The sequence below is a fragment of the Hyla sarda genome, chromosome 6 (assembly GCF_029499605.1).
Source record: "Hyla sarda isolate aHylSar1 chromosome 6, aHylSar1.hap1, whole genome shotgun sequence".
In the NCBI taxonomy this organism is placed as follows: Eukaryota; Metazoa; Chordata; class Amphibia; order Anura; family Hylidae; genus Hyla; species Hyla sarda.
In genome coordinates this window covers 53,199,301-53,271,389 of record NC_079194.1, presented here as the reverse complement: position 1 = coordinate 53,271,389, position 72,089 = coordinate 53,199,301, and the positions used below count along the sequence as shown (strand labels likewise).

General features: G+C 44.7%; 1 protein-coding gene across 5 annotated transcripts; it reads left to right on the top strand.

Moving 5' to 3' along the window:
- The first annotated feature begins 28,697 nt into the window (after window positions 1-28,697).
- On the top strand, window positions 28,698-68,854 carry GPRC5D (G protein-coupled receptor class C group 5 member D). 5 transcript variants are annotated; one of them, XM_056528073.1, is made up of 4 exons: window positions 28,698-28,718; window positions 29,368-30,310; window positions 64,729-64,793; window positions 67,631-68,854. In XM_056528073.1, exons 2-4 carry the CDS (start codon window positions 29,401-29,403, stop codon window positions 67,724-67,726), a joined length of 1,071 nt encoding a protein of 356 aa, XP_056384048.1. In that variant the 5' UTR covers window positions 28,698-28,718; window positions 29,368-29,400; the 3' UTR covers window positions 67,727-68,854. The 5 variants fall into 5 exon arrangements, 4 of the variants coding, with proteins under 4 accessions (XP_056384048.1, XP_056384047.1, XP_056384046.1 ...); XM_056528072.1 differs by lacking the exon at window positions 28,698-28,718 and adding an exon at window positions 28,741-28,940; XM_056528071.1 differs by lacking the exon at window positions 28,698-28,718 and adding an exon at window positions 28,741-29,051.
- The last annotated feature ends 3,235 nt before the right edge of the window (window positions 68,855-72,089 follow it).

Sequence of the window (72,089 nt, the reverse complement as noted above, 5' to 3'; positions counted from 1 at the left end):
TCGTATCCACTAGCAACGGCTCAACCTCTCTGACTGCTGAAGATAGGCGCGGTACAAGGGAGTAGACAAAAGCAAGGTCGGACGTAGCAGAAGGTCGGGGCAGGCAGCAAGGATCGTAGTCAGGGGCAACGGCAGGAGGTCTGGAACACAGGCTAGGAACACACAAGGGAACGCTTTCACTAGGCACAAGGGCAACAAGATCCGGCGAGGGAGTGCAGGGGAAGTGAGGTATACATAGGGAGTGCACAGGTGAAGACACTAATTGGAACCACTGCGCCAATCAGTGGCGCAGTGGCCCTTTAAATCGCAGAGACCCGGCGCGCGCGCCCTAGGGAGCGGGGCCGCGCGCGCCGGGACAGGACCGAGGGAGAGCGAGTCAGGTACGGAAGCCGGGATGCGTATCGCGAGCGCGCGCCACCCGCATCGCGAATCGCATCCCGGCTGGAGGCGGTATCGCAGCGCACCCGGTCAGTGGATCTGACCGGGGCGCTGCCGTAGCGAGGATGTTGCGAGCGCTCCGGGGAGGAGCGGGGACCCGGAGCGCTCGGCGTAACAGTACCCCCCCCCCTTGGGTCTCCCCCTCTTCTTAGAGCCTGAGAACCTGAGGACCAGACTTTTATCTAGGATATTGTCCTCAGGTTCCCAGGATCTCTCTTCAGGACCACAGCCCTCCCAGTCCACTAAAAAAAAAGTTTTTCCTCTGACCTTTTTGGAGGCCAGTATCTCCTTTATGGTGAAGATGTCTGAAGAACCGGAGACAGGAGTAGGAGAAATAAGTTTGGGAGAGAAACGGTTGATGATGAGTGGTTTAAGAAGAGAGACATGAAAGGCATTAGGGATACGAAGAGAAGGAGGAAGAAGAAGTTTGTAAGAGACAGGATTAATTTGGCACAAGATTTTGAAAGGACCAAGATAGCGTGGTCCCAATTTGTAGCTGGGAACACGGAAGCGGACATATTTAGCGGAGAGCCATACCTTGTCTCCGGGAGAAAAAATGGGGGGAGCTCTTCTTTTCTTATCAGCAAACTTCTTCATGCGTGATGAAGCCTGTAAGAGACAATTTTGGGTCTCTTTCCATATGGTGGAAAGATCACGAGTTATTTCATCCACAGCAGGCAAACCAGAGGGCAAGGGAGTAGGGAGGGGGGGAAGAGGGTGACGGCCGTACACCACGAAAAATGGGGATTTGGAAGAAGATTCAGAGACTCTGAAGTTGTACGAGAATTCGGCCCATGGAAGAAGATCTGCCCAGTCATCCTGGCGGGAGGAAACAAAATGCCGTAAATAATCACCCAGGACTTGGTTAATTCTTTCTACTTGCCCATTGGATTGAGGATGATAAGCAGAAGAAAAGTTTAATTTAATCTTGAGTTGTTTACAGAGAGCCCTCCAGAATTTTGACATGAATTGGACGCCTCTATCCGAGACGATCTGCGTGGGCAACCCGTGAAGACGAAAAATGTGTACAAAAAATTGTTTTGCCAACTGAGGCGCTGAAGGAAGACCAGGAAGAGGAATAAAATGTGCCATCTTGGAAAATCGATCAACGACCACCCAAACAACAGTGTTGCCACGGGATGGGGGTAAGTCTGTAATAAAGTCCATACCAATCAGAGACCAAGGCTGTTCGGGGACAGGCAGAGGATGAAGAAGACCAGCAGGCTTCTGGCGAGGAGTCTTATCCCGGGCACAGACAGTGCAGGCCCGCACAAAATCAACAACATCCGTTTCCAGAGTCGGCCACCAATAGAAACGAGAGATAAGTTGCAAGGATTTCTTGATGCCCGCATGACCTGCGAGATGGGAGGAGTGACCCCATTTGAGGATTCCGAGGCGTTGGCGTGGAGAGACGAAGGTCTTCCCTGGAGGAGTTTGCCTGATGGAGGCTGGAGAAGTGGAGATCAGGCAGTCAGGAGGAATGATGTGTTGCGGAGAGAGCTCTACTTCCGAGGCATCCGAGGAACGAGAGAGAGCATCGGCCCTAATGTTCTTATCGGCAGGGCGAAAGTGAATTTCAAAATTAAACCGGGCAAAGAACAGAGACCACCTGGCCTGGCGAGGGTTCAGCCGTTGGGCAGACTGGAGATAGGAGAGATTCTTGTGATCGGTGTAAATAATAACTGGAAATTTTGATCCCTCCAGCAGATGCCTCCATTCCTCAAGTGCTAATTTAATGGCCAGTAGCTCTCGATCCCCGATGGAGTAGTTCCTCTCCGCCGGAGAGAAGGTCCTAGAAAAAAAACCCACAAGTAACAGCATGCCCAGAAGAATTTTTTTGTAGAAGAACCGCTCCAGCTCCTACTGAGGAGGCATCAACCTCCAATAGGAAGGGTTTAGATGGGTCAGGTCTGGAGAGCACGGGAGCAGAAGAAAAGGCAGACTTGAGCCGTTTAAAGGCGTCTTCCGCTTGAGGAGGCCATGACTTAGGATTGGCATTCTTCTTGGTTAAAGCCACGATAGGAGCCACAATGGTGGAAAAATGTGGAATAAATTGTCTGTAATAATTGGCGAACCCCAAAAAACGTTGGATAGCACGGAGTCCGGAGGGGCGTGGCCAATCTAAGATGGCAGAGAGTTTGTCTGGGTCCATTTGTAGTCCCTGGCCAGAGACCAAGTATCCTAGGAAAGGAAGAGATTGATATTCAAACAGACATTTCTCCATTTTGGCATAAAGTTGATTGTCTCGAAGTCTCTGAAGAACCATGCGGACATGCTGGCGGTGTTCTTCTAGGTTGGCAGAAAAAATCAGAATATCGTCCAGATACACAACAACACAGGAATATAAGAGATCACGAAAAATTTCATTAACAAAGTCTTGGAAGACGGCAGGGGCGTTGCACAGGCCAAAGGGCATGACCAGATACTCAAAGTGTCCATCTCTAGTGTTAAATGCCGTTTTCCATTCGTCCCCCTCCCTGATGCGGATGAGATTATAAACACCTCTTAAGTCCAGTTTGGTAAAGATGTGGGCACCTTGGAGGCGATCAAAGAGTTCAGAGATAAGAGGTAGAGGGTAGCGGTTCTTTACCGTGATTTTATTAAGTCCGCGGTAGTCAATGCAAGGACGTAGGGAGCCATCTTTTTTGGACACAAAGAAAAATCCAGCTCCGGCAGGAGAGGAGGATTTGCGGATAAACCCCTTTTTTAAATTTTCCTGGATGTACTCGGACATAGCAAGAGTCTCTGGGGCGGACAGAGGATAAATTCTGCCCCGGGGTGGAGTAGTGCCCGGGAGGAGGTCAATAGGACAGTCATAAGGCCTGTGAGGAGGTAGAGTCTCAGCTTGTTTCTTGCAAAATACGTCAGCATAGTCCATATAGGCCTTAGGGAGACCGGTTACAGGGGGAACCACAGGGTCACGGCAGGGAGTACTGGGAACCGGTTTAAGGCAGTCCTTGAAACAAGAGGTACCCCAGCTCTTGATCTCCCCTGTGGACCAATCCAGGGTTGGGGAATGACGTTGAAGCCACGGTAGTCCAAGGAGAATTTCGGAAGTGCAAATGGGGAGGACCAAAAACTCAATTTTTTCATGATGAGGTCCGATGCACATTAGGAGGGGCTCCGTGCGGTAACGTATGGTACAGTCCAATCTTTCATTGTTAACAGAATTGATGTAGAGGGGTCTGGCGAGACTGGTCACTGGGATGTTGAACCTGTTGATGAGAGAGGCCAAAATAAAGTTTCCTGCAGATCCGGAATCCAAGAAGGCCATAGTAGAGAAGGAGAAGGTAGATGCAGATATCCGCACAGGCACAGTAAGACGTGGAGAAGCAGAGTTGACATCAAGGACTGTCTCACCTTTGTGCGGAGTCAGCGTGCGTCTCTCCAGGCGGGGAGGACGGATAGGACAATCCTTCAGGAAGTGTTCGGTACCGGCACAGTACAGGCAGAGATTCTCCATGCGGCGTCGTGTCCTCTCTTGAGGTGTCAGGCGAGACCGGTCAACTTGCATAGCCTCCACGGCGGGAGGCACAGGAACGGATTGCAGAGGACCAGAGGAGAGAGGAGCCGGGGAGAAAAAACGCCTCGTGCGGACAAAGTCCATATCCTGGCGGAGCTACTGACGCCTTTCGGAAAAACGCATGTCAATGCGAGTGGCAAGGTGAATGAGTTCATGTAGATTAGCAGGAATTTCTCGTGCGGCCAGAACATCTTTAATGTTGCTGGTTAGGCCTTTTTTAAAGGTTGCGCAGAGGGCCTCATTATTCCAGGATAGTTCAGAAGCAAGAGTACGGAATTGTATGGCGTACTCGCCAACGGAAGAATTACCCTGGACCAGGTTCAGCAGGGCAGTCTCAGCAGAAGAGGCTCGGGCAGGTTCCTCAAAGACACTACGAATTTCCGAGAAGAAGGAGTGTACAGAGGCAGTGACGGGGTCATTGCGGTCCCAGAGCGGTGTGGCCCATGACAGAGCTTTTCCAGACAGAAGGCTGACTACGAAAGCCACCTTAGACCTTTCAGTAGGAAACTGGTCCGACATCATCTCCAAGTGCAGGGAACATTGTGAAAGAAAGCCACGGCAAAACTTAGAGTCCCCATCAAATTTATCCGGCAAGGATAGTCGTAGGCCTGAAGTGGCCACTCGCTGCGGAGGAGGTGCAGGAGCTGGCGGAGGAGATGATTGCTGAAGCTGTGGTAGTAGCTGCTGTAGCATCACGGTCAGTTGAGACAGCTGGTGGCCTTGTTGCGCTATCTGTTGTGACTGCTGGGCGACCACCATGGTGAGGTCGGCGACAACTGGCAGAGGTACTTCAGCGGGATCCATGGCCGGATCTACTGTCACGATGCCGGCTGGCAGGAGGTGGATCCTCTGTGCCAGAGAGGGATTGGCGTGGACCGTGCTAGTGGACCGGTTCTAAGTTACTACTGGTGTTCACCAGAGCCCGCCGCAAAGCGGGATGGTCTTGCTGCGGCGGTAGTAACCAGGTCGTATCCACTAGCAACGGCTCAACCTCTCTGACTGCTGAAGATAGGCGCGGTACAAGGGAGTAGACAAAAGCAAGGTCGGACGTAGCAGAAGGTCGGGGCAGGCAGCAAGGATCGTAGTCAGGGGCAACGGCAGGAGGTCTGGAACACAGGCTAGGAACACACAAGGGAACGCTTTCACTAGGCACAAGGGCAACAAGATCCGGCGAGGGAGTGCAGGGGAAGTGAGGTATACATAGGGAGTGCACAGGTGAAGACACTAATTGGAACCACTGCGCCAATCAGTGGCGCAGTGGCCCTTTAAATCGCAGAGACCCGGCGCGCGCGCGCCCTAGGGAGCGGGGCCGCGCGCGCCGGGACAGGACCGAGGGAGAGCGAGTCAGGTACGGAAGCCGGGATGCGTATCGCGAGCGGGCGCCACCCGCATCGCGAATCGCATCCCGGCTGGAGGCGGTATCGCAGCGCACCCAGTCAGTGGATCTGACCGGGGCGCTGCCGTAGCGAGGATGTTGCGAGCGCTCCGGGGAGGAGCGGGGACCCGGAGCGCTCGGCGTAACAGTGACAAAACTAATTTACCGTATATACTTGAATATAAGCTGACCCAAATATAAGCCGAGGCCCCTAATTTCACCCCAAAAACCCAGGAAAAGTTATTGACTCGACTATAAGCCTAGGGTTTGAAATACATTATCCTCCCATGTAATCATCCCCCCTGTTATCATCCAGACCCCCGTCATCAACACCCCCGTCATCATCACCGCCTGTCATCATCACCCTGTCATTATCACCCCCGTCATCATCACCCTGTCATTATCACCCCCTTCATTATCAACCCTGTCATCATCACCCCCCGTCATCATCACCCCCCATCATCATCACCCTGTCATCATCACCCCTGTCATCATCACCCTGTCATCATCACCCCCCGTCATCATCACCCTGTCATCATCACCCCCCCTTCATCATCACCACCTGTCAATCCCTTCTTCAGTGGTCTTCAATAGTGTTGGGCGCGAATATTCGCATTTCAAATTTTTATCGCAAGTTCGCGATTATTGCGAATATATTCGCTATATATTTGAAATTGCGAATATTCACTTTTCCCTGCATATGCGCATATTCGCATATGTGAATATTCACATGTGCGCATATTCGCATATGTGAATATTCACATATTCCTTCACTTGTGGGCCAATTAGAATGATGCACATACACTTGTCAGAGGTTATCAACAACATCCCTAGCAACCAATAGTAATGTTGCCCTCCCCCTCACCGTTTTCTTCCTCCAATACACGAAAATGCGAATATTCACATATGCGCATAAGCGAATATTACGAATACGCGAAATTCACGAATATTCGTCTATATATTGGCAAAATATTGCGAATTCGAATATGGACAATGCCACTCATCACTAGTCTTCAACCTGCGGACCTCCAGATGTAGCAAAACTACAACTCCCAGCATGCCCGGACAGCCGATGGCTGTCCGGGCATGCTGGGAGTTGTAGTTTTGCAACATCTAGAGGTCCGCAGGTTGAAGACCACTGAGAAGGGATTGACAGGCGGAGAGTTCACTTGAGTATAAGCCGAGAGGGGGGCGCTTTCAGCACGAAAAAATCGGTGCTGAAAAACTCGGCTTATACTCGAGTATATACGGTATTTACCCATTTGAAGCCGGAGTCAACAATCGCATCTATCGACTTGTACGGAACGTTTTACTTGAGTTCCACCAAACTTTGGTGCTGTCAGAATTTCTCAAGAAAACGTAAAGTTCTTTACCACGTGACTCTTTAAAGTGACATTTACATCTATAATCAATTAATGACATTGTTGTTTTGTTTATTGTTCATGTCATGACATAAAAGAAATTCCATGATATTAGTCGGGAGCCTATGTTGAACCCTCGGCGCACATTTCTTTCCCAATGTTGTAAGGAGCTGCCAGACAGGTCCAGGTGTGTCTCTTCCTTGCTTTTCTTTCCAATTTCTAACACACCCTCTTTTGTGACAGAAACTACTTGAGGGTTTATAGATTGCTAGAAGACACGGACTACGCAGAACACAGGATCACTAACAAGGTATGTGATAGCATCATTGGATCAGATAAGCACCGGAACAAAGTAAGATACGGCACTACATCTGTTAGGTGATTGCTAGCATGCAAGAAATGACTTAAGCCATGTACTGTTATACTGTGTATTATTTATTTATTTTATTTTTTTTACATTTTGCACCCTAGGACAGGTAGGGTACTAAGTTTTATTGAAAAGATCCAGGGGTGAAGAAGACTAGTTTTGAGGCTTTGCTCAGTGGTAATAAAATATATAAATAAATCTCTCTCTTATATTGTAGAGGAGACTCTGATTTGGCTGGAATGAGATCGTTTTCTTATTTTTGGAGGCGAGCGAACTTGCATCCTTTGCCCAAAAATTCCAAAATTAGCTGCCATCAGTTTTATGAGTCTTAGAGAAAAAGGGGATAAGATTTGATATGCTATTCAATTGGTAACTATTTTAGTCACCTGTAATTGCCTTTATTTGTGGCTTTCGTTGATCACATCCAATATCCCAAATACCAACAATTTATTTATTTTTGTAACTTTTTTAATAAAAAAAATTTTTAAATTTAATTTTGATTTAGGTGTTTTCTCCACTTCTTTCATTTTGGATTGTCTGATAATGTTTTATAAAGCAGTGAAATAAGGAGAAAACCTGGTACAAAATACTTAATGGACTGTAAATTGCTATGTTGGTTGATCTATTTTACGAAACATGAGTGAAAAAATGTAACACACGCTATGCAAATAATATATATATATATATATATATATATATATATATAAATAAATATATATATATATATATATATATATGTATATATTTGCTTTTTGAACTGTTTCTGTGTGTTCTAAATGGCAGCTGCTGTGTATGGAAATATCTATTACTACTGTAAATATCTGTTTTTCAAAATTTCTTGCAGTTCTATATTTATTTGGCTATGTATAGTGTAACTATAGGAAGGTTACATGCTACTTGTGGCACGTATCAGTAGTTCTAGGGATTAATAGGTTGACACAAATTGTTTCGGAGGATTTGCAGTCAATAAAGCAGTGTTTACCAGCCAGGGTACCTCCAGCTGTGGCAAAACTACAACTTCAAGCATGCCCGGACAGCCTTTGACACTGCAATAAAGAATTGGCTAAAATTCTACATATCTGCTACTTGATCCTTGCTCACTGCGCCACCTGTTGGTCAGTAGGCACAGTAGATGAGGGTCTGGTGTCAGGTGATCTATAAGGTATTATTGTTTTGGATTCTGTTTTAATAAAAATCCCTTTATTATATCAAAAGCACACAAGAGCCAATACTTAATTAACTTTTTTTTTTTTACCTGTAATTGTGCACTTGGTACTTTTGCTATCCTGGAATAAAGGTGGATATAGCTCCATTCTCTCAGTTATTTTTACCTTTCAATTTTGGTGGGTTTGCTGCTAAAATACAGATATTACCTAGTAGGAGCCTATAGTACTAGGAGGGGGAAAGGAATAACAGTGGAGTTGCATACAACATTTTTTGTTGTAAAATGACACTGTACTTTTTTCCAGTTTTTTGAGAAGAATAAGACTCACACGTAGGTTTGCTTCAGGTTAGGTCAGGTTCACATGTAGTATTTTCACCAATGTTTTTAACCAAAAGCAGAAGTGGGTCCAAAATGCAAGTGCAACATTTTTCATTATAGTTTTTCCAGTTACATTTATAGTTTGTCTGTTCCAGTTCTGGCTTTGACTAAAAATAATGACTAAAATAATACATGTAAAGCCAGTCTAATCCTTCCATGAGGCTGTGTTCCCACCCGTTGCAGTACCGCAGCAATTTTACCTTTTTTTTCCTAGTTTTTCTGAAATCGCTGTAAAAATGGCACAGTTTTAATTTGCAAATTGAGGAAAAATTTACAAAATTTTTTATAACATTTTCAGAAAAAAAGCTGTAACATTTACACAGTACTCATCTCATAAACACCATGGGGGACATGTATCAAAGATTTTACCCCTGTTTTGTGTGTATTTTTTTGCACACAATTTTGCGCAAGCCCTTTTTTTGCGCATTTTTGGTAGAGCATGTCCTCCAGATGTGGCCGAATCGGGGTACCTTGGAGTGACACCTATAGCACGCATGTATTTATTAACTACGTACTTTTTCTTTACACCAAAAATTTTGCCGCAAGAGCTGTTTTTTTTTTGCGCAAATATAAGCCATCTTGGACTTATCGTAGCAAGATTCTCGAAATCATCGATTCTATTTTCCAAAGAGTGGATTGAGGAGATTACTATATTTACCCGCAATTTATGAAGCTCATTGCACTTGATTGATAAATTTAGCGCTTCTGTGCATAATTTAGAATTCGGGAAAAGGGGTAAACTGCTTCTACCATACACAAATAATGATACATGTCCCCCCATGACTGTGGACATTCCCTATTTATTTTCAATAAATAATCAGATTTGGCTTAAATACCTGCATCAAAAGATGCAGTGGTGTTTTTCCACCCTTGGGGGGGTGTAAGTTTCACAAACAACATTTTTGGAAAAAACATATTTGGTTTTTGTGGCTGTTTTCATTCAGTTTTTATTTAGCCAAAGAAAGGAATGGGTTCAAAAGTTATGGAAAATATAAAGGAAAGTCTTAAGTTTCCCCTTTCCAGTTGGTTGACTTTGACTCAAAAACTACATAAAAACTGCTAAAATGATAACGATGATAAAGGAGCATCATCTATGTCTAGAGAAAAGAAAGTTTCACCATCCTCACATACAGAGATTCTTTACTGTAAGAGCAGTGAGACTATGGAACTCTCTGCCACATGATGTTGTAATGTCGGACTCAATAAACAAGTTCAAGGGAGGCCTGGATGTTTTCTAGAAAATTCTAATATTACAGGTTAGAGAGACTAGATTCATGTGGCTGAAAAATTGATCCAGGGATTTATTCAGATGCCATATTGGAGTCAGGAAGGAAGTTTTCCTCTGTTATGGTGCTATTAACACCAGCCATGTGTTTGTTTTTTGTTTTTTTTGGATCATCACAGTGGGGTTTTAGGTTGAACTTGAGGAACTCTTGTCTTTTTTTTCAACCTTATAAATTAAAATATGTATCTTTCAAAATACATCAAGTGTAAAACCACAATCAAGCTGCAATCCTACATGGAGCTTTTGATTAGTTTTTCGAAACCGAACACAGGTGAAGGCATCAAAAACGTGATTCCCTTTTACGATGGATAAATACGCTGTCAGTACCGAAACAGTGAATTGAGCAGACTCAGGAGCTCAGCCCACTCTATACACGGCAGGTATTTGCAGCAAAACTGTCGGGTGTCTGATTGGCACCACAACATGATTGTGGGGTGCCTATTGGTTAATACGGCAGCCAGAAGCTTTTACTAAGCCTCAGTGCCTGCCATAGTAAATCTACCAATAGAATCTGCCTCAGGCAGACCCTATTAGTAGAGCACATATTGAACTGATCTGTACAATGCCATACCATTGAAGGAATCAGTATAAGCAATCTAATCATTATTTAGAAAAGTTACCTAGGGGGACTTAAAAAATTGTACAATAAATATAAATTTTTTTTTTGAAAATGTATGGGGGGGGGGGGGGGGGTACGATTGTCATTGTTCTGACCACAGTACATAAATAATATGTCAGTTTTACCTTAACTTGTACCTTTTTATGGTATTATGAAAGATGTCATTAGAAAGTACAATTGGACCAAAAAAAAAGCCTTTATATGACTCTATAGAAAGAGTTATCTCGAAAGGGTTAACATTGATCACTAATTAAAGCAGTTCTATGGAAATTCCAGCCCTCATTTTTGTATTATATGCAGTTTTCGGTTCTGTAGTGTCTATTGAAAAATGTAAAATTTTGCTGCGTGCCCTGAAAAATCTGATTTATGACATTATCAGGATCAGATGAAAATTTCCACTTGTAATATATCTTCCTCTTCAGCAAATAATGGCAACAGCCCAAATTCTTTCTAAACACAGTGTAAACCCATCTATAATAATGATCACAATGATACGTTGTGGGATCTGTTTATGTAGGTCACATTGATGATAGATGAACGATTACATACATATCATTTACCTCAATATAGCATCAGTAGGAAAGGTTCTCAAAAATAGTAATAAGAACTGACAGATCATGTCTATTGGGTAGTTAAAACATTGTAATATTCATCAAGGGAAACCCATACAGAATTATGACATCTTGGTTTTTATTATAAGAATAAAACTACAAATGATCTGATATTATCTGCTCAGAATAAGCATATACCGTATTTTTCGCCGTATAAGACGCACTTTTTCTTCCCCAAAACTGGGGGGGAAAAGTCGGTGCGTCTTATACGGCGAATACACCCCTATCGCGGCGGTCCCTGCTGCCATCAACGGCCGGGACCCGCGGCTAATACAGGACATCACCAATCGCGGTGATGCCCTGTATTAACCCTTCAGACGTGGCGATCAAAGCTGACCGCCGCATCTGAAGGGAAAGTGACACTAACCCGGCTGTTCAGTCGGGCTGTTCGGGACCGCCGCGATTTCAATGCGGCGGTCCCGAACAGCCCGACTGAATGGCCGGGTTAGTGCTTACAGGACACCGGGAGGGACCTTACCTGCCTCCTTGGTGTCTTCTCCGTTCAGGGATCCCCTGTATTGCCGGCGCTCTCCTTCCTCGTCATCACATCGTCGCGTACGTGCGTCGGCGTGCGTAACGACGTGATGGCGGCGACGGAGAGCGAGGATACCCGGCCGGCAGCAGAGACGTTCCGGAGCGACGGGGACACGGCGACAGCGATGGAGCGACATCCAGGGCAGCGGTGACGGGTCCGGAGCGGCGGGGACACGTGAGTATTACCTCCTATGCAGTGGTCTTCAATCTGCGGACCTCCAGATGTTGCAAAACTACAACTCCCAGCATGCCCGGACAGCCAACGGCTGTCCGGGCATGCTGGGAGTTGTAGTTTTGCAACATCTGGAGGTCCGCAGATTGAAGACCACTATTGGGTTCAAAATCTTTATTTTTTTAGATTTTGCACCTATAAATTGGGTGCGTCTTATACGCCGGTGCGTCCTATAGGGCGAAAAATAAGGTATCTGCCTAACACTAAATAAAGGGGACATTTTCAGTAACAAAATAAATACAGCCTTCATAAACACAAAACAAATCCTGCCTGTCCAGTGCTGACTATACATAAAACTCCCGTCTATATACAGGTGGCTTACTACCAGCCACCCTACACAACAGTGAACAAATGTGTTACTCTCTTAGGTTATGATGTCCCCTTTTTGGGCTTCAACCCTCCAGATATAAATTATCATCAGTGATGCAGACTCCTCACAGCCTCACCTGCAGAGTGTCTTCAGCGAGCTGTCTTCGGCAACTGATCTAAGTTAGTCAGAAAACATGGAGTGGCCCAGAAAGGGGATGAAAGACCCCAGTAACAAACCTTCTTTTCATCCATTTAAAATCCGGGCCCAATAACAGGTCTTTCCAAAGCTTTTTTTCATACCAGGGATTGACCTATTTCTGGATTTTCCATTTCTTACCCAGAATTCCCTGGATGACATATGCGCTTCCTGAATCCTGGTAAACACATATAACAGGTACCTGGTAGAAATATAGCGATCCCTGAAGACCGTTCAAGTCACTGTCTCACAATGCATATTCACGGGAGCAAAATTCTAAACTGGCCATACAAATTATATTGCTGATTTAAATTAAAATGCTGATTTTAGTGAGACCGGTCAACCATCTATTTTAAAGGGGGGGGCCTCTTGACTCCCTCCCCCCCTCCCCCAGTGGCAGTTGTCAGGGAGAGAAGGATCAGGAATTTGGATTACGAAATGCCAACACTTTTGCTCTTAAAGGGGTTGTTCATCTTTTCAAACCGTATCCTCTATCCATAGCGGTTGGGGTGCCCCTGCCATCTAAAGAACGACACCAAACTTATTGTGCTGAGCGCTCTGGCCCCCCACCTTCCAGACGAAGAGGTCTGCGTAGTGACGGCCTGCTCAGCCAATTACTGCCTGAGATGGGACCCCACTGCAGCCACTGAGCATCTCTTCACTGTCAAGACCAGTACAGACTGCTGAGAGAGTGTTTAGCCCACTGCGATCAGACACTTATTCAAAGAGGATAAGCCACCAACAGAGGTGTCTGGCAGTGACTGTCTCCACTATCCTGATTAGGAACATTCGTACCCTTGGCTGTGTAAGGGGGAGAATTGGCAGATCCCTGTTCTGTCAACATTTTTAGTTATCTAATGTGTCCGAATTTAGGTGGGGCTTGCCAATCATCTAGTGTGTATTGCAACCTACCAACTATCCTTCCCCAACAGCAGATGTCAGGGGAGATAAGGATTGGGAAATTATTATTTTGTTCTCGGTAACAACATACCTCACCTGTTGGCCAACTACCAGCTATCAAATATGTATTGTATAATAAGTATCAATGCTCACCTGAATGAAAAAAATCCCTTGACTTGTCCTGTTAGATATACACAGAGTGCGCAGACAATTGGCGCCCTCCCAAGATAATCAGTGAAAAACAAGGTGAAGCCTGGCACTCTGTACAATGTTCTTCATTGTGTTAATCCAAAATCACTAAGAGCTTGGCGCTTGTATTGTACAGACAAACCTCAGATGTATTGCAAGCATCGCTGAGTCACTGATGAAGAGCTGCATGCTCGACAGAAATCCTAATTTTTTTTAGCAACAAGAAGAACGAAAGTGGCACTCACCAGCTGAAAGCAAAATTCATCTTTAAAGGAGTACTCCAGTGCAGAAACACTCCTGCACCACAGTGCTCATTTAATCTTCATAAAAAGTGCAAATGACAAGACACAGCCCCTGCCATCTGTACCATTCCATGTCATGTCTTGTCATTTGCACCTTTTATGGAGATTAAAGATTAATTTTGTTGTCAGCTGGTGAGTGCCACTTTTATTCTTCTTGTTGCTAAGTGATCCGCTACCATTTCAAGTTTAGCACCACCTGATCGGCTTATTGGTGCCGATTGAGTGTAGTGTCTTACTACCGGACTCAGTGTGATCACTGTAATCGACCACGCAGTGCCAGACCTTGGTTGATATCTGAATTTTTTGTTTGCACCAAGTTTTCACTTATGTTGGCTTAATACAATGAGGTAGACTACTTTTTTAGAGTGCTGGTATTACACCTTGCTTATCTAAAGTAGATGTCCAGATTTAGAATGAGTACTACCTATTTTACCACTACCCTCTAACTTAGAGTCTACCCTGGTCTTCCCTGTTTGAAGGGGTTTTCCACCATAAGGTGACTTTTGTACTTACCTGCCAGACAGTAATGGACATGATTAGGATGGATTCGTGTTTGGCTGTGTTGTGAGTCCACCATAACGCTGCAGCTTTCTTTTTGTTGGAGTTTCCTCCCTCCAATTACAAGCCCCAGGATCCCTTGTTTGTAAGTGTGAGGACACTTTTCTCTCTCCCACACATCATCCACCACATCCATTGCAGCACAGCTGAGAACCCATGCTGTGTTTGAAACTAAAAGTCCCTGCAGGCCAGGGGAGAATGATCTCTTTCCTACCCAACACCTGACAATTGATGTAATGTCTCGGGCCGCACTGCAACCTGGGAAAAGCCTGAGACAACAGTCATTTTGTATACTACAAAAAATTTACATCCAGAGCAAAGATCACATAAGAATACGAGAACGGCCATCAAACACAAGTACAGACACTATATTATGAACTACACAAATTTAGCATAGTCAAATACAAAAAAAATCCCCGAAATACCCCTTTAAGGCTGAATGGAGCATGCATGTGTATATAGGTATCAGGAGGGATAGCTGAATGAGCGTATGACCAACAGCCATCTAATGTATACATCCAGCCTTAGTGTGGTGGCATACAAAGCATTTATAGCATTGTAATAGCTAAATAAATCTCTGTACTGCCAAACAGAAGTTTCTATATTACATAATGTCTTACAAGGTTTATAGCTTGCTGTACCTGTAATAAAAACTCATTGTCCATTTGTATAACATGATATGCTAAATTGGAAGGAAACTAATCCTTCAACTAATTGAAGCTGCCTGAGATCCCTATATTAATGCCTGTTATGTATCAGGACAACCCTTGTAAAGTCAATGTCATGTTGGTATTTGGCCACCATATAATCTACAGGCTGACGCATTTTATTGTCTTGCGTGAGGTTGAGGTATAGTTACTATTATATGAGGTGTTCAGAAGCTTAGTTTTGTCTGTGACTGTCCGGTATCTTGAAATGTTACCGTTATTTAAAAAAAATAACAGACATATTAAAAACTTTGATCGGTCAGGGTCTCAGAGCTGAGACTCCCACCGATCAGGAGGACAAGTGTGGATAAGGGCGTAATGGGTATAAATGGGGTCACAGAACGGAGATCACAGTGCGCTCCCCGCTCGTTCTCCTGTTTGGTGGGAGTCTTAACACTGAGACCCGGAATAATTGAAATGTTTTACTTGCCTCTGTAACATGTCAGAAGTTTTGTTTTTTAATCACAGGGACACATTAAAGGGAACCAAAAATCTGATTTTACAATATGCAATGCAGGGCAACACATTATATATGGTAAAATCTTAATTCTCACCATCCCTGAGGGACGTCTGCCTGCAGGGATGTGAGGATATGAAGTTGGAAAGTCTTCCCTGCCAGCCCACGTAAGTAGTCCCCTGGGCGGAGAGATATACTCACCTAGTCCCGCTGCAATAACGCCCCCTCCGCATGATTGACAGCCCTAGTCACCACGCTGCTACCTAAGCAGACAGAGCAGAGATGTAATGCTGTCTGTGGGGGGCGTGATTACAGCCGGACAAGATAGGACTAGATAAGTAAAACTCCCGTCCAGGGAACTACTTATGGGGCCGGCGGGGGAGACATCCTAACTTTATATCCTCACCATCCCAGCGGGCAGAAATGTCTCCCGGGGATAGTGAGGCTAAAGACTTTACCATACATAACCCAGTATGATTGGTTCCCTTTGTGGTGTCCCGGTACCGTATCCTATCCGGTACCTGCGTATGTGGGTCCCCTTAGCCAGAGTCCCTAGGACGTCGGGGTTCCCATTGTCTAGTTCACCCCTGGTCACCTTTCATCTAGATAGTTATTGAGCTAATGGTTTATTTAGGATGCAGGTAAATATGATTGTATAAATGTGTATAAATAGTTAATTACCTGTATACAGCGTAGCAGGACCTGTGGGTCACGTGATCAGCAAAACTCTATGGTTTTTTTTTTTGCTTTAGGACCTTTGGAGGTCCCTGTGACTTATTCTAATCATCACTCCTTGTAACGGTGAGTGACAGTTACTGGGACCAATCCAAAACGGCCCTGCCCCTGCCCATATAAGGGAGCGGCGGCCATTGCTCTCTCTCTTTGCTCCTGCGCTCCTGATGAGGAAGGACCTGTACAGCTATCTCCCGCAGTGAGTTAGGCCCGAGCCTAAAGGCTGATCGATTCTAAATTGAGTGTGTATCAATCCCTAAGCACTCTGCATGATCACCGGACCTTATCTATCCCCTAAAGCTGGACGGATCTGCAAATATTACCCTAAATTCAGAGACTGTATCTAAAAGTCAAGGTCCGCAACAACTGTCAGTCATTGCACTATATAGAGACTGTATTCCTGAGACTGTTATTGTGCATTGGATGTACCACAAGCCTTTCAGTAAAGTTTGTTCAAGTTCAAGTACCTTGTGGACCTTCAGTCATTTTGTATATGCACCTATCATTACTGGGAAGGGCGGCGATAGGCCGGAGAATTACCTCAGCATACTAGCCCTCAGCCTGGCGTCACGAACTATAGGGTTAACATTCATCAACCCCTCATTTACTGAAACAACACCCCAACTACCATACACCCCCCAAGGGCTACCACACCTTTAAAGGTTACCCTTTGTATAAATAAAAGCTGTACGCATTCCCCATATGTTTTCTGTATAAATCCGCGTGGTATATAAGTTTTCTGCCCGCAGTCACTCATTAGGAATCTTAAGTTAATTTCAGTGGATAATATTCTGTTCTGGTCCTATGATGGACACACAGGTCCTCGGCATCGTGTAAAACACAACTCTCTGTGATAAAATTGTACTTCACATGACCAGGAAAGATGATGGTTCCTATTAACTGACTACAAGCAGGGCCCTTAATAGGAAACGGACACCATAAAAATGCAGTCCAATATGCCAGTGTAGTGACCGGCACTATGTTATAGAGCAGGAGGAGCTGAGCATATTCATATATATATATATATATATATATATATATATTGTTTTGTTGGAGAATATTCAGTGTCGTAACTTGTGAAATCCCTACTCTTTATTGGCTTTGGAGTCCACTGGGTGGTCTCATGTAATGATTGACAGCCTATCCTGTATTGCGCAGGTATAAACTGTTAACTGTCAGTAACTCATTAGGACCGCCCACTTGACTCTGAATAAACAGATACTGAAATGAATAGAAGTTCTTCTGAATCTTTTCTCACAATAAATATAATTCTACTCATCTCCTTTTCTGCTGTATAACATGATGCTAGCATATCAGGCTGCTTGTTCAACGTGACAGGTTCCCTTTAAAATACAATGAAGCATTGATTAAAAAATACATAACTTATTGTTATACAATGAATATTTACATTAAGACATTTGCTTTTACATTCTAAGGGTGCGTTCCCACAGGGCGTATACGCAGCGTATTTGACGCTGCGCAAAATGTATGGCAGCAGCGGGAAATGCGCTGCGTATTCCTTGCTCACTATACAAACAGGGCTTTCCGGCGGCAGCCCTATGTGTGTAGTGAGTTTTGGAGGCGGGGCCGTGTGCCGGCGTGTATTTTTTAAAAAACTTTTTTAACTTTTATTTTTACACTTTAATAGTCCCCATAGGGGACTATTTATAGCAATCACTCAATTGCTAATCCTGTTCAGTGCTATGTATAGGACACAGCACTGATCAGGGTTATCGGTCATCTTCTGCTCTGGTCTGCGGGAAGGCAGATCAGAGCAGAAGACGCCGGGAAGGCAGCGGAGTCAGGTGAGGAGACCTCCGTCTGCCATGCTGGATGATCGGATCACAGTGCTGCGGGCGATCCCATCATCCATTTTAGTGACCGCGATGCTGCAGATGCTGTGATCTGTATTGATCACGGCATCTGAGGGGTTAATGGCGGACATCAGCGGGTATCCACCATTACGGGTGGGTGCCTGGCTGCGATCAGCAGCCGGGACCTGCTGCGCATGATCCGGGCATCACTCCGATGCCCGCGGTTATGCTTAGGACGTAAATGTACATCCTGGTGCGTTAAGTACCACCTCAACAGGATGTACATTTACGGTGCTCGTCGTTAAGGGGTTAACTTCCTGTTTGTGGCACATTAGTATATGTGAGGGGGGAAACTTTTCAAGATGGGTGGTGACCATGGTGGCCATTTTGAAGTCGGTCATTTTGAATCCAACTTTTGTTTTTTCAATAGGAAGAGGGTCATGTGACACATCAAACTTATTGGAAATTTCAAAAAAAAACAATTATGTGCTTGGTTTTAACGTAACTTTATTCTTTCATGAGTTATTTACAAGTTTCTGACCACTTATAAAATGTGTTCAATGTGCTGCCCATTGTGTTGGATTGTCAATGCAACCCTCTTCTCCCACTCTTCACACACTGATAGCAACACCGCAGGAGAAATGCTAGCACAGGCTTCCAGTATCCGTATACACTGCTATATACTACTACATACACCGCAGGAGAAATGCTAGCACAGGCTTCTAGTATCCGTATACACTGCTATATACTACTATATACACCGCAGGAGAAATGCTAGCACAGGCTTCCAGTATCTGTATACACTGCTATATACTACTATATACACCGCAGGAGAAATGCTAGCACAGGCTTCCAGTATCTGTATACACTGCTATATACTACTATATACACTGCAGGAGAAATGCTAGCACAGGCTTCCAGTATCCGTATACACTGCTATATAGTACTATATACACCGCAGGAGAAATGCTAGCACAGGCTTCCAGTATCCGTATACACTGCTATATACTACTATATACACCGCAGGAGAAATGCTAGCACAGGCTTCCAGTATCCGTATACACTGCTATATACTACTATATACACCGCAGGAGAAATCCTAGCACAGGCTTCCAGTATCCATATACACTGCTATATACTACTATATACACCGCAGGAGAAATGCTAGCACAGGCTTCCAGTATCTGTACACACTGCTATATACTACTATATACACCGCAGGAGAAATGCTAGCACAGGCTTCCAGTATCCGTAGTTTCAGGTGCTGCACATCTCGTATCTTCACAGCATAGACAATTGCCTTCAGATGACCCCAAAGATAAAAGTCGAAGGGGGTCAGATCGGGAGACCTTGGGGGCCATTCAACTGGCCCACGGCGACCAATCCACTTTCCAGGAAACTGTTCATCTAGGAATGCTCGGACCTGACACCCAAATTGATGGTATGGTGTGGTATATGGGGTACAAAGATAGTGGGGCCATTCTTCATCAATGGAAACCTCAAGGCCACTGGATATGCAAAATTGCTACATGATGATGTGTTTCCCTCTTTATGCACTGAAGCTGGCACGCTCCCTGAGTTTTTCCAGCAAGATGGTGACCACCACATTATGGGTGTCAGGTCCGAGCATTCCTAGATGAACAGTTTCATGGGAAGTGGATTGGTCGTCGTGGGCCAGTTGAATGGCCCCCAAGGTCTCCCGATCTTACCCCCTTAGACGTTTATCTTTGGGGTCATCTGAAGGCAATTGTCTATGCTGTGACGATACGAGATGTGCAGCACCTGAAACTACGGATACTGGAAGCCTGTGCTAGCATTTCTCCTGCGGTGTATATAGTAGTATATAGCAGTGTATACGGATACTGGAAGCCTGTGCCAGCATTTCTCCTGCGGTGTATATAGTAGTATATAGCAGTGTATACGGATACTGGAAGCCTGTGCTAGCATTTATCCTGTGGTGTATATAGTAGTATATAGCAGTGTATACGGATACTGGAAGCCTGTGCTAGCATTTCTCCTGCGGTGTTGCTATCAGTGTGTGAAAAGTGGGAGAAGAGGGTTGCATTGACAATCCAACACAATGGGCAGCACATTGAATACATTTTATAAGTGGTCAGAAACTTGTAACTAGCAGCATTAACCCCTTAACGACCACGGACGTAAATGTACGTCCTGGTGCAGCGGTACTTAGCGCACCAGGACATACATTTACGTCCTGTGTATGACTGCGAGAATCGGAGTGGTGCTCGCGTCATACTCTGCAGGTCCCGGCTACTATCGGCTGCTAATGGCCTACATCCGCGATCACGCGGATGTCCGCCATTAACTCCTCAGATGCCCATGATCAATACAGGTGGCGATTTTTATATTACTGATTTTGTACAAAAAGTTTTATATTTTTGTACCACTTAAAAAAAATCTCAAAGTATCTAGCCATGGGTATCATCTTAATTGTATTGACCCACAAAATAAAGAACACATGTCATTTTTACCGTAAAGTGTACAGTGTGAAAATGAAACCCTATGGATTTCATTTCAATTTCCTCCTTAAAAAAATTATTCTTTGGGTTCGCCATAAAAAACAAGCCCTTATATGGGTCTGTAGATGGCAATATAAAAGAGTTATGGATTTTAGGAGGCGAGGAGGAAAAAACGAAAACGCTAAAATAAAATTGGCCTGGTCCTTAAGGTCAAAATGGGCTTGGTCCTTAAGGGATTAATAACCTCCAGCTGTGCATATGGCAAACAAAACATTAGGATTGGATGTTTCAAGGTCAAACCTGTCAAATTCTTACCATTAAAATCATATAATCCTAAGGGTGTAAAAAAGATAAAAACACTATACTTACCTACCTCCGATCCTCTGCAGGTCCTCCTGCTCTTCCACTCCTCTGCTGCTCCTGTCTCCTTCCTGATTCTGACACAAGAGCTCAGAGCAGGACCTGCCCACTCAGCAAATCACCGACCGAGATGACATTATTGAGAGGGACTGGTAAAGGCTAAGCAGTCATGGTGCACATTGGCATCAATAACATAGTTAGATGTAGGTGGAAGGTTCTTAAAAATTATTTCAGGGACTTGGATGAGTAAACCTATGGCAATGATGAACTTACAGGTGATTTTTTTTAAGGAAATTGTACATATACCACATGCCACACAAGAGAGGCAGTGGTCCATTACAGTGGTAAACAAGTGACTCACAAACTGGTGTAAGAAGGAGAGGATTAGGTTCTTGGACAATTAGGCTGTCGTCCCTGTTGGCCATAAATTTGTCAGTAGGGATGGGCACCTGAAATGGGTGCCACTATGTTGGCAGAGAGAAGAGGTAGGAGTTGGAGGATTGTTTAATCCCTTCCTGAAATACATGTATGGTCTATATCAGAAGGGAAGTATTGAGTGGGCTCAGGAGCTGAGCCTGGTCCATACCTGGCGGGTGCCAGCTATTATCTTTAGTTGACCCCCATTGCCAGTGACTGGCATTGAAGATTACTCCGATGCTGGTTGTATAACATCCTAGATGTTACAATCAATAGTGACTATATATATATGTGTGGAGTATGTAGCAAGCAAAAAGAGATCTCCGCACTCACCGCAAAATTAGTGACTCGATGCTCCTATCTGGAGATGCCAGTGGATCTCGGCGGGGAACTATGCATATCGTTCAGAGGCTATTACCGGCAATTTCGCGCACTTAGCGCTTCTTCCGGCCTCAACTCACGTCATCACGCTGTACTATTTTTCTGCAGGCGAACTGTGATCATGTGAACACGTGATTCTACCACGTGAGCGTCAGGAATAATAGAAAAATACAAAAAATGATGTTAAAACTATTAACTATACAAATAGTAGAGGCGTAGAAACTAAATGAATACTATAAAAAGCATAAACTCGCAGAATCCACATAGCTTCAGAGCGGAGCAGTCGGGTTTCACGATCGGGACTGGAGGGAAGGTGTTTGATCACTTCTAAACCTCTGAACTTTACATTCTCGGCACTGCTCTGGTGCACTTCTCGCATGTGTTGTATAAAGCGGGGAGCTCCTGATCCTGTTTTTATTGAATGGAGATGTTCTCTTATTCTGATTCAAAGGGGCCTGATCGTTTTTCCAATATAAAAACGTGAACAACTGCACATCAAAAAATACACCACATGTGACGTGCGACATGTTATCAAGTCAAAAATAGAGCAAAAGGTATGTCCTAGTTTTATTCTGTCTGAATTGATGTTGTATCTACACTGTGGGCAGTTGTCACATTTTTGGCTTCCTTTTGGACTAAATTGTGATAACCAATCACAATTGGTTATCACAATTGTGGAAATACTGGTGTAACATGATGTGTATGCTGAATAGGCTAGGACAGTGTTTCCCAACCAGTGAGCCTCCAGTTGTTGCAAAACTACAACTCCCAGCATGCCCAAGGTCTGTCCAGGCATGCTGGGGAGTTGTAGTTTTGCAACAGCTGGAGGCACACTGGTTTGTAAACACTAGCATACACACACACACACACACACATAACAGGGACTACAACTCCCAGCATGTGTCATTCAGGAGTCCCCCCTCCTTCACACATAGAAATCATCCCCAGTCCAAGTTTTATTCCCCTGCAGTCTATACATCCCCAGCCCGTGCACTTTGTTATCCTTCCCTTCAGATAACACTTATCTTCTCTGTCTTCTTTCAGTGCAGACCTACGTCCTCAGAAGACAGAGCAGGGGGAGGGGAGATGAGGAGCTGTGTATGTCCTCTCTCTCTCTAATATTGCTGTGGCTTAAGGCACATATAACACAGTGTAAGGGCACGTTCACACATACGCAGATTTAATGCCCAGGATTTGATGCACAGGATTTGCTGCTGCAGATTTCAATATAAACTAAATGACTGAGCGCAGCTTCTAATCTGCAGTTACAAATCCTGCGCATCAACTCTGCGCAGGATCCTGTACGTGTGAACGGACCCTAAAAATATAAATAAAAATATATGGTTAGGCGGTTAACTTCTGATCTTTGTCTTGATGTATGCTGTTCAGTCGCAATACATATTTTTTCTTGTACTGCACATTTTTTTTGTATTTTTGCTCTTTATTTAATTTTGAAAATCCAATTAAAAGTATGTTAAAGAAAAAAAAAAAAGAAAAAACGACAGGTAATGGGAAGCCCCTTTAATCCTTTTCATTATATTGATTTGGATTTTTTCCATAGCTTTTTTGATGGCTTTTTTTTTTTTTTTGCAGTTGTAATTTTTATTGGCATTTTCATTTTACCATATTGAGAAACCAGAAAAAAATTATTTGTAGACAAAATTGAAATTGATTTTGTGGGACAATCATTATTTCACTATGTTGTTTACTCTATGATTAAGAATGATTTTAACTTTATTCTATGGGTCATTTTAATTCCAACAATAGCGCATTTCTGTAGGTTTTATTTTGTTGTATATATATATAAAAAAGAATAATAAAATAAAAAAATGCTCTGTATGATCAAACCACCCCTTTAGTTTGTCAGTACAATTATATTGCAGATAATACTGCATGAAGGAGGGCACAGCACCATTGGGGACAACATGTAAATGAATGGACTTCTGACACAGGGACTGTTCCATGAGCCCTTTAATATTTGTAGATGGTTATTACCTTGTAGTGGGTTTATAGAGTAACATTTTTTAATTTGTCAGTAATTCAGATACAATTGTGTATTAAATAGCAAAAATAATTGTGAAATTATAAAAAAGGTTTTGAGATATTGTGGATAGTAAAACTTTAGTCACCCGTGCCAGGGATGAAAAAGGCATATATATTTTATTGTACAAATCACTAGTCAGATCACACATGAGATATTGGGTACAACTTTGGACACCTGTATGATAAAGAAATTATAAAACTTGGTAAAAAAAAAAAAAAAACCTATAGGTGATCTGATTACAATGTAGAAATATATGATTCTTTCTAGTGATCTTTTTACACCCAGATCTTTAGCTATGACAAAGAGGCATTGTCAATCTTTAGCGCATCAAAAAATTAACTATTATAATAGACGGAATTCTTTACTGTTAGAGCAGTGAGACCAGGGAACTCTCTGGCGCATGATGGTCTCATAGTTAATAAAACAAGTTCAGGGGGGGAGGGGGGGGGGGCAGGATGCCTTTCTTAAAAATAGTAATATTATTACTTGTCATGTACTATTTTCCTGGAGATGAGATGTTGATTTGGGGCGGTGACCCGATTACCTTGATCTGGAGTTGGGACCTTTTCCTCCTAGTACTGTATTGGCTCTTGTAGGGCTTGGCCTGTGTTAAAGGGGTTATCCAGGAAAAAACTTTTTTTTATATATATATATCAACTGGCTCCAGAAAGTTAAACAGATTTGTAAATTACTTCTATTAAAAAATCTTAATCCTTTCAGTACTTATGAGCTTCTAAAGTTTACGTTGTTCTTTTCTGTCTAAGTAATCTCTGATGACACGTGTCTCGGGAACCACCCAGTTTAGAAGAGGTTTGCTATGGGAATTTTCTTCTAAACTGGGCGGTTCCCGAGACACGTGTCATCAGAGATTAATTAGACAGAAAAGAACAACCTTAACTTCAGAAGCTACAGAAAGTATTAAGACTTTTTAAAAGAAGTAATTTACAAATCTGTTTAACTTTCTGGAACCAGTTGATATATAAAAAAAAGTTTTTTCCTGGAATACCCCTTTAACTATATAACTATGTAACGGACATTGGGAGAAAATTCCCTTTTCCGCATGATGGTGCAAAGGAGAATGCCTAGGAATGGTTGTTCCTGACAGTCAGCCTGGGTAAAAGGGGCAGTGATCAGCCGACAAATGAACAAACGTTGGTTCCCTCTTGGCATTTTTCCTTTTGGCATTTTTTTTAGCTCATCATGGGCATTTTTGTGTGGTTTTGGGCTCAGTGGCAGTTTTCTAAAATCTCAGCATGTTAACCCCTTCAGGACCACAGATTTTTGCACTTTCATTTTTTCCTCCTCACCTTCTAAAAAATCATAGCACTTTCAATTTTCCACCTACAGACCCATATGACGGCTGTTTATTTGCACCACCAATTTTACTTTGTAATACCATTAATCATTTCAACACAAAATCTACGGCGAAACCAGAAAAAAAAATATTTGTGGGGCAAAATTTAAAAAAAGAAATGCCATTTCGTAACTTTTGGGGGCTTACGATTCTATGCAGTGCCCTTTTTGGTATAAATGACACCTTATCTTTATTCTGTAGGTCCATATGGTCACAAGGATACCTAATTTATATAGGTTTTATTTTATTTTACTACTTTAAAAAAAATTATAACTACATGCACCAAAATTAGTATTTTTAAAATTGACATCTTCCAACCACTATAACTTTTAATTTTTCCGCATACGGGGATGTATGAAGGCTCATTTTTTGCACCATGATCTAAAGTTTTTATCAGTGCCATTTTTGTTTTGATGGGACTTTTTGATCGCTTTTTCTAAAAATTTTTAGGGTATATAAAGTGACCACAATTTTATTTAAAGTGATCAAAAAGTCCCATCAAAACAAAAATGGTACCGATAGAAACTACCGATCATGGCGCAAAAAATTGTCTCTCATACATCCCTGCATGCAGAAAAATAAAAAAGTGTTATCGGGGTCAGAAGAGGACAATTATAAGAATACTAGTTTTTATACAAAAAGTTATAATTTTGCAGAACATCATTGCATGGAAGGTCCTGCACCACTCCGGATGATGGCGCAAACAATAAAGAGATCTCAATGAATGACTGTAGGGAAGGTGAGTGGGATTTTTTTTTAATGGTCTGCAGGTATCGGGGGGAATTTGCACTAGTACAAGTACTTGCGCAAATGTTCAGTATCAGTGTAGATACCAGTATCGAGACATCCCTAGCAAAAACTGATATTTTAGAATTTTTTTACGCCATTGACCTTGCAGTTTAATTAACAATATGCCTCGATCGGTATTAGCCGTTGGTCCCGGCTGCTTATACCCGTGAGGACCACCCCGCTATGACGCAGGGTCAGACTGTGACCCCGTCTCATAGAAGGGGAGCAGGACAAGGGTGTACAGGTACGCCCTTGGTCCATAAGTGGTTAAGACTATTGCTTTTTTGCCTCCCATAGACTTCTATGATAGAAAAAATGGCAAGATTTATAAACAAAAAAAGTGACAGTCTCGACATGCTGTGAATTTAGAAACGACCACTGATCAAAAAAGATGTCTAAAAAGGCAGCGTGAGTTAAACATTGGCATTTTTCTATCATTTTTTTCCCTTCCTCATTTCTTCTATAGAAATCCTTGAGTCACATGATGAAATGATCCCATGACTTTTCATGATAAAAACTCAGAGGGAAGCCCATATTAAATGTCCTGAAGGGACAGACTAACGCTCACTATAAACATGAGATTGTAACTAGATTACGAAATATAATCTCATAGACCCAAATTTATCAAACTGTATGAGAGAGAAAATTTAGTGATTTTCCCACAGCAACCAATCACAGCTCAGCTAGCGAGCTCTGGTAAAGTGAAAGCTGAGCTGAGATTGGTTGCTGTGGGAAAATCACTACATTTTTTTCTCTCACACCATTTGATAAATCTGGGCCTCTATAGAGATTTATTATTTTAAATTGAGTCAACATGAAACTAGACAAGAGATTTTCTTAATGCTTTTTCTTTAGTATTCAAATATTCATGGTGCAAAAATCGATCCGCAGACCACCAATTTCATATTCATAGAAATAGATACAAAAAGTTTTATCACCCAGAGTGCTCACTAGATACGCCCGACAATTCAGCTGACCGGATAAGTTTCAGATGTGTCCGGCAACTACTCACCTGTCTACCCCTTTGTGAGAGGAAGAAAGGAAGATCAGCCCCCGGGATGCCCGAGAAAGGGTGAAACGTATCCGGTCAGCTGAACAAGGATTGTCGGGCGTATCTAGTGAGCACTCTGGGTGATAAAACTTTTTGCATCTATTGATGAATATGAAATTGGTGGTCTGCGGATCGATTTTTGTACCATGAATATTTGAATACTAAAGAAAAAGCATTAACCCCTTAAGGACTCAGGGTGTACCTGTACGCCCTGAGCCCGGTCCCTGTGTGAAAAACGGGGTCACGCCGTGTCCCCGCATCACACCGGGTCGGTCCCGGCTGCTAACGATAGCCAGGACCCTGGGCTAACTGCGTGCGGCACCGATCGTTGTGCCGTGCGCTGTTAACCCTTCAGACGCGCCGATCAAAGTTGACCGCCGCGTCTGAAAACGAAAGTAAACGCTTCCTGGCAGCTCAGTCGGGCTGATCGGGACATCGCGATGAAATCGCGATGTTCCAATCAGCTGGGACGCAGGCGGAGGTCTCCTTACCTGTGTCCGTGGCGTCCGATTGGGGTTTGATTGCTCCAAGCCTGAGCTACAGGCTTGAGCAATCGAGCCCCTGTCTGACTGATCCGTGCAGAGCTATGGCTCTGCACGGATCAGCATAGGAGATCAGTGTGTGCAGTGCTATAGCTCCCTATGGGATAATAATGATCAGTATAAGATATCAGTGTGTGCAGTGTTATAGATCCCTATGGGAGCTTCAGCACTGCAAAAAAAAAGTGAAAAAAAAAAAGTTAACAAAGGTCATTTAACCCCTTCCCTAATAAAAGTTTGAATCACCCCCCTTTTCCCATTAAAAAAACTGTGTAAATAAATATAAAAATTAACATATGTGGTATCGCCGCGTGCGTAAATGTCCGAACTATAAAATTATATCATTAATTAAACCGCACGGTCAATGGCGTACGCGCAAAAAATTTCCAAAGTCCAAAATAGCGTATTTTTGGTCACTTTTTATATCATAAAAAAATTAATAAAAAGCGATCAAAAAGTTTGATCAATACAAGAATGGTACCGATAAAAACTTCAGAACACGACGCAAAAAATTAGCCCTCATACCAGCCCGTACGTGGAAAAATAAAAAAGTTACAGGGGTCAGAATATGACAATTTTAAATGTATAAATTTTCCTGCATGTAGTTATGATTTTTTTCAGAAGTGCGACAAAATCAAACCTATATAAGTAGGGTATCATTTTAACCGTATGGCTCTACAGAATAAAGATAAAGGGTAATTTTGACCCAAAAATCTATTTTGTCGCACATTGATTTTTTTCCCTGTTTCGCCGTGGATTTTTTTGTAAAATGACTAATGTCACTGCAAAGTAGAATTGGTGGCGCAAAAAATAAGCCATCATATGGATTTTTAGGTGCAAAATTGAAAGAGTTATGATTTTTAGAAGGTGATGAGGAAAAAATGAAAATGCAAAAACGGAAAAGTGAGTCCTTAAGGGGTTAAGAAAATCGATTCAATTGTCAAGTGTGATTTATACTAATAACTTTTTTGAGCCTGTACCTCCTAATAATTTGCTATAAAGTAAAGCTTGTCCCTTGTGTTTGCTGTACCAAAGTTCAACTATACAAATAAAATGGTGAGATCATCTTGTACGCTGGATTTAAGCTCAATAGGGGAGATTTATAAAAGCTTTTATAGAGGAAAACTTAAACAGTTGCCCATAGTAACCAATCAGATCGCTGCTTTCATTTTTCAGAGGCCTTTTTAAAAAAATGAAAGAAGCAATCAGATATGTTGCTATGGGCAACTGGTCAACTTTTCCTCTGCACAGGTTTTGATAAATCTCCCCACAGAGTCCACATTGTTTTTTGCACTGTCTGGCAGGAAGTATACATAGGGGGAACCACCACCCCCTAAAAACATTCCTCTGATGTAATGGCCTGAATATAGTCAGCTAGTGACTACATTTGGGTCATTCCCTGAATTTATACTTGGAAACCCAGTGAAACTACACAAATGGAGACCAAAATTACACTCTTTTGGCCTTCGTTGGGTAATGGGGGGGTCTATGAATCTGTTTGTAATGTGCATCTAAATTTTCCCAACATATCACAGCAGACATACACAACCGTCGCAGCATAATAAAAATAATTTGTTTTATTTGGTAAATCTATGACTTCTGCATATCTACAGGATAAATAGATTGGTAGATAGATAAATGGAAAGATAGCTAGATGGATAGATCGGTAGATAGATAAACAAAAGATAGCTAGATATGAGATAGATAGGTAGATAGATAAATATTAGATAGATAGATAAGATAGATAGATCGGTAGATAGATAGATCGGTACATACATAGATCGGTATATGATAGATAGACAGATAGATAGATAAATATAGGTAGCTAAAGATACTAATGTGGTGGGTAATTACGTGTTCATGCTTTACTAATGATAATCTTTTTCTATTGTTTTCACAGATTCTGGCAGACCTGGTACAGGCTTAAGCCAAGATGTCTTGTGACGTTGGCGAAGACTTCATATTCTTGTGCAGTGCTCCGGATGCATGGGGCATTGTAGTGGAAACATTAGCAGCAGCTGGGATTCTCTTTACTTTTGCCCTCATGCTGTCACTTCTTATTTTAGTCCGACGCATTTGTGACAATTGCAAAAGGGACTTGGTCCCCATTCAGTTCACCTTCCTCATTGCCACACTTGGAATCTTTGGTCTTACCTTTGCCTTTATCGTCAGACTAAATATACAAACATGCCCAACGCGTTTCTTCCTATTTGGAGTCCTGTTCGCTATCTGTTTCTCTTGTCTTTTGGTTCATGCCAGTAAATTAGTGAGACTGGTCCGAGGCGGATCGGGTATGTCATGGTGGGCGATGATTATCATGCTTGTTGCCCTATCATTAGTGCAGATTATAATAGCCATTCTTTATGTAGCAATCTATCTGGGAAGAAACATGAACCAATGCGATCGCAACTTAGCAGATCTTCCCCAGCGTAACATTGACTTTGTGCTCATACTTGTATATGTTATGGCATTGATGGCCGTCACCTTACTGGTTTCAATGGCTGCTATGTGTGGACCTTGTAAACACTGGAAACCACACGGTGCCCATATTTATATAACAATGTTTTTTTCAATTGCCATTTGGGTAACTTGGATTGTTATGCTACTCAGAGGAAACATATCTTTGGGTACTGCACCTCAGTGGGATGACCCTGTCAGAGCCATAGCTTTAGTAGCCAATGGTTGGGTGTTCCTCCTTATGTACATGGTTCCAGAGCTTTGTTTGATGACAAGACACACTCCAAGTTGCTGCAAACAAATCCAGGGCCAGTCACAACCGCACCTTATCCGACAAAGCGTGGGAATAGAGAATCGAGTGTTCACTCAAGAAGATATATCTCAAGGTAGGTGTTCAAGTGCTATAGACAGACATTTCTGTGATTAAATTGTTGTTTTTATGGCTTAATATGTGAATAATTCTTTACTTATCTTTGTTTTGTTTTTCACATTTCCTGACTAATAAGATACAAAGTTGCAGTAAAATGATATGAACCAATAGTGATTTTAACACGTAATCTAATCTTTGTCTCATATATATATATATATATATATATATATATATATATATATAAATATAAATATAAAAAAAATCTTAATATCTTGAACAAGTAAATCATTTTTATCATCTAAAGTCAAGCTAGCCCTTTAACCCCTTTATGACAGAGGATGTGACAGTTATTTAAAAGCAGAAGGGAGTCACACTCGAATTGTTAACTCAAGTGTTAACTCATAAAACCGCTGAGTATACTTTAATAGACTGTCTATTTTTAGGCAGTGACTAGTAGAGATAAATCTAATGATTTGGCACAAAATGTCCCCAAATGTTGTTGATTCAGTGAATCTGAAACTTTTCTGATTTTTTTAAATTAATTTCCCAAAATGCTGTCTGCTTTTTCTAGCCCTACACAGCCGCTTATATTTTGTCTTGTCAATCATGTTCTATACTGTATTACTACTACTACTACTACTACCACCACTACACATATCCTGGCTTGTCCATCATGCTCTATACCAGGCATAGGCAACCTTCGGCACTGCAGATGTTTTGTACTATATCTCCTATGATGCTTTGTCAGCATTTTGGCTGTAAGAGCATCATGGGAGATGTAGTCCAAAACATCTGCAGTGCCGAAGGTTGCCTATGCCTGCTCTATACTGTACTACTACTACTACAATTACTACTACTACCCCTACACTGCTGCACATATCCTGCCCTGTCCATCATGCTCTATACTGTACTACTACCAGGGCCGGTGCAAGGATTTTTAACTACACAAGCTAAACTACATTTTGGCGCCCCCCCCCCCCCCCCTGACATCAGCACCCGCTATACAGTGCCCCAATATAGTGCCTGTGCCCCATATAGTGCTCAATATATACAGTGCCCCTATATAATGCCCGTGGCCTCATATATACAGTGCCCCTAGCCCCCATATAGTACCCAATATATTCAGTGCCCCCATATATGTATACAGTGCCCCTGCTGGCTGCCCCCATATATATACAGGCAGGGCTGCCATCAGAAATTTTGGGGCCCTTTACACAGCTCAAAGCCTGCCCCCCCCCCCCATGGGCCACCCCGACTCCACCCATATGCCCATGACTCCGCCCCCAGACCCAAATTAACCCTTTAACGACGCAGGATGTATATTTACGTCCTGCGCCGGCTCCCGCCATATGAAGCGGGGTCGCGCTGCGACCCCGCATCACATCACGTCGGTCCCGGCGCTCATCAACAGCCGGGACCCGCGGCTAATACCACACATCGCCGATCGCGGCAATGTGCGGTATTAACCCTTTAGAAGCGGCGGTCAATGCTGACCGCCGCTTCTAAAGCGAAAGTATCCCGGCTAGTCAGTCGGGCTGTTCGGGACCGCCGTGGTGAAATCGCGGCGTCCCGAACAGCTTGCAGGACACCGGAAGGGCCCTTACCTGCCTCCTCGGTGTCCGATCGACGAATGACTGTTCCGTGCCTGAGATCCAGGCAGGAGCAGTCAAGCGCCGATAACACTGATCACAGGCGTGTTAATACACGCCTGTCATCAGGATGAGAGATCAGTGTGTGCAGTGTTATAGGTCCCTATGGGGCCTATAACACTGCAAAAAAAAAGTAAAAATAAAGTGTTAATAAAGGTCATTTAACCCCTTCCCTAATAAAAGTTTGAATCACCCCCCTTTTCCCATAAAAAAAAATAAAACAGTGTAAATAAAAATAAACATATGTGGCATCGCCGCGTGCGTAAATGTCTGAAATATAAAAATATATCATTAATGAAACCGCACGATCAATGGCGTATGCGCAAAAAAATTCCAAAGTCTAAAAAAGCGCATTTTTGGTCACTTTTTATACCATTAAAAAATGAATAAAAAGTGATCAAAAAGTCCGATAAAAACAAAAATCATACCAATAAAAACTTCAGATCACGGCGCAAAAAATGAGTCCTCATACCGCCCTGTACGTGGAAAAATAAAAAAGTTATAGGGGTCAGAAGATGACATTTTTAAACGTATAAATTTTCCTGCATGTAGTTATGATTTTTTCCAGAAGTGCGACAAAATCAAACCTATATTAGTAGGGTATCATTTTAACCGTATGGACCTACATAATAATGATAAGGTGTCATTTTTACCGAAATATGCACTGCGTAGAAACGGAAGCCATCAAAAGTTACAAAATGGCGTTTTTTCTTCGATTTTGTCGCACAATGATTTTTTTTCCCGTTTCGTTGTGAATTTTTGGGTAAAATGACTGATGTCACTGCAAAGTAGAATTGGTGATGCAAAAAATAAGCCATAATATGGATTTTTAGGTGGAAAATTGAAAGGGTTATGATTTTTAAAAGGTAAGGAGGAAAAAACGAAAGTGCAAAAATGGAAAAACCCTGAGTCCTTAAAGGAGTAGTCCAGTGGTGACTCAGTGGTGAGCAACTTATCCCCTATCCTAAGGATAGGGGATAAGTTGCAGATCGCGGGGGGTCCGACCGCTGGGGCCCCCTGCGATCTCCTGTACGGAGCCCCGACAGCCCGGGGGAAGGGGGCGTGTCGACCTCCGCACGAGGCGGCGGCCGACACGCCCCCTCAATACAACTCTATGGCAGAGCCGGAGCGCTGCCTTCGGCAATCTCCGGCTCTGCCATAGAGATGTATTGAGGGGGCGTGTCGGCCGCCGCTTCGTGCGGGGGTCGACACCCGCTATCTGGGCCGAGAGCCGGGGCCCCATACAGAGAGATCGCAGGGGGCCCCAGCGGTCGGACCCCCCGCGATCTCAAACTTATCCCCTATCCTTAGGATAGGGGATACGTTTTTCACCACTGGACTACCCCTTTAAGGGGTTAATATATTAATGCTATATTTAAATAGTTTAGGCATGTGTGATGAATGCCACATATGTGGCAAAGTATTTATAGTGTTACCTGTAAACTGGCAGCCATGCCATAACATCTGTCATGAGTCTGGGATCACATGACTAGCAGAAGCGGGGCTGAACAGGAGGCCGATATCGCTCAGTGCATTGTAGTGTTTCCCAAGCAGAGTGCATACAGATATAGCAAAACTACAACTCCCAGCATGTCTGGACAGCTTTTGGCTGTCTGGGTATGCTGGGAGCTGTGGTTTTAAACAGCTGGATGCACACTGCTTGGGAAACACTGCTGTACGGAGGAAGTGAAGGGGTCCATATTCAACATCTATGTATAAAAAACAGGTTTACTGTAGAGAAATAAGAGGAGAAAAGGTTTATTAGTCATAGTCATCTATAAGAAAATGCTCGAATAAGAAACCAACTTCAGTGAATAAGAAGCTGCCGAATAAGAAACCAACTTCAGCCTCGTACACAGCCTACATCTCCTGCCTTGTCCATAATGCTCTACAGTTTACTGCTACTACTACCGCTACACAGCCTACATCTCCTGCCTTGTCCATAATGCTCTACAGTGTACTGCTGCTACTACTACCACCGCTACACAGCCTACATCTCCTGCCTTGTCCATAATGCTCTACAGTGTACTGCTACTACTACCGCTACACAGCCTACATCTCCTGCCTTGTCCATAATGCTCTACAGTGTACTGCTACTACTACCGCTACACAGCCTACATCTCCTGCCTTGTCCATAATGCTCTACAGTGTACTGCTACTACTACCGCTACACAGCCTACATCTCCTGCCTTGTCCATAATGCTCTACAGTGTACTGCTGCTACTACTACCACCGCTACACAGCCTACATCTCCTGCCTTGTCCATAATGCTCTACAGTGTACTGCTACTACTACCGCTACACAGCCTACATCTCCTGCCTTGTCCATAATGCTCTACAGTGTACTGCTACTACTACCGCTACACAGCCTACATCTCCTGCCTTGTCCATAATGCTCTACAGTGTACTGCTACTACTACCGCTACACAGCCTACATCTCCTGCCTTGTCCATAATGCTCTACAGTGTACTGCTACTACTACCGCTACACAGCCTACATCTCCTGCCTTGTCCATAATGCTCTACAGTGTATTGCTGCTACTACTACTACCACCGCTACACAGCCTACATCTCCTGCCTTGTCCATAATGCTCTACAGTGTACTGCTGCTACTACTACCACTGCTACACAGCATACATCTCCTGCCTTGTCCATAATGCTCTACAGTGTACTGCTGCTACTACTACCACCGCTACACAGCCTACATCTCCTGCCTTGTCCATAATGCTCGACAGTGTACTGCTACTACTACTACTACCGATACACAGCCTACATCTCCTGCATTATCCATAATGCTCTCCAGTATACTGCTACTACCACCGCTACACAGCCTACATCTCCTGCCTTGTCCATAATGCTCTACAGTGTACTGCTACTACTACTACCACCGCTACACAGCCTACATCTCCAGCCGTGTCCATAATGCTCAACAGTGTACTGCTACTACTACTACTACCGATACACAGCCTACATCTCCTGCCTTATCCATAATGCTCTCCAGTATACTGCTACTACCACCGCTACACAGCCTACATCTCCTGCCTTGTCCATAATGCTCTACAGTGTACTGCTACTACTACTACCACCGCTACACAGCCTACATCTCCTGCCGTGTCCATAATGCTCTACAGTGTACTGCTGCTACTACTACTACCGCTACACAGCCTACATCTCCTGCCTTGTCCATAATGCTCTACAGTGTACTGCTGCTGCTACTACTACCACCGCTACACAGCCTACATCTCCTGCTGTGTCCATAATGCTCTACAGTGTACTGCTACTACTACCGCTACACAGCCTACATCTCCTGCCGTGTCCATAATGCTCTACAGTGTACTGCTACTACTACCTCTACACAGCCTACATCTCCATCTCCTGCCTTGTCCATAATTCTCTACAGTGTACTGCTACTAATACCGATACACAGCCTACATCTCCATCTTCTGCCTTGTCCATAATGCTCTACAGTGTACTGCTGCTACTACTACTACCTCTACACAGCCTACCTCTCCTGCCTTGTCCATAATGCTCTACAGTGTACTGCTACTACTACCGCTACACAGCCTACATCTCCTGCCTTGTCCATAATGCTCTACAGTGTACTGCTACTACCACCGCTACACAGCCTACATCTCCTGCCTTGTCCATAATGCTCTACAGTGTACTGCTACTACTACTACTACTACTACCGATACACAGCCTACATCTTCTGCCTTGTCCATAATGCTCTACAGTGTACTGCTGCTACTACTACCACCGCTACACAGCCTACATCTCCTGCCGTGTCCATAATGCTCTACAGTGTACTGCTACTACTACTACTACCGATACACAGCCTACATCTCCTGCCTTGTCCATAATGCTCTACAGTGTACTGCTACTACCACCGCTACACAGCCTACATCTCCTGCCTTGTCCATAATGCTCTACAGTGTACTGCTACTACTACTACTACCGATACACAGCCTACATCTCCATCTCCTGCCTTGTCCATAATGCTCTACAGTGTACTGCTACTACTACTACCTCTACACAGCCTACATCTCCATCTCCTGCCTTGTCCATAATGCTCTACAGTGTACTGCTACTACTACTACATCTACACAGCTGTTCATCTCCTGCCGTGTCCATAATGCTCTACAGTGTACTGCTACTACTACTACTACCGATACAAAGCCTACATCTCCTGTCTTGTCCATAATGCTCTACAGTGTACTGCTGCTACTACTACCTCTACACAGCCTACATCTCCTGCCTTGTCCATAATGCTCTACAGTGTACTGCTACTACCTCTACACAGCCTACATCTCCGGCCTCATCCATAATGCTCTACTACTACTACCTTTACAAAGCCAACATCTCCTGCCTTGTCCATAATGCTCTACAGTGTACTGCTACTACTACTACTACTACCTCGTACACAGCCTACATCTCCTGCCTTGTCCATAATGCTCTACAGTTTACTGCTACTACTACTACTACATCTACACAGCCTACATCTCCATCTCCTGCCTCATCCATAATGCTCTACTACTACTACTACCTTTACAAAGCTGACATCTCCTGCCTTGTCCATAATGCTCTACAGTGTACTGCTACTACTACTACATCTACACAGCTGCCCATATTCTGCCTTGTCCATCATGCTCTATACTGTACTAATACTACTATTACTGCTACTACTACTTACCCTACACAGCTACCCATCTCCTTACTTGTCCATCATGCTCTATACTGTACTACTATTATCATTACTGCTGATACTACTACAAGCCGTACACAGCCGCACATATCCCATCAGGAAACAAATCTATAAACTCTCATTCAGCTCATAATCGAGATCTTTAAGCAAAGGGCCAGCGGATCTATGACAGATTTGTTATGTTATGTTGGTGGTTACTGACGTATCAATGTCAAACATCTTTTAGTCTAAAGTATCGTTGAGCTAAGACAATATGTAAAATGGCAACTGGCATAGAAAGAGCTTTTCTGTACATGTTTTTGAGATAAAATATTGTAGAGTCTTTGGATTGTCCTGTACCAACACTGGGCACCCTTAGAAGTATGATGATTGTTTTCTTCGTATACTTTACTTCTACATTACATTACTTATTGTGATGGAGGGGAGTGTATTTGGTGATGGATAGGCAGTGTAGTCATCCCCAAATGGAAATACCTATCAGTGTCTTAGTCAGTTATGATGTTTTTCTGTGTCTGTGGTAATAACATAAGAATGTTGAATGGGGAAATACGTAAAACTCGGTGAAGTGTAGACTAAGTTTTGATCTCATTGCTAATGAAAAGATCACATTTTTGGTGACTCATATCTAACCTGAACGCACCCATCACGGGACAACTTGTTGTTGAAAAGATATATGTTTAGAAGGCAGGTGTAGCATTAAAAGTCCAGGGGTGTATCCAGCTCTGAGGTATATAAATAGCTGTATATTTAGAACTCGGATCTCTGAGACATGCATCTTCTATAGGAATACGTAATGCTGGTTACAAATGAGGGAATATACATAAATGTTTTTGTACCATTGTTTTGTTGAGGAATCCTATCATTCAAATTAAGTAACTGAACATTCATTGCATGGATTTCCATTAGGCTACAGTTAGGCGACCTAAAAGGGGTTTTAGATAAAGATAGATTAAGATAAATAGGTCTTAACTAATGCATTATGTGAAATTAAAGGGGTACTCCGGTGCTTAGACATCTTATCCCCTATCCAAAGGATAGGGGATAAGATGCCTGATCGCGGGAGTCCCGCCGCTGGGGACCCCTGGGATCTTGCACGCGGCACCCCGTTTGTAATCAGTCCCCAGAGCGTGGTCGCTCCGGGTCTGATTACCGGCGACCACAAGGCCGGCGGCGTGTGACGTCACGCCTCCGCCCCTGTGTGATGTCGCGCTCTGCCCCTCAATGCAAGCCTACGGGAGGGGGCGTGACAGCTATCACGCCCCCTCCTGTAGGCTTGAATTGAGGGGCGGAGCATGGCATCACACGGGGGCGGAGGCGTGACGTCACACGCCGCCGGCCGTGTGGTCGCCGGTAATCAGACCCGGAGCGAACACGCTCCGGGGACTGATTACAAACGGGGTGCCGCGTGCAAGATCCCGGGGGTCCCCAGCGGCGGGCTCCCGCAATCAGGCATCTTATCCCCTATCCTTTGGATAGGGGATAAGATGTCTAAGCACCGGAGTACCCCTTTAAACATAGTTTACAGTGGCATGTACTCAGTTCAACTGCAATCTCCTGGCCTGTCTAGGAAGTACCGGCAGCTAGTCCCCACTGCTCGTGCAAGCAAAGAGGATTATGGGAAATTGTCCACAGAGAGGAAACCAGGAAGTGATTACATATGTGGGGGAGAAGAAGCATCTATTCCTCCCGATCCTCTTATACACATGCATGCCATACTATTCTTTCTCTATCCTATACTTTGTATAGAGCAGTGTATATGCTCAACCAAGGGAAATAGAACCCCACGTTCTTGAGCTTGGTGGGGATCTTGGGGTTGGGACATTCACTCATCAGACACTTATCGCCTATCCCATTTACCCCCCCCCCCCCCATATTGTAAAGTGCTGCGGAATCTGTTAGCACTGTATAAATAAATATTATTATCATCATTATCCTATGGATAGCTGTTAAAGGGGTACTCCCGTGGAAAAAATAATAATTTTTTAATCAACTGGTGCCAGAAAGTTAAACAGATTTGTAAATTACTTCTATTAAAAAATCTTAATCCTTCCAGTACCTTTTAGGGGCTGTATACTACAGAGGAAATGTTTTTCTTTTTGGATTTCTCTTATGTCACGACTACAGTGCTCTCTGCTGACCTCTGCTGTCCATTTTAGGAACTGTCCAGAGCAGCATATGTTTGCTATGGAGATTTTCTCCTGCTCTGGACAGTTCCTAAAAGGGACAACAGAGGTCAGCAGAGAGCACTGTGGTCGTGACATAAGAGAAATCCAAAAAGAAAAACATTTCCTCTGTAGTATACAGACCCTAAAAAGTACTGGAAGGATTAAGATTTTTAAATAGAAGTAATTTACAAATCTGTTTAACTTTCTGGCACCAGTTGATAAAAAAAAGTTTTCCACGGGAGTACCCCTTTAAGTGTTCATTTTGTTGACAACCCCTTTAATAGAGCAAAAGATAAGGAAAAAAAGAGAAGCCCCTAAAACCAAATAAAAAATGTAAATGTGTCCTCATATTATAAAAATATACAAGTTACTTTAATTTTACTTTATATATTGTCACGATGCCGGCTGGCAGGAGGTGGATCCTCTGTGCCAGAGAGGGATGGCGAGGACCGTGCTAGTGGACCGGTTCTAAGACACTACTGGTTTTCACCAGAGCCCGCCGCAAAGCGGGATGGTCTTGCTGCGGCGGTAGTGACCAGGTCGTATCCACTAGCAACGGCTCACCTCTCTGGCTGCTGAAGATAGGCGCGGTACAAGGGAGTAGACAGAAGCAAGGTCGGACGTAGCAGAAGGTCGGGGCAGGCAGCAAGGATCGTAGTCAGGGGCAACGGCAGGAGGTCTGGAACACAGGCTAGGAACACACAAGGAATGCTTTCACTGGCACGATGGCAACAGGATCCGGCAAGGAAGTGCAGGGGAAGTGAGGTGATATAGGGAAGTGCACAGGTGAAGACACTAATTGGAATCACTGCGCCAATCAGCGGCGCAGTGGCCCTTTAAATCGCAAAGACCCGGCGCGCGCGCGCCCTAGGGAGCGGGGCCGCGCGCGCCGGGACAGGAGCGAGGGAGAGCGAGTCAGGTACGGGAGCTGGGGTGCGCATCGCGAGCGGGCGCTACCCGCATCGCGAATCGCATCCCGGCTGGAAGCGGAATCGCAGCGCCCCGGGTCAGTGGATCTGACCGGAGCGCTGCAGCGGGGAGAGTGTAGCGAGCGCTCCGGGGAGGAGCAGGGACCCGGAGCGCTCGGCGTAACAGTACCCCCCCCTTGGGTCTCCCCCTCTTCTTAGAGCCTGAGAACCTGAGGAGCAGACTTTTGTCTAGGATGTTGTCCTCAGGTTCCCAGGATCTCTCTTCAGGACCACAACCCTCCCAGTCCACTAAAAAAAAAGTTTTCCCTCTGACCTTTTTAGAAGCTAAGATCTCTTTGACAGAGAAGATGTCCGAGGAGCCGGAAACAGGAGTGGGAGGAACAGATTTGGGAGAAAAACGGTTGAGGATGAGTGGTTTAAGAAGAGAAACGTGAAAGGCATTAGGGATACGAAGAGAAGGAGGAAGAAGAAGTTTGTAAGAGACAGGATTAATTTGACACAAAATTTTGAAAGGACCAAGATAGCGTGGTCCCAACTTGTAGCTAGGGACACGGAAGCGGACATATTTAGCGGAGAGCCATACCTTGTCTCCAGGGGAAAAAACGGGAGGAGCTCTTCTTTTCTTATCCGCGAATTTCTTCATGCGTGATGAAGCCTGTAAGAGAGATTTTTGGGTCTCTCTCCATATGATGGAAAGGTCACGAGAAATTTCATCCACAGCGGGCAGACCAGAGGGCAAGGGGGTAGGGAGGGGGGGAAGAGGGTGACGGCCGTACACCACGAAAAATGGGGATTTGGAGGAAGATTCAGAGACTCTGAAGTTATACGAGAATTCGGCCCATGGAAGGAGATCTGCCCAGTCATCCTGGCGGGAGGAAACAAAATGTCGCAAATAATCACCCAAGACCTGGTTAATTCTTTCTACTTGTCCATTGGACTGGGGATGATATGCAGAAGAAAAATTTAATTTAATCTTGAGTTGTTTACAGAGAGCCCTCCAGAATTTAGACACAAATTGGACGCCTCTATCCGAGACGATCTGCGTAGGCAACCCGTGAAGACGAAAAATGTGTACAAAAAATTGTTTAGCCAACTGAGGCGCTGAAGGAAGACCAGGAAGAGGGATGAAATGTGCCATTTTGGAGAATCGATCAACGACCACCCAAATAACAGTGTTGCCACGGGAAGGGGGTAAATCAGTAATAAAATCCATACCAATCAGAGACCAAGGCTGTTCGGGGACAGGCAGGGGATGAAGAAAACCAGCGGGTTTCTGGCGAGGAGTCTTATCCCGGGCACAGATAGTGCAGGCTCGCACAAAGTCCACAACATCCGTCTCCAGAGTCGGCCACCAATAGAAGCGGGAGATGAGTTGCACAGATTTCTTGATGCCCACATGACCTGCGAGATGGGAGGAGTGGCCCCATTTGAGGATTCCGAGGCGTTGGCGTGGAGAAACAAAGGTCTTCCCCGGAGGAGTTTGCCTGATGGAGGCTGGAGAAGTGGAGATCAGGCAGTCAGGTGGAATGATGTGTTGCGGAGAGAGTTCAACTTCTGAGGCATCCGAGGAACGAGAGAGAGCATCGGCCCTAATGTTCTTATCGGCAGGACGAAAGTGAATCTCAAAATTAAATCGGGCAAAGAACAGAGACCACCGGGCCTGGCGAGGATTCAGCCGTTGGGCAGACTGGAGGTAGGAGAGGTTCTTGTGGTCGGTGTAAATAATAACTGGAAATCTTGATCCCTCCAGCAGATGCCTCCATTCCTCAAGTGCTAATTTAATGGCTAGAAGCTCTCGATCCCCGATGGAGTAGTTCCTCTCCGCCGGAGAGAAGGTCCTAGAAAAAAAACCACAAGTGACAGCATGCCCGGAAGAATTTTTTTGTAGAAGAACAGCTCCAGCTCCCACTGAGGAGGCATCAACCTCCAATAGGAAGGGTTTGGAAGGGTCAGGTCTGGAGAGCACGGGAGCCGAAGAAAAGGCAGACTTGAGTCGTTTAAAGGCGTCTTCCGCTTGAGGAGGCCAAGACTTGGGATCGGCATTTTTTTTGGTTAAAGCCACGATAGGGGCCACAACGGTAGAAAAATGCGGAATAAATTGCCTGTAATAATTGGCGAACCCCAAAAAGCGTTGGATAGCACGGAGTCCGGAGGGGCGTGGCCAATCTAAGACGGCAGAGAGTTTGTCTGGATCCATTTGTAGTCCCTGGCCAGAGACCAAATATCCTAGAAAAGGAAGAGATTGGCATTCAAACAGACATTTCTCAATTTTGGCATAGAGTTGATTGTCACGAAGTCTCTGAAGAACCATACGGACATGCTGGCGGTGTTCTTCTAGATTGGCAGAAAAAATTAGGATATCGTCCAGATATACAACAACACAGGAGTATAACAGATCACGAAAAATTTCATTAACAAAGTCTTGGAAGACAGCAGGGGCGTTGCACAGGCCAAAGGGCATGACCAGATACTCAAAGTGTCCATCTCTGGTGTTAAATGCCGTTTTCCACTCATCCCCCTCTCTGATGCGGATGAGGTTATAGGCACCTCTTAAGTCCAGTTTAGTAAAGATGTGGGCACCTTGGAGGCGATCAAAGAGTTCAGAGATGAGGGGTAGGGGGTAGCGGTTCTTAACCGTGATTTTATTAAGACCGCGGTAGTCAATGCAAGGACGTAGGGAGCCATCTTTTTTGGACACAAAGAAAAATCCGGCTCCGGCAGGAGAGGAGGATTTACGGATAAAGCCCTTTTTTAAATTTTCCTGGACGTATTCAGACATGGCAAGAGTCTCTGGGGCGGAGAGAGGATAAATTCTGCCCCGGGGTGGAGTAGTGCCCGGGAGGAGGTCGATAGGACAATCATAAGGCCTGTGAGGAGGTAGAGTCTCAGCTTGTTTTTTGCAGAAAACATCCGCGAAGTCCATATAGGCCTTAGGGAGACCGGTTACTGGGGGAACCACAGAGTCACGGCAAGGGTTACTGGGAACCGGTTTTAGACAGTCCTTGGAACAAGAGGGCCCCCAACTCTTGATCTCCCCAGTGGACCAATCCAGGGTTGGGGAATGAAGTTGAAGCCAGGGAAGTCCAAGGAGAATTTCCGAGGTGCAATTGGGAAGGACCAGAAGTTCAATCCTCTCGTGATGAGATCCGATGCTCATTAGAAGGGGCTCCGTGCGGAAACGTATAGTACAGTCCAATCTTTCATTGTTTACACAATTGATGTAAAGGGGTCTGGCGAGACTGGTCACTGGGATGTTGAACCTGTTGACGAGAGAGGCCAAAATAAAATTTCCTGCAGATCCAGAGTCCAAGAAGGCCACGGTAGAGAAGGAGAAGGCAGAGGCAGACATCCGCACAGGCACAGTAAGACGTGGAGAAGCAGAGTAGACATCAAGGACTGTCTCACCTTTGTGCGGAGTCAGCGTACGTCTTTCCAGGCGGGGAGGACGGATAGGACAATCCCTCAGGAAGTGTTCGGTACTAGCACAGTACAGGCAGAGGTTCTCCATGCGGCGTCGTGTCCTCTCTTGAGGTGTCAGGCGAGACCGGTCGACCTGCATAGCCTCCACGGCGGGAGGCACAGGAATGGATTGCAGGGGACCAGAGGAGAGAGGAGCCGAGGAGAAGAAACGCCTCGTGCGAACAGAGTCCATATCTTGGCGGAGCTCCTGACGCCTTTCGGAAAAACGCATGTCAATACGAGTGGCTAGGTGAATGAGTTCATGTAGATTAGCAGGAATTTCTCGTGCGGCCAGAACATCTTTAATGTTGCTGGATAGGCCTTTTTTAAAGGTCGCGCAGAGGGCCTCATTATTCCAGGATAATTCTGAAGCAAGAGTACGGAATTGTACGGCATACTCGCCAACGGAAGAATTACCCTGGACCAGGTTCAACAGGGCAGTCTCAGCAGAAGAGGCTCGGGCAGGTTCCTCAAAGACACTTCGGATTTCCGAGAAGAAGGAGTGTACAGAGGCAGTGACGGGGTCATTGCGGTCCCAGAGCGGTGTGGCCCAAGACAGGGCTTTTCCAGACAGAAGGCTGACTACGAAAGCCACCTTAGACCTTTCAGTGGGAAACAGGTCCGACATCATCTCCAGATGCAGGGAACATTGGGAAAGAAAGCCACGGCAAAACTTAGAGTCCCCATCAAATTTATCCGGCAAGGATAGGCGTAGACCAGGAGCGGCCACTCGCTGCGGAGGAGGTGCAGGAGCTGGCGGAGGAGATGACTGCTGAAGCTGTGGTAGTAACTGCTGTAGCATAACGGTCAGTTGAGACAGCTGTTGGCCTTGTTGCGCTATCTGTTGTGACTGCTGGGCGACCACCGTGGTAAGGTCAGCGACAACTGGCAGAGGAACTTCAGCGGGATCCATGGCCGGATCTACTGTCACGATGCCGGCTGGCAGGAGGTGGATCCTCTGTGCCAGAGAGGGATGGCGAGGACCGTGCTAGTGGACCGGTTCTAAGACACTACTGGTTTTCACCAGAGCCCGCCGCAAAGCGGGATGGTCTTGCTGCGGCGGTAGTGACCAGGTCGTATCCACTAGCAACGGCTCACCTCTCTGGCTGCTGAAGATAGGCGCGGTACAAGGGAGTAGACAGAAGCAAGGTCGGACGTAGCAGAAGGTCGGGGCAGGCAGCAAGGATCGTAGTCAGGGGCAACGGCAGGAGGTCTGGAACACAGGCTAGGAACACACAAGGAACGCTTTCACTGGCACGATGGCAACAAGATCCGGCAAGGAAGTGCAGGGGAAGTGAGGTGATATAGGGAAGTGCACAGGTGAAGACACTAATTGGAATCACTGCGCCAATCAGCGGCGCAGTGGCCCTTTAAATCGCAAAGACCCGGCGCGCGCGCGCCCTAGGGAGCGGGGCCGCGCGCGCCGGGACAGGAGCGAGGGAGAGCGAGTCAGGTACGGGAGCCGGGGTGCGCATCGCGAGTGGGCGCTACCCGCATCGCGAATCGCATCCCGGCTGGAAGCGGAATCGCAGCGCCCCGAGTCAGTGGATCTGACCGGAGCGCTGCAGCGGGGAGAGTGTAGCGAGCGCTCCGGGGAGGAGCAGGGACCCGGAGCGCTCGGCGTAACATATATTATGCTTTCTAATATTATATTTATAACATATATATCAGGGGTAAAGTCCTGGGAAAAAAAAGTGAAGGAACCCAAGATTTCCACTATAGGGCTGGTCCATCTAATGGGAACAGTGTTCTAGCTGTGGAAAAAGTGCAGGAACTCAGTTCCCACGCATTCCTGCAGGACTTGAGCCCTGATATATATTTAATATATTATAATAAATAATAATATATCATAATAATAAAGGCATAGTATTAGAGAAAGCTATAGTGTAAGTATAGGAGAAATATTGTATAGCTATAAATCAGGGCATAATAGTATAATACAAAAGTACAGGATTGAAAAATAAGACTATACCATGAGAATAGTATGGTTTAAAGGGGTACTCCGCTGCTCAGCGTTTGGAACAAACTGTTCAGAACACTGGAGTCGGCACCGGGAGCTCGTTACGTCATAGCCCCGCCCCCTAATGACGTTACGCCCTGCCCCCTTAATGCAAGTCTATGGGAGGGGGGGTGACGGCTGTCACGCCCCCTCCCACAGACTTGCATTGAGGGGGCCGGCATGACATCATGAGGGGTGGGGCTATGATGTCACGAGCTCCCGGCTCCAGCATTCGGAACAGTTTCTATGATAATGGAAAGTAAGATAGATGGACAGCAAAATAATAAGCGAATAAAGACATGCCCATTTTCTGCATTAAATGGCATAATTATATATACTGTCTATGGTATCGTTAAGTTATGAACACCCCTAGTTAAAAAAGGATTTTCAATGAAATGGGAGTGGTAGAATGAATAAAAAGCGCTCTTCTTCTCAAGGTACCTATTTTCTATCATTTATAGAGTTCCACTAATAATTATAATGTCAGTAAATATGTGGAAGGAAATACCAACCAATCCCAATGTCATTTTACAAGCTGCTGTTAAAATCTACATGAACAGGAAATTACGGTAGAGCATACCTATAGACTTGGCAAAGTATGAGGCAAAAAAATGATCTGCAGGGATCTGTCATGGCAGGACAATTTAACCCCTTAAGGACGCAGCCCATTTTCACCTCTAGGACGAAGCCCTTTTTTGCAAATCTGACCACTGTCACTTTAAACATTAATAACTCTGGGATGCTTTTATTTATCATTCTGATTCTGAGATTGTTTTTTCATAGTGGTAATTTTTTGTGGTAACTTGCATCCTTTCTTGGTGAAAAATTCCCAAATTTGATGAAAAAATTAAAAAAAATTCTAAAAATTTTCAAACTCACAATTTTTCAGGGACCAGTTCAGGTTTAAAGTGGATTTGAAGGGTCTTCATATTAGAAATACCCCATTATGAATGACCCCATTATAAAAACTGCACCCCCCAAAGTATTCAAAATGACATTCAGTAAGTGTTTTAACCCTTTAGGTGTTTCACAGGAATAGCAGCAAAGTGAAGGAGAAAATTCAAAATCTTCATTTTTTACACTCGCATGTTCTTGTAGACCCAATTTTTTAATTTTTACAAGGGGTAAAAGGAGAAAATGTATACTTGTTTGTTTAACCCAATTTCTCTCGAGGAAGCACATACCTCATATGTCTATGTAAAGTGCTCGGCGGGCGCAGTAGAGGGATCAGAAGCGAAGGAGCGGCGAGGAGATTTTGGAGAGTACGTTTTTCTGAAATGGTTTTTGGGGGGCATGTCGCATTTAGGAAGCCCCTATGGTGTCAGAACAGCAAAAAAAAAAAAAAACACATGGCATACCATTTTGGAAACTAGACCCCATGAGGAACATAAAAAGGAATGAAGTGAGCCTTAATACCCCACAGGTGTTTCACGACTTTTGCATATGTTAAAAAAAAAAATCACAAAAATGTTGGTTTTTCCCCAAATTTCAAAATTTTTAAAGGGTTAATAGCAGACCCCCCAAAATTAGTAACCCCATCTCTTCTGAGTATGGAAGTACCCCATAAGTGGACCAGAAGTGCACTGCGGACGAACTACAATGCTCAGAAGAGAAGGAGTCATATTTGGCTTTTTGAGAGCAAATTTTGCTCGGGGGCATGTTGCATTTAGGAAGCCCCTATGGTGCCAGGACAGCAAAAAAATAACAAAAAAAAAAACACATGGCATACCATTTTGGAAACTAGACCCCTTGAGGAACGTAACAAGGGATAAAGTGAGCCTTAATACCCCACAGGTGTTTCACGACTTTTGCCTATGTAAAAAAAATATATATTTTTTCACTAAAATGTGGGTTTCCCCCCTAATTTCACACTTTTGCAAGGGTTAATAGCAGAAAAGACCCCCCCCCCAAAAAAAATTTGTAACCCCATCTCTTCTGAGTATGGAAGTACCCCATAAGTGGACCTGAAGTGCACTACGGGCAAACTACAATGCTCAGAAGAGAAGGCGTCATATTTGGCTTTTTGAGAGCAAATTTTGCTCGGGGGGGGAATGTCACATTTAGGAAGCCCCTATGGTGCCAGGACAGCAAAAAAAAAAAAAACACATGGCATACCATTTTGGAAACTAGACCCCTCACAGAATGTAATGAGGGTTACAGTGAGCATTTACCCCCCACTCGTGTCTGACAGATCTTTGGAACAGTGGGCTGTGCAACATTTTTCATTTTCACGGACCACTGTTCCAAAGATCCGTCAGACACCTGTGGGGTGTAAATTCTCACTGCACCCCTTATTACATTCCGTGAGGGGTGTAGTTTCCAAAATGGGGTCATATGTGGGTGTGTATTTTCTTTGCGTTTGTCAGAACCGCTATAACAATCAGCCACCCCTGTGCAAATCACCTCAAATGTACATGGCGCACTCTCCCTTCTGGGCCTTGTTGTGCACCCCTAGAGCACTTTGCACACACATATGGGGTATCTCAGTACTCGGGAGAAATTGCGTTACAAATTTTGGGGGGCATTTTTCCCTTTTACCTCTTGTGAAAATGAAAAGTATAGGGCAACACCAGCATGTTAGTGTAGTGTAGTTTTTTTACACTAACATGCTGGTGTAGACCCAACTGTACCTTTTCATAAGGGTTAAAAGGAGAAAAAGCCCACCAAAATTTGTTAGGCAATTTCTCCCGAGTACGGCGATACCCCATATGTGACCCTATACTGTTGCCTTGAAATACAACAGGGCTCCAAAGTGAGAGCGCCATGTGCATTTGAAGCCTGAATTAGGGATTTGCATAGGGGTGGACATAGGGGTATTCTACGCCAGTGATTCCCAAACAGGGTGCCTCCAGCTGTTGTAAAACTCCCAGCATGCTTGGACAGTGAATTGCTGTCCAGAAATGCTGGGAGTTTTTGTTTTGCAACAGCTGGAGGCTCCATTTTAGAAACACTGCAGTACAATACGTTTTTCATTTTTATTGGGGAGGGGGGTGGTGGGGGGGGGGCAGTGTACGTGTGTATATGTAGTGTTTTACTCTTTTTTTTATGTTAGTGTAGTGTAGTGTTTTTAGGTTACATTCACACTGAGGCGGATTACACTGAGTCTCCCGCTAGGAGTTTGAGCTGCAGCAGAAAATTTGCCGCAGCTCAAACTTGAAGCGGGGAACTCACTGTAATCCGCCGCCAGTGTGAATGTAGCCTGTACATTCACTTGGGAGGGGGGTCAAAACTACAACTCCCAGCATGCACTGACAGACCATGCATGCTGGTAGTTGTAGTTTTGCAACAGCTGGAGGCACACTGGTTGGAAAACCTTGAGTTAGATTCTATGACCTAACTCAGTATTTTCCAACCAGTGTGCCTCCAGCTGTTGCAAAACTACAACTCCCAGCATGTACTGATTGCGGAAGGGCATGCTGGGAGATGTAGTTATGCAACGGCTGGAGGGACGCAAGTACAACTCCCAGCATGCCAAGACAGCCTTATGCTGTTCCTGAATGCTGGGAGTTGTAGTTTTGCAAGATTTAGAGTGGTTCAGGTTGTAAATCACTGTCCAGTGGTCTCTAAACTGTGGCCCTCCAGATGTTGCAAAACTACAATTCGCAGCATGCCCAGACAGCAAACTGCTGTCTGGGCATGCTGAGAGTTGTAGTTTTGCAACATCTGGAGGGCTACAGTTTGAGACCACTGCATAGTGATCTACAACCTGAACCCCTCTAAATATTGCAAAACTACAAGTCCCAGCATGCCTACATAGCAAACAGCTGTCTGGGCATGCTGGGAGTTGTAGTTTTGCAACATCTGGAGGGCCACGGTTTAGAGACCACTGTAAACTGTGGCCCTCCGGATGTTGCTAGGCAACAACTCACGTGGCAGGACCCGGATGAATTGCCGCCGCCGCACGTGGGGGGATCCCTGCATGGAGGATCGTGCTCCGGGATCTGGGATCCAAGTAAGGGACCTTCGGCGCCGGTTCCTGGACAGTTCCCCCGTTTTGCCCGGACACCGATAGGTGGGCAAAGCGGGGAAACTGAACTTTAACCACCCCTCCCCGGTCTGCTATCGGTCGGTCGCACAGGCCGAACAATAGCAGGGATAGGAGGGGTGGCACCCCTGCCACCAAACTCCTATCCCTTCAGGGGGATCGAGGGTGTCTCAGACACCCCCGATCCCGCTTATTTTCTGGGTCACCGGGTCACCAGTGACCCGTATGACCCGGAATCGCGCAGACCGCAGGTCTGAATTGACCTGCGATTTGCACCCATCGCGGTCATGGGAGGGTCTCAGGACCCCCCTCGGCGATGTCCCGGGATGCCTGCTGTTAGATAACAGCAGTCATCCCAGCCCGATCACCGCTACCGGTGACGCGGCGCTCCAAGTGACACTTCGCGGCGCTGTACATGTACGTCGCTCGTCGTGAATGGGTTAATTTCTTAATCTAGTATACCCCCGGGTGACTCAGGAGTCTGTGCCCCACCAGGGATACTGGCAGGAGTTCTGACACAAACATGTTACCAGAAATAAAATGTAGACTACTAGGAAAGGGACTGCAAGAAATCACAGCAGTCCCAGCAAAGTCCCCAGGATTGGACTAGTATCTGTGGCCTGAGCCGGAGATCCCATACAATGGAGGGATTGGCACTTGTTACTGTCTGGGGAGCTAGGGTCATAAGGACCCAGAATAGCTATGCATACATGAGTACTTTGCTTCTGATAATGGCTGTTGTGAACCTGCAATACAGTGGGGATCAAAAGTGTGGGCACCCCAGGTAAAAATTTGTATTAATGTACATAAAGAAGCCAAGGAAAGATGGAAAAATCTCCAAAAGGCATCAAATTACAGATTAGACATTCTTATAATATGTCAACAAAATCATTTACACTTTCAAAATAACAGAAAACAAAAAAATGGCGTCTGCAAAAGTTTGGGCACCCTGCAGAGTTAATATCTTGTACTGCCCCCTTTGGCAAGTATCACAACTTGTAAACGCTTTTTGTAGCCAGCCAAGAGTCTTTCAATTCTTGTTTGAGGTATCTTTGCCCATTCTTCCTTACAAAAGTCTTCCAGTTCTTTGAGATTTCTGGGCTGTCTGTCACGCACTGCTCTTTTAAGGTCCATAGATTTTCAATTATGTTGAGGTCAGGAGATTGTGAAGGCCATGGCAAAAACTTCAGTTTACGCCTCTTGATGTAATCCCCCGTGTATTTAGAGGTGTGTTTAGGATCATTATCCATTTGTAGAAGCCCTCCTCTCTTTAACTTCAGCTTTTTCACAGATGGCATGAAGTTAGCATCCAAAATTTGCTGAAATTTTATTGAATCAATTTTTCCTTCTACTTGTGAGATGTTCCCTGTGCCACTGGATGCAATACAACCCCAAAGCATGATTGATCCACCCCCATGCTTAACAGTTGGACAGAGGTTCTTTTCATTAAATTCTGTTCCCCTTCTTCTCCAAAGGTACCTTTGCTCATTCCGGCCAAAAAGTTCAATTTTAACCTCATCGGTCCACAGAACTTGTTTCCAAAATGCATCAGGCTTGTCTATTTGTTCATTTGCAAAGCTCAAACGCTGATTTTTGTGGTGAGGACGTAGAAGAGGTTTTCTTCTGATGAATGTTCCATGAAGACCATATTTGTACAACTATCTCTTTATAGTGGAATAGTGTACCACAACTCCAGTGTCTGACAGATCTTTCTGGAGGGATTGTGCAGTCAAACGTGGGTTTTGAATAGCTTTTCTCACAATCCTGCGAGCTGTTCTGTCGGATATTTTTCTTGGTCTTCCAGATCTTGCTTTAACTTCCACTGTTCCTGATGACTGCCATTTCTTAATTACATTCCGAACAGAGGATATTGACATCTGAAAACATTTTGCTATCTTCTTATAGCTTTCTCCAGCTTTGTGAGCGTCAACTATTTTCAGTTTCAGATTTCTAGACAACTGCTTAGAAGAACCCATGGTGCTGATTGTTGGGGCAAGGTCAGATGAGTCTGGGCATTTAAAACCTTTGAGATTGACATCACCTGGTCTTCCCAGATAATTGAGAACAATCCATGACACTGGCATGTCTCAGCTTTGCAAAGGGGGCAGTGCATGCTATAAATTCTGCAGGGTGCCCAAACTTTTGAAAATGCAATTTTTTTATTTTCTGTTATTTTGAAAGTGTAAATGATGGAAATAAAATCTAACTTTTGTTGACATATTATAAGAATGTCTAATCTGTAATTTGATGCCTTTTGGAGATTTTTCCATCTTTCCTTGGCTTCTTTATGCACATTAATACAAATTTTTACCTGGGGTGCCCAAACTTTTGATCCCCACTGTACTCATGTAACTGTGCCTACACTTTTCTGTTTTCTTGTACCTTTGCCTTAAAGGACATCTGTAGTGCAATATAACTTATCCCCTATCCAAAGGATAGGTGATAAGTTATAGATCGCGGGTGGGGGGGTGGCAGGTGTCCGAGCGCTGGTGCCCCCCGGGATCTCCTGGACAGGGCAGCGGCAGTATGCTGGAAAGGGGGTGTTCCGTCCCCACATGATGCAGCGGCCGACACGCCCCCTCCATCTACCCCATAGAAATACATGGAGGGGGCGTGTCTGCCACGGCTTTCTGCTGGGGACGAAACTGCACTTCCTGCAGATTGCCGTGGCCCCCGTAATCAGACCCCCGTAATCTATAACTTATCCCCTATCCTTTGGATAGGGGATAAGTTATGCTGCACTGGAGTATTCCTTTAAAGGGGTTATTCAACATAAGGGGATGTTAGAACTTACCCGCCAGACAGTGGACAATGAACATGATTAAGAAGGATCTATGCTTGTCTTGGGGCTAAATGGCTGTGTTGTAAGATTACCATAATGCTGTAACTATCTTTTGTGAAATGGCTATTTCCTGTTGGAGTTCCCTCCTTCCAACTACAAGTCCCAGGATTCCTTGTTTGTAAACAGACCTGTGCTTCCTTCCATGCAATAGACCAGTGTTTTCTAACCAGGGTGCCTTCTGCTATTGCAAAACTACAATTCCCTGCAGAATGATGTCGACCCAGCGGTCGCTTCACCTATTGAAGCAGACAGGCTCCCTTTGAAAACCTGACTAGTGATGTAATGTCTTGAATTCTACTGCAACCTGGGAAAACCTGAGATGACACTCATTTTGTATGCTGTTAAAAATAAACATTGGGGCAAAAATCACCGAAGAATTGCAACACCACCATGAAACACAGGTACACTATGAAGTACACTAACTTCACAGCCCCTGTAGCATAGTCAAAAAAAATCCTGGAATACCCCTTTAAATTTAATAAGTACATTTTGAACCGTAAAGTGTTATTGTCATGAACAATACTTTAAACATGACAAGTTTTTATGCCAGTAATGCTTTATAAATGATAGTGGCGAATATGGAAAAAGAAAAATGGAAAAAGAAGACACAATGCAAAACCTCTCTGTCCCCTTTTTTGTGTTTTACAATATAGTATTAATACTCTACAATTCTGTCAGAGGCTCTGTTCTGCACTGGCAAACAGAGCCGACTATGTAAAAAATCCTGCATCCTATAAGATCATGTGACCTCCCAGCTGACTAACTTGCTTAGTCAGATGTCTGCATGCATGATGGACACCAACAGATCCCAACAGACACCACTGACTTGGGGTTCGTTGGGTTTCCTGCTGGTGTATGTCATTTTGATGGATTTTAACAAGACCAAAAAATACAGCATGCAGCATATTTGTTTGTCATGTTATTTGAATGGAGTCTGAAACAGAGGCCCTGAACAAAGCCTACGATGCTGACGTGAACCCAGCCTAATACTGGTGATATAGGGGGAAATTTATCAAAACCTGTGCAGAGGAAAAGTTGACCAGTTGCCCATAGCAACCAATCAGATCGCTTCTTTCATTTTTCAGAGGCCTTTTTGAAAATGAAAGAAGCAAGCTAATTGGTTGCTATGGGCAACTGGTCAACTTTTCCTCTGCACAGGTTTTGATAAATCTCCCCCATACGGTCAAGAAAATGGTGCCATACAGTGTTTATATAATACTACTATTATAAGTCAAAGCTAAAATTTCGATATCATACAGTAATAGAGAAAAAGCATGAAAGTAGAGCTCATATACTGCTTTAGGGTAGGGTCACACGTAACGGATCTGCGTTGTAAAATATCTGTCTATGACCGACCCTACAGTGAGCCTCCTGCTGTGCCTGCGTTGTCTGCCTGTAGCAGCAACCCACCGCTAAAAGCAGACACACAGGGACCTGCAAGTCGCCCAAGTGCGCGGTGTACTCATCACGGCTGCTCTCGGCCTAGCTCAGGGAGCAGTGGGAGCAACCACTATGCCCGTGAGTAAACTGCGCATGCGCGCGTGACTCAAAGGTCCATAGCAGCGGATTGTGGTGGTGGGGGTCCATAAAAGTGGATTGTGGTGGTGGTGGTGGGGGGGGGGGGGGTAGAAGGGCCCCATGTACATCAAAACTTATGTGTAGAAGGGCCCCATGTACATCAGAACTTATGTGTAGAAGGGCCCCATGTACATCAGAACTTATGTGTAGAGGGGCCCCATGTACATCAGAACTTATGTGTAGAAGGGCCCCATGTACATCAGAACTTATGTGTAGAGGGGCCCCATGTACATCAGAACTTATGTGTAGAAGGGCCCCATGTACATCAGAACTTATGTGTAGGAGGGCCTCATGTACATCAGAACTTATGTGTAGAAGGGCCCCATGTACATCAGAACTTATGTGTAGAAGGGCCCCATGTACATCAGAACTTATGTGTAGAAGGGCCCCATGTACATCAGAACTTATGTGTAGAAGGGCCCCATGTACATCAGAACTTATGTGTAGAAGGGCCCCATGTACATCAGAACTTATGTGTAGAGGGGCCCCATGTACATCAGAACTTATGTGTAGAGGGGCCCCATGTACATCAGAACTTATGAGTAGAGGGGCCCCATGTACATCAGAACTTATGTGTAGAAGGGCCCCATGTACATCAGAACTTATGTGTAGGAGGGCCTCATGTACATCAGAACTTATGTGTAGAGGGGCCCCATGTACATCAGAACTTATGTGTAGAAGGGCCCCATGTACATCAGAACTTATGTGTAGAAGGGCCCCATGTACATCAGAACTTATGTGTAGGAGGGCCTCATGTACATCAGAACTTATGTGTGGAAGGGCCCCATGTACATCAGAACTTATGTGTAGAAGGGCCCCATGTACATCAGAACTTGTGTAGAAGGGCCCCATGTACATCAGAACTTATGGGTAGAAGGGCCCCATGTACATCAGAACTTATGTGTAGAGGGGCCCCATGTACATCAGAACTTATGTGTAGAAGGGCCCCATGTACATCAGAACTTATGTGTAGAAGGGCCCCATGTACATCAGAACTTATGTGTAGAAGGGCCCCATGTACATCAGAACTTATGTGTAGAAGGGCCCCATGTACATCAGAACTTGTGTAGAAGGGCCCCATGTACATCAGAACTTATGTGTAGAAGGGCCCCATGTACATCAGAACTTATGTGTAGAAGGGCCCCATGTACATCAGAACTTATGTGTAGAAGGGCCCCATGTACATCAGAACTTATGTGTAGAAGGGCCCCATGTACATCAGAACTTATGTGTAGAGGGGCTCCATGTACATCAGAACTTATGTGTAGAAGGGCCCCATGTACATCAGAACTTATGTGTAGAAGGGCCCCATGTACATCAGAACTTATGTGTAGAGGGACCCCATGTACATCAGAACTTATGTGTAGAGGGGCCCCATGTACATCAGAACTTATGTGTAGAAGGGCCCCATGTACATCAGAACTTATGTGTAGAGGGGCTCCATGTACATCAGAACTTATGTGTAGAGGGGCCCCATGTACATCAGAACTTATGTGTAGAGGGGCCCCATGTACATCAGAACTTATGTGTAGAGGGGCCCCATGTACATCAGAACTTATGTGTAGAAGGGCCCCATGTACATCAGAACTTATGTGTAGAGGGGCCCCATGTACATCAGAACTTATGTGTAGAGGGGCCCCATGTACATCAGAACTTATGTGTAGAGGGGCTCCATGTACATCAGAACTTATGTGTAGAGGGGCCCCATGTACATCAGAACTTATGTGTAGAAGGGCCCCATGTACATCAGAACTTATGTGTAGAAGGGCCCCATGTACATCAGAACTTATGTGTAGAGGGGCCCCATGTACATCAGAACTTATGTGTAGAGGGGCCCCATGTACATCAGAACTTATGTGTAGAGGGGCCCCATGTACATCAGAACTTATGTGTAGAGGGGCCCCATGTACATCAGAACTTATGTGTAGAGGGGCCCGATGTACATCAGAACTTATGTGTAGAGGGGCCCCATGTACATCAGAACTTATGTGTAGAGGGGCTCCATGTACATCAGAACTTATGTGTAGAAGGGCCCCATGTACATCAGAACTTATGTGTAGAGGGGCCCCATGTACATCAGAACTTATGTGTAGAGGGGCCCCATGTACATCAGAACTTATGAGTAGAGGGGCCCCATGTACATCAGAACTTATGTGTAGAAGGGCCCCATGTACATCAGAACTTATGTGTAGAGGGGCTCCATGTACATCAGAACTTATGTGTAGAGGAGCCCCATGTACATCAGAACTTATGTGTAGAAAGGCCCCATGTACATCAGAACTTATGTGTAGAAGGGCCCCATGTACATCAGAACTTATGTGTAGAGGGGCTCCATGTACATCAGAACTTATGTGTAGAGGGGCCCCATGTACATCAGAACTTATGTGTAGAGGGGCCCCATGTACATCAGAACTTATGTGTAGAGGGGCCCCATGTACATCAGAACTTATGTGTAGAAGGGCCCCATGTACATCAGAACTTATGTGTAGAGGGGCCCCATGTACATCAGAACTTATGTGTAGAGGGGCTCCATGTACATCATAATTTATGTGTAGAGGGGCCCCATGTACATCAGAACTTATGTGTAGAAGGGCCCCATGTACATCAGAACTTGTGTAGAAGGGCCCCATATACATCAGAACTTATGTGTAGAGGGGCTCCATGTACATCAGAACTTATGTGTAGAAGGGCCCCATGTACATCAGAACTTGTGTAGAAGGGCCCCATGTACATCAGAACTTATGTGTAGAAGGGCCCCATGTACATCAGAACTTATGTGTAGAGGGGCCCCATGTACATCAGAACTTATGTGTAGAGGGGCCCCATGTACATCAGAACTTATGTGTAGAGGGGCTCCATGTACATCAGAACTTATGTGTAGAAGGGCCCCATGTACATCAGAACTTATGTGTAGAAGGGCCCCATGTACATCAGAACTTGTGTAGAAGGGCTCCATGTACATCAGAACTTATGTGTAGAGGGGCTCCATGTACATCAGAACTTATGTGTAGAAGGGCCCCATGTACATCAGAACTTATGTGTAGAAGGGCCCCATGTACATCAGAACTTGTGTAGAAGGGCTCCATGTACATCAGAACTTATGTGTAGAGGGGCTCCATGTACATCAGAACTTATGTGTAGAGGGGCCCCATGTACATCAGAACTTATGTGTAGAGGGGCCCCATGTACATCAGAACTTATGTGTAGAGGGGCTCCATGTACATCAGAACTTATGTGTAGAGGGGCCCCATGTACATCAGAACTTATGTGTAGAAGGGCCCCATGTACATCAGAACTTATGTGTAGAAGGGCCCCATGTACATCAGAACTTATGTGTAGAGGGGCCCCATGTACATCAGAACTTATGTGTAGAGGGGCCCCATGTACATCAGAACTTATGTGTAGAGGGGCCCCATGTACATCAGAACTTATGTGTAGAGGGGCCCCATGTACATCAGAACTTATGTGTAGAGGGGCCCCATGTACATCAGAACTTATGTGTAGAGGGGCCCCATGTACATCAGAACTTATGTGTAGAGGGGCCCCATGTACATCAGAACTTATGTGTAGAGGGGCTCCATGTACATCAGAACTTATGTGTAGAAGGGCCCCATGTACATCAGAACTTATGTGTAGAAGGGCCCCATGTACATCAGAACTTATGTGTAGAGGGACCCCATGTACTTCAGAACTTATGTGTAGAAGGGCCCCATGTACATCAGAACTTATGTGTAGAGGGGCCCCATGTACATCAGAACTTATGTGTAGAGGGGTCCCCATGTACATCAGAACTTATGTGTAGAAGGGCCCCATGTACATCAGAACTTATGTGTAGAGGGGCCCCATGTACATCAGAACTTATGTGTAGAGGGGCCCCATGTACATCAGAACTTATGTGTAGAGGGGCTCCATGTACATCAGAACTTATGTGTAGAGGGGCCCCATGTACATCAGAACTTATGTGTAGAGGGGCCCCATGTACATCAGAACTTATGTGTAGAGGGGCCCCATGTACATCAGAACTTATGTGTAGAAGGGGCCCCATGTACATCAGAACTTATGTGTAGAGGGGCCCCATGTACATCAGAACTTATGTGTAGAGGGGCTCCATGTACATCAGAACTTATGTGTAGAGGGGCCCCATGTACATCAGAACTTATGTGTAGAGGGGCCCCATGTACATCAGAACTTATGTGTAGAGGGGCCCCATGTACATCAGAACTTATGTGTAGAAGGGCCCCATGTACATCAGAACTTATGTGTAGAGGGGCCCCATATACATCAGAACTTATGTGTAGAGGGGCTCCATGTACATCAGAACTTATGTGTAGAGGGGCCCCATGTACATCAGAACTTATGTGTAGAAGGGCCCCATGTACATCAGAACTTGTGTAGAAGGGCCCCATGTACATCAGAACTTATGTGTAGAGGGGCTCCATGTACATCAGAACTTATGTGTAGAAGGGCCCCATGTACATCAGAACTTGTGTAGAAGGGCCCCATGTACATCAGAACTTATGTGTAGAGGGGCTCCATGTACATCAGAACTTATGTGTAGAAGGGCCCCATGTACATCAGAACTTATGTGTAGAGGGGCCCCATGTACATCAGAACTTATATGTAGAAGGGCCCCATGTACATCAGAACTTGTGTAGAAGGGCTCCATGTACATCAGAACTTATGTGTAGAGGGGCTCCATGTACATCAGAACTTATGTGTAGAAGGGCCCCATGTACATCAGAACTTATGTGTAGAGGGGCCCCATGTACATCAGAACTTATGTGTAGAGGGGCCCCATGTACATCAGAACTTATGTGTAGAGGGGCTCCATGTACATCAGAACTTATGTGTAGAGGGGCCCCATGTACATCAGAACTTATGTGTAGAAGGGCCCCATATACATCAGAACTTATGTGTAGAAGGGCCCCATGTACATCAGAACTTATGTGTAGAGGGGCCCCATGTACATCAGAACTTATGTGTAGAGGGGCCCCATGTACATCAGAACTTATGTGTAGAGGGGCCCCATGTACATCAGAACTTATGTGTAGAGGGGCCCCATGTACATCAGAACTTATGTGTAGAGGGGCCCCATGTACATCAGAACTTATGTGTAGAGGGGCCCCATGTACATCAGAACTTATGTGTAGAGGGGCCCCATGTACATCAGAACTTATGTGTAGAGGGGCTCCATGTACATCAGAACTTATGTGTAGAAGGGCCCCATGTACATCAAAACTTATGTGTAGAAGGGCCCCATGTACATCAGAACTTATGTGTAGAGGGACCCCATGTACATCAGAACTTATGTGTAGAGGGGCCCCATGTACATCAGAACTTATGTGTAGAGGGGCCCCATGTACATCAGAACTTATGTGTAGAGGGGCCCCATGTACATCAGAACTTATGTGTAGAAGGGCCCCATGTACATCAGAACTTATGTGTAGAGGGGCTCCATGTACATCAGAACTTATGTGTAGAGGGGCCCCATGTACATCAGAACTTATGTGTAGAGGGGCCCCATGTACATCAGAACTTATGTGTAGAGGGGCCCCATGTACATCAGAACTTATGTGTAGAAGGGCCCCATGTACATCAGAACTTATGTGTAGAGGGGCCCCATGTACATCAGAACTTATGTGTAGAGGGGCTCCATGTACATCATAATTTATGTGTAGAGGGGCCCCATGTACATCAGAACTTATGTGTAGAAGGGCCCCATGTACATCAGAACTTGTGTAGAAGGGCCCCATGTACATCAGAACTTATGTGTAGAGGGGCTCCATGTACATCAGAACTTATGTGTAGAAGGGCCCCATGTACATCAGAACTTGTGTAGAAGGGCCCCATGTACATCAGAACTTATGTGTAGAAGGGCCCCATGTACATCAGAACTTATGTGTAGAGGGGCCCCATGTACATCAGAACTTATGTGTAGAGGGGCCCCATGTACATCAGAACTTATGTGTAGAGGGGCTCCATGTACATCAGAACTTATGTGTAGAAGGGCCCCATGTACATCAGAACTTATGTGTAGAAGGGCCCCATGTACATCAGAACTTGTGTAGAAGGGCCCCATGTACATCAGAACTTATGTGTAGAAGGGCCCCATGTACATCAGAACTTATGTGTAGAGGGGCCCCATGTACATCAGAACTTATGTGTAGAGGGGCCCCATGTACATCAGAACTTATGTGTAGAGGGGCTCCATGTACATCAGAACTTATGTGTAGAAGGGCCCCATGTACATCAGAACTTATGTGTAGAGGGGCCCCATGTACATCAGAACTTATGTGTAGAGGGGCCCCATGTACATCAGAACTTATGTGTAGAGGGGCTCCATGTACATCAGAACTTATGTGTAGAGGGGCCCCATGTACATCAGAACTTATGTGTAGAAGGGCCCCATGTACATCAGAACTTATGTGTAGAAGGGCCCCATGTACATCAGAACTTATGTGTAGAGGGGCCCCATGTACATCAGAACTTATGTGTAGAGGGGCCCCATGTACATCAGAACTTATGTGTAGAAGGGCCCCATGTACATCAGAACTTATGTATAGAGGGGCCCCATGTACATCAGAACTTATGTGTAGAGGGGCCCCATGTACATCAGAACTTATGTGTAGAAGGGGCCCCATATACATCAGAACTTATGTGTAGAGGGGCCCCATGTACATCAGAACTTATGTGTAGAAGGGCCCCATGTACATCAGAACTTATGTGTAGAAGGGCCCCATGTACATCAGAACTTATGTGTAGAGGGGCCCCATGTACATCAGAACTTATGTGTAGAGGGGCCCCATGTACATCAGAACTTATGTGTAGAGGGGCCCCATGTACATCAGAACTTATGTGTAGAGGGGCCCCATGTACATCAGAACTTATGTGTAGAAGGCCCCCATGTACATCAGAACTTATGTGTAGAAGGGCCCCATGTACATCAGAACTTATGTGTAGAGGGGCCCCATGTACATCAGAACTTATGTGTAGAAGGGCTCCATGTACATCAGAACTTATGTGTAGAGGGGCTCCATGTACATCAGAACTTATGTGTAGAGGGGCCCCGTGTACATCAGAACTTATGTGTAGAGGGGCCCCATGTACATCAGAACTTATGTGTAGAGGGGCCCCATGTACATCAGAACTTATGTGTAGAAGGGGCCCCATGTACATCAGAACTTATGTGTAGAAGGGCCCCATGTACATCAGAACTTATGTGTAGAGGGGCCCCATGTACATCAGAACTTATGTGTAGAGGGGCCCCATGTACATCAGAACTTATGTGTAGAGGGGCCCCATGTACATCAGAACTTATGTGTAGAGGGGCCCCATGTACATCAGAACTTATGTGTAGAAGGGCCCCATGTACATCAGAACTTATGTGTAGAAGGGCCCCATGTACATCAGAACTTATGTGTAGAGGGGCCCCATGTACATCAGAACTTGTGTAGAAGGGCCCCATGTACATCAGAACTTATGTGTAGAAGGGCCCCATGTACATCAGAACTTATGTGTAGAGGGGCCCCATGTACATCAGAACTTATGTGTAGAGGGGCCCCATGTACATCAGAACTTATGTGTAGAGGGGCTCCATGTACATCAGAACTTATGTGTAGAAGGGCCCCATGTACATCAGAACTTATGTGTAGAAGGGCCCCATGTACATCAGAACTTGTGTGTAGAAGGGCCCCATGTACATCAGAACTTATGTGTAGAGGGGCCCATGTACATCAGAACTTATGTGTAGAGGGGCCCATGTACATCAGAACTTATGTGTAGAAGGGCTCCATGTACATCAGAACTTATGTGTAGAGGGGCTCCATGTACATCAGAACTTATGTGTAGAGGGGCCCCGTGTACATCAGAACTTATGTGTAGAGGGGCCCCATGTACATCAGAACTTATGTGTAGAGGGGCCCCATGTACATCAGAACTTGTGTGTAGAGGGGCCCCATGTACATCAGAACTTATGTGTAGAGGGGCCCCATGTACATCAGAACTTATGTGTAGAGGGGCCCCATGTACATCAGAACTTATGTGTAGAGGGGCCCCATGTACATCAGAACTTATGTGTAGAAGGGCCCCATGTACATCAGAACTTATGTGTAGAGGGGCCCCATGTACATCAGAACTTGTGTAGAAGGGGCCCCATGTACATCAGAACTTATGTGTAGAAGGGCCCCATGTACATCAGAACTTATGTGTAGAGGGGCCCCATGTACATCAGAACTTATGTGTAGAGGGGCCCCATGTACATCAGAACTTATGTGTAGAGGGGCTCCATGTACATCAGAACTTATGTGTAGAAGGGCCCCATGTACATCAGAACTTATGTGTAGAAGGGCCCCATGTACATCAGAACTTGTGTAGAAGGGCCCCATGTACATCAGAACTTATGTGTAGAAGGGCCCCATGTACATCAGAACTTATGTGTAGAGGGGCCCCATGTACATCAGAACTTATGTGTAGAGGGGCCCCATGTACATCAGAACTTATGTGTAGAGGGGCTCCATGTACATCAGAACTTATGTGTAGAAGGGCCCCATGTACATCAGAACTTATGTGTAGAGGGGCCCCATGTACATCAGAACTTATGTGTAGAGGGGCCCCATGTACATCAGAACTTATGTGTAGAGGGGCTCCATGTACATCAGAACTTATGTGTAGAGGGGCCCCATGTACATCAGAACTTATGTGTAGAAGGGCCCCATGTACATCAGAACTTATGTGTAGAAGGGCCCCATGTACATCAGAACTTATGTGTAGAGGGGCCCCATGTACATCAGAACTTATGTGTAGAGGGGCCCCATGTACATCAGAACTTATGTGTAGAAGGGCCCCATGTACATCAGAACTTATGTATAGAGGGGCCCCATGTACATCAGAACTTATGTGTAGAGGGGCCCCATGTACATCAGAACTTATGTGTAGAAGGGCCCCATATACATCAGAACTTATGTGTAGAGGGGCCCCATGTACATCAGAACTTATGTGTAGAAGGGCCCCATGTACATCAGAACTTATGTGTAGAAGGGCCCCATGTACATCAGAACTTATGTGTAGAGGGGCCCCATGTACATCAGAACTTATGTGTAGAGGGGCCCCATGTACATCAGAACTTATGTGTAGAGGGGCCCCATGTACATCAGAACTTATGTGTAGAGGGGCCCCATGTACATCAGAACTTATGTGTAGAAGGCCCCCATGTACATCAGAACTTATGTGTAGAAGGGCCCCATGTACATCAGAACTTATGTGTAGAGGGGCCCCATGTACATCAGAACTTATGTGTAGAAGGGCTCCATGTACATCAGAACTTATGTGTAGAGGGGCTCCATGTACATCAGAACTTATGTGTAGAGGGGCCCCGTGTACATCAGAACTTATGTGTAGAGGGGCCCCATGTACATCAGAACTTATGTGTAGAGGGGCCCCATGTACATCAGAACTTATGTGTAGAAGGGCCCCATGTACATCAGAACTTATGTGTAGAAGGGCCCCATGTACATCAGAACTTATGTGTAGAGGGGCCCCATGTACATCAGAACTTATGTGTAGAGGGGCCCCATGTACATCAGAACTTATGTGTAGAGGGGCCCCATGTACATCAGAACTTATGTGTAGAGGGGCCCCATGTACATCAGAACTTATGTGTAGAAGGGCCCCATGTACATCAGAACTTATGTGTAGAAGGGCCCCATGTACATCAGAACTTATGTGTAGAGGGGCCCCATGTACATCAGAACTTGTGTAGAAGGGCCCCATGTACATCAGAACTTATGTGTAGAAGGGCCCCATGTACATCAGAACTTATGTGTAGAGGGGCCCCATGTACATCAGAACTTATGTGTAGAGGGGCCCCATGTACATCAGAACTTATGTGTAGAGGGGCTCCATGTACATCAGAACTTATGTGTAGAAGGGCCCCATGTACATCAGAACTTATGTGTAGAAGGGCCCCATGTACATCAGAACTTGTGTGTAGAAGGGCCCCATGTACATCAGAACTTATGTGTAGAGGGGCCCATGTACATCAGAACTTATGTGTAGAGGGGCCCCATGTACATCAGAACTTATGTGTAGAGGGGCCCCATGTACATCAGAACTTATGTGTAGAAGGGCTCCATGTACATCAGAACTTATGTGTAGAGGGGCTCCATGTACATCAGAACTTATGTGTAGAGGGGCCCATGTACATCAGAACTTATGTGTAGAAGGGCCCATGTACATCAGAACTTATGTGTAGAAGGGCTCCATGTACATCAGAACTTATGTGTAGAGGGGCTCCATGTACATCAGAACTTATGTGTAGAGGGGCCCCGTGTACATCAGAACTTATGTGTAGAGGGGCCCCATGTACATCAGAACTTATGTGTAGAGGGGCCCCATGTACATCAGAACTTGTGTGTAGAGGGGCCCCATGTACATCAGAACTTATGTGTAGAGGGGCCCCATGTACATCAGAACTTATGTGTAGAGGGGCCCCATGTACATCAGAACTTATGTGTAGAGGGGCCCCATGTACATCAGAACTTATGTGTAGAGGGGCCCCATGTACATCAGAACTTATGTGTAGAGGGGCCCCATGTACATCAGAACTTATGTGTAGAAGGGCCCCATGTACATCAGAACTTATGTGTAGAGGGGCCCCATGTACATCAGAACTTATGTGTAGAGGGGCCCCATGTACATCAGAACTTGTGTGTAGAGGGGCCCCATGTACATCAGAACTTATGTGTAGAGGGGCCCCATGTACATCAGAACTTATGTGTAGAGGGGCCCCATGTACATCAGAACTTATGCGTAGAGGGGCCCCATGTACATCAGAACTTGTGTGTATGGCTGGCTTTATTCTTGGTCTACCTCATATCTATTCACTATGCAGTTGAACGTTGTCTATGTTGCTGGGATCAGCTACTGTATTTGAGTAGGAAGAGGACAATTATAGTGTTGTTTAATTCATAAGATTAGAAATATGTCTTCCTCCATGACTTCTACTTTATCTCACATATGTCTGCTCCTAGGAATATCCAGAAACATGTACTTCCATTTCTATACTGTATTTGCTGCAAAAGGAACAAATTTCATGCTTAGTGTTTTTAAACTTTTTTTTTTGTCTTAACAGTCCAAGATTCTGGAAGGTGCTCACCAAGTTCTACTTCACAGTATGATGCGACACTAGCACTGAGAGTGAGTATTGTACCTGAGATAATGGGTGGGCTTCCATGGGTAGGAGGATAGGCAATAAGTCTTTCTATCCCGGAGTACTCCTTTAATTCAGTGGTCCCTCAACATACGATGGTAATGCATTCCAAATGGACCATCGTTTGTTGAAACCATCGTATGTTGAGGGATTCGTGCAATGTAAAGTATAGGACAGTGGTCTTCAACCTGCGGACCTCCAGAAGTTGCAAATATACAACACCCAGCATGCCCGGACAGCCAACGGCTGTCCGGGCATGCTGGGTGTTGTAGTTTTGCAACATCTGGAGGTCTGCAGGTTTAAGACCACTCGTATAGGAAGTTGTACTCACCTGTCCCCGCCGCTCCGGACCGTCACCGCTCGTCACTGCTGCCCTGGATGTCACTGTCCATCGCTGTCGCCGCGTTCCCGAGGTGTCCCCGACGCTCCGGCAAGGCCTCTGCTTCCCCGGCATCCTCACTCTCCGTCGCCACCATCACGTCGCTACGCACGCCGCTCCTATTGGATGACGGGACGGTGTGCGCAGCAACGTGATGACATCGATGGAGAGCGACGACGATGCAGGGGATCCCGAAGTGGACGCGCCGGAGCCCCGAGGACAGGTAAGTGATCGTCAGCGGACCACACGGGGCACCGTAAACAGCTATCCAGTGGCAGCTGAAGCAGTCTGCGCTGCCGGATAGCCGTTTATGCGATGGCCCCGACATACAAAAGCATCGTATGTTGAAATGATCGTATGTCGGGGCCATCGTAGGTCGGGGGGTCACTGTAGATTATCTATAAAACAATATTCTTTAAATGTTACCATAATATAGGATTGGGTTTAATGAGAGAGTGAGAATTTCCGGTCCTAGTAAATCTCTATATATACATGCGCTTTGGCTTGAGTAGCAGATGTTTACGGTAGAAAAATGTTTCCTGTGTTGTCATCCATGGAACACCCAAATTACATGTTTTTTTCAGTCATTAAGTATTTGCAATCTTTTGGTGCCTGGATTTCTACCATGTATAGTCTGTCCCACCCTTATAAAAGGTGTTGTACTCAGAGAATGGTATCAAATAAGAAACAGCAGTGACTCAGGACTGTGCCCAACTATATCATTAATGCTGCCAGTTTCTCTTCTCATAAAACATTATGACACTCGTCAGCAAGTCCTATATTAATCTGAGATTACACAGCACTTTTGCTCTACGTTTTGCATGTTCGCCTTCTCCTGACATTTATGATAAATATGATCATAGTTCGCTATGGTCCCATAGTTTGCTATACAGCATTAAAGGAGTAGTCCAGTGGTGACCCAGTGGTGAACAACTTATCCCTTATCCTAAGGATAGGGCATAAGTTTGAGATCGCGGGGGGTCCGACCGCTGGAGCCCCCTGCGATCTCCTGTACGGAGCCCCGACAGCCCGCAGGAAGGGGGCGTGTCGACCTCCTCACGAAGCGGCGGCCGACACGCCCCCTCAATACAACTCTATGGCAGAGCTGAAGCGCTGCCTTCGGCAATCTCCGGCTCTGCCATACAGATGTATTGAGGGGGCGTGTCGGCCGCCGCTTCGTGCGGAGGTCGACACCCGCTATCTGGCCGGAGAGCCTGGCCCCCGTACAGAGAGATCGCAGGGGGCCCCAGCGGTCGGACCCCCCGCGATCTCAAACTTTTTCACCACTGGACTACCTCTTTAACAAAAGTATGATGCGTACCAACCAGATTTTTAACTTAGCACAATTTAAACGGGGTATTCCAGGGAAAAAAAATGTCTTTTTATATATCAACTGGCTCCAGAAAGTTAAACAGATTTGTAAATTGCTTCTATTAAAAAATCTTAATCCTTCCAATAATTATCAGCTGCTGAAGTTGAGTTGTTCTTTTCTGTCTGGCAACAGTGCTCTCTGCTGACATCTCTGCTTGTCTTTGGAAGTGGACAGAGCAGAAGAGGTTTACTATGGGGATTTGCTTCTACTCTGGACAGTTCCCGAGACACGTGTCATCAGAGAGCAGTTAGACAGAAAAGAACAACTCAACTTCAGCAGTTCATAAGTACTGAAAGGATTAAGATTTTTTAATAGAAGTAATTTACAAATCTGTTTAACTTTCTGGAGCCAGTTGATATACAGTAACCCCCCGACCTACGATGGCCCCGACATATGATAAAATCGACATACGATGGCCTCTCAGAGGCCATCGCATGTCGATGTCAGCATCGACATACGATGCTTTTATATGTCGGGGCCATCGCATTAACTGCTATCCGACAGCGTAAAATGCTTAAGCTGCTGTCGGATAGCAGTTTAAGCATCCCTGGCAGGTTCGCTTACCTATTCCCGCTGCTCCGGGTCCACTTCGCGATCCTCCGGTGTCTTGCGCATCTTCTCCAGGGTCCGGGCCTCGCTTTCCGGTGTCGTTATTACGTCACTACGCACGCCGCGCCGGCGCAGCAGCGTAATAACGTCACCAGAAAGCGAGGCCCGGACCCTGCAGAAGATGCGCAAGACACCGGAGCATCGCGAAGAAGACACCGGAGCTGCGGGACAGCATCAGGAGCCCCTGGAACAGCAGCGGGAGCGGTGAGGACCTGGTGCGGAGCGGCGGGGACAGGTGAGTACAGCTTCCTATACTTTACATTGCACGGATCCCTCAACATACGATGGATTCGACAAACGATGGGTCGTTTGGAACGAATTACCATCGTATGTTGAGGGACCACTGTATATAAAAAAACGTTTTTTTCCTGGATAACCCCTTTAAACACAAGCTTCTTATTATTTATATTAATCTACCAAAGAAAATTGGAAAACCTGTAATATTCACTTTCTTTCATTTACAGGATATGGAACCTGCAAAGGAGTTCTCTATACCTCGCCCTCAACCTCGGCCCGATGTATACCTGCAGTATCGAACCCATGACTTGACTGAAATGTAAACCTATGTTGCACTGGACTTTCCCCATCGTCTGCACTCCCTTGGTTGTCATTGAAGTCCAGGATGTAGAATCCTCAGCCTAAAAAGAAATAACCGGGAGAATATAGGAAAGCACTGTACAAAAACCAGACATACTCCATGGACAATAGTGGTGCTTTAACTCTGAAGCTTTATTTTTTTAAGGGCTTCTGTGGCCTTTTATTTTTTTTTTTTATATATATATTTTTTAAATCCAGCTCAGTATGCTGTAGAATAATAGTCATGCTTACCTGGCCGATTCCCTGCCATTTCTATTCCAACGCCTTCTGGATCCTGCAGGTCTCTGTACTTTCTGTTTCCTCCCTAAATGGACATGTGGGGGAGATTTATCAAAATCTGTGCAGAGGAAAAGGTGACCAGTTGCCCATAGCAACCAATCAGATCGCTTCTTTCATTTCTAAGAGGCCTTTTCAAAAATGAAGGAAGCGATCTGATTGGTTGCTATGGGCAACTCAGCAACTTTTCCTCTCCATAGGTTTTGATAAATCTTCCCCGTGACCCCTAAAGTCAGTCATTTAAAATTTAAAATTTTTAAATGGCCGACAAACCCTTTTGAATCTGACATAAATTCGTGCTCAGTGTCACAGTGCCCTCCAGTGTTCATAAAAAAAATAAATTGGAACTTTAACAAAAAACTAAAAAAAAAATGTAATCTCAGTGTTTCAAAGTTTTTAGCCAAACCTCCATACATCTAACTATACAAAGTAAGTGCCAAAGGTAGAAAAGATGAGGTTATTGGTGGTTTAATATTATCTATAAAAAGTATTTTCCAGTAGATTCCTCAGTAGTATTTATTTATTGTTTTTTGTTTTTTTATATGAATGATGTTACTTAATTCAAAATGTAACCATAAAAAACAAGTCTGGAGTATTAGTGGTTCATATGTGGGATATTGTTCTGACATAATTTGGTTGCATGGATTTAGATGTAGATTTGCCTTAGACTTGCCTGAGACTCAAATCCACATCAAATCCTCCAATACCACAGAAATTTACAACAAAAATTTTACCTTAAAGGGGTACTCTGGTGGTTAAGATTTTTGGCTATATTGCATCTTCCTTTAATGTTTTTTGCAGTTGACATGTATTATATGTGTGTGTAGCATGTGTCTTTTTTTCTTACCTGTTTGTGGGCCAGGAAGTTCTGTAGTTCTGTGTTGGATCTCTGACTGTTGTCTACAACGTCGGCCATATTAGGATTAGGCTGTGGACAACATGCCAGAGCTTTTTTTCTCTCTGTTCTTTCAAAACTGCATGAGAGAAAGAAGCCACGCCCCCTCATCTCTCCCTCCCGGAGGATGCAGGTGTGCATGAGAGAAAGAAGCCACGCCCCCTCATCTCTCCCTCCTGGAGGACGCAGGTGTGCATGAGAGAAAGAAGCCACGCCCCCTCATCTCTCCCTCCTGGAGGACGCAGGTGTGCATGAGAGAAAGAAGCCACGCCCCCTCATCTCTCCCTCCTGGAGGACGCAGGTGTGCATGAGAGAAAGAAGCCACGCCCCCTCATCTCTCCCTCCTGGAGGACGCAGGTGTGCATGAGAGAAAGAAGCCAGAGCAGGGGGAGAGGGAGAACTTGTGAGGACGCAGGTGTGCACTGAAAGAAGACAGAGAAGATAAGTGTTATCTGAAGGGGAAGATAACAAGGTGCACCGGCTGTGGATGTAAAGACTGCAGGGGAATAAATCTCGGACTGGGGATGATTTCTGTGTGTGAAGGGGAAGGGGGGGGACTCCTGAATGACACATGCTGGGAGTTGTAGTCCCTGTTATGTGTGTGTATGCTAGTGTTTACAAACCAGTGTGCCTCCAGCTGTTGCAAAACTACAACTCCCAGCATGCCCGGACAGCCTTTGGGCATGCTGGGAGTAGTAGTTTTGCAACACCTGGAGGCACCCCTGGTTGGGAAACACTGGTGTATGCCCTATAGAGATGTGGTGAACTACAACCCCCAGGAGAATACAGAGGCAGCATGCTGGTGTTATACCACAGACTGAAGACTCCTGAATGACACATGCTGGGAGTTGTAGTCCCTTTTGTGTGTGTATGACAGTGTATCCCAAGCAGGGCTGATTATATTAGTGTGCTGTGTATAAGGGGGCTGACATGGGAAAATAGTAGGATGGGTAAAGGGCGGAACAAAAAAAAAAAATGGAGCCGCCCCAAACCAGCAAGGCATGTGGCATGCTGGGATTTGTAGTTTTCAGCAGAGCAAGATACAGGAAATAGAAGCAAAGATAGGAAAACAGAGTGGGGGATAAAAAGACAACAAAGAACGGAAATAGAGTAGGCTAAACAACAGGAATAGAAATGAAACAAAACAAATAGGGTCAAAAACGGAAAAACACGTTGATCACCGGAGTACCCCTTTAATGGAATTATAGAAGTCAAATGCTTCTACTGAGTCATATGTACTTTTATGGCACCATTCAGCTTTACCAGCTGCAGAATTATTATTAGTTGGTGGGCCTACCAATGGGTTTTTGTGTACCAGTTTGTTCTTGTTTGTATAGTTCTCTATTTTCCCTGAATTTTGCTGTATCCCTATTTTTTACACTACAACAAAGGTAAAATTTCAGTCAGTAAGTTTTTCTACTACCAAATTTAGGTTCCTCTTTGGACTACTTCAAAGATGACATTAGGTAATTGTAAGGGTTTGTTGTTAAAGTGGCACTCTGGAGGGGAAAAAAAGTTTTTACACCAAGTGGTGGCAGAAAGTTATACAGGTTTGTAAATTACCGTAAAAAAAAAAAAAAATGTTATCCTTCCAGTATTTATCAGCTGCTGTATGCTACAGAGGAAGTTCTTTTCTTTTTGAATTTCTTTTCTGCTGACACTCTTTTTATTATAAAAATACAAAACTTATCCAATACAACAAAAAACAAGCTTAACCAGCTATAATATAAATCAAAAACAAAACCCTGCCTAACCGGCCAGCCCAGCTTTACAAAGCAAAAAGAAAACAAACAAACAAAAACACACTGACACACATACCAAAAATGAACATAAAAACAGCACAACTTGGCTTAAACATAAACATAAAATTAGCACTACCTGGCTGTAACTCAAACCATCCATACTCGGGGGGGGGTAAAAAAAAAAAATAAAAAATAAAAAAAAAAAATAAAAAAAAAATAATAATTATAAAAATAAAGAAATAAATAAATAAAAATAAACAGCACAACTTGGCTTAAACATAAACATAAAATTAGCACTACCTGGCTGTGACTCAAAACCATCCATACTCGGGAAACAAAACAAAAGGGGAAAATAAATAAATAAAAAATATAAAAATTAAAAATCTAAATAAATAAACAAAAACACATAACACAACAACTGGTCCGACTGCCATAACTATAATATGAGACAATATAAAACGATGTAGATACAAAACCAAATAGATACAAAATCACTAATAGAAATTAATAAATTATAGTATATAAACATAAATATATGCACCCTATTTACAGAAACCTACAAAAAAAAAAAAAAAAAAAAAAAAAAAAAAAAAATACAGGAAATCCCTACACTCGAACTGTGCCCTCACCCACACCACCCCTCCTGCACATGGGTCAGAGTCCATACCGTTCCTCTACAGTTTACAAAGTTCTGTCCTTAACTGACCCATGTCAGGTCCCCCAAAAACACGAAAACACACCACCACCCACAAATACACCCTCCCCACCTAGCACTCCACCCAACCAACTTATACACAAACTTATACATACTAACTAACAGACACTGAACCACAACCCACTTTAGGCCCAAGTTTGGTCGCCTGTAAGCCCTTCATGCCATATCAGCTTAAAACAAAACAAAAAAGCTAGCGTGCACATGCATTAGCCCACCACCAGAAAGAAGGATGGCAGACTTGATACACCAAAATAATTTTTAACTCTTTTCCTAACTCCCCCTACAATTCTCCCTAATTCTATCCCTCCATTAAAGCTAACCCTACTCTCACCCTATCTCTATCCCTATCACACTTCCCCTATCCAAAATAAAGGTACTCTACCCAAAAGATCTAGTACCTAGGGCACATCAAAAGAAAACCCTCTCCACAGGAGAGAAGCCCTACTGGTACCAAGACTGCCATACTCCAAAGACCTGATCTTCCCGAGGTCACCGGTGATATTCCTACAGACCTCCACCTCGGAGAGGATTTTCTGCTGGGTCGACACTAAACACCGTGCATTCCACGTGTAGTACCTAACCACTAAACTAACTAAGAATAAAGTGCCCCGGTCTCGGCCACCCAGTGTCCTGAATGCCCCATAAGCCCACTCTGGATAGGTAAGGCCGGCAAGTTGACTCCAGCCGATGGAAGCGCC

Excerpts from the sequence above, each read along its gene's own strand:
- GPRC5D (XM_056528073.1), top strand. The coding sequence starts at position 29,401 with ATGTCTTGTGACGTTGGCGAAGACTTCATATTCTTGTGCAGTGCTCCG. Across the intron at positions 30,311-64,728 it reads TCAAGAAGATATATCTCAAG|TCCAAGATTCTGGAAGGTGC; the intron begins GTAGGTGTTCAA and ends TTGTCTTAACAG. Across the intron at positions 64,794-67,630 it reads ATGCGACACTAGCACTGAGA|GATATGGAACCTGCAAAGGA; the intron begins GTGAGTATTGTA and ends TTTCATTTACAG.